The sequence below is a fragment of the Empidonax traillii genome, unplaced genomic scaffold, assembly GCF_003031625.1.
Source record: "Empidonax traillii isolate 1590-97213 ecotype Southwest subspecies unplaced genomic scaffold, ASM303162v1 scaffold65:size4453928, whole genome shotgun sequence".
Classification (NCBI taxonomy): Eukaryota; Metazoa; Chordata; class Aves; order Passeriformes; family Tyrannidae; genus Empidonax; species Empidonax traillii.
In genome coordinates this window covers 2,375,185-2,442,281 of record NW_020955258.1, presented here as the reverse complement: position 1 = coordinate 2,442,281, position 67,097 = coordinate 2,375,185, and the positions used below count along the sequence as shown (strand labels likewise).

The 67,097-nt window shown below is 41.6% G+C and overlaps 2 protein-coding genes and 1 long non-coding RNA gene across 6 annotated transcripts; 2 read left to right on the top strand and 1 right to left on the bottom strand.

Moving 5' to 3' along the window:
- The first annotated feature begins 6,507 nt into the window (after positions 1 to 6,507).
- CTLA4 (cytotoxic T-lymphocyte associated protein 4) lies at positions 6,508 to 10,772 on the top strand. Of its 2 annotated transcripts, XM_027880192.1 has the most exons (4): positions 6,508 to 6,686; positions 7,887 to 8,237; positions 8,716 to 8,825; positions 9,792 to 10,772. In XM_027880192.1, the coding sequence occupies exons 1-4, from the start codon at positions 6,629 to 6,631 to the stop codon at positions 9,960 to 9,962; spliced, it is 690 nt and encodes a 229-aa protein (XP_027735993.1). In that variant the 5' UTR covers positions 6,508 to 6,628; the 3' UTR covers positions 9,963 to 10,772. The 2 variants fall into 2 exon arrangements, with proteins under 2 accessions (XP_027735993.1, XP_027735994.1); XM_027880193.1 differs by lacking the exon at positions 8,716 to 8,825 and having other exon boundaries at positions 6,524 to 6,686; positions 9,792 to 9,882.
- Positions 10,773 to 10,949: 177 nt separating this feature from the next.
- On the bottom strand, positions 10,950 to 19,522 carry LOC114055759. The gene is made up of 4 exons (XR_003570819.1): positions 19,380 to 19,522; positions 13,105 to 13,197; positions 12,106 to 12,209; positions 10,950 to 11,081 (listed from the first exon to the last, which is right to left on the bottom strand). It is a non-coding gene; the product is annotated as an uncharacterized LOC114055759 (long non-coding RNA).
- Positions 19,523 to 26,013: 6,491 nt separating this feature from the next.
- On the top strand, positions 26,014 to 41,074 carry LOC114055686 (inducible T-cell costimulator-like). Of its 3 annotated transcripts, XM_027880081.1 has the most exons (7): positions 26,014 to 26,113; positions 28,426 to 28,518; positions 34,733 to 34,771; positions 36,681 to 37,019; positions 37,992 to 38,104; positions 38,706 to 38,796; positions 39,318 to 41,074. In XM_027880081.1, exons 2-6 carry the CDS (start codon positions 28,437 to 28,439, stop codon positions 38,793 to 38,795), a joined length of 663 nt encoding a protein of 220 aa, XP_027735882.1. In that variant the 5' UTR covers positions 26,014 to 26,113; positions 28,426 to 28,436; the 3' UTR covers position 38,796; positions 39,318 to 41,074. The 3 variants fall into 3 exon arrangements, with proteins under 3 accessions (XP_027735882.1, XP_027735883.1, XP_027735881.1); XM_027880082.1 differs by lacking the exon at positions 34,733 to 34,771; XM_027880080.1 differs by lacking the exon at positions 26,014 to 26,113 and having other exon boundaries at positions 28,412 to 28,518.
- The last annotated feature ends 26,023 nt before the right edge of the window (positions 41,075 to 67,097 follow it).

The following is a 67,097-nucleotide window of genomic DNA, read 5'->3' as shown; positions in this document are numbered from 1 at the left end:
GTTGCTATAGATGTGACTGTCTAAGAATGTGAGAAAGATAAAGCTTGTAGGGGTGTTAATATCTGTCAGCAAACAGGTATAGTAAGAAAGAGCTTCCAAGCAGAAGTAGAGCCTTGTCAGCTTTTTCAAGTTATCACTTTGGCTAATGAAAAACTTCATCCCCTCCTTGCACATCTGGCCTTTCTGACATTTCAGGGTTTTGTTTTCATACTTAGCTCTCGTAGGCACTGTGGGAAAGGGGAATTGCTGAGTCCTAGAAATGTGGTTTCAAATACTTTGTAAACTAGGGAAGACAAAGGAAGTTTGAGTTATCACTAATGCAAGCATAAAGGTTTGCACATGAGATCAAATTCTGTGGTGAAGAGTGGGCTGAACAACCAATCCTGCAGCTGAGACATTTTGGAAGGTATGGGCCCTGCTTTTATTTTGCTGACTCATACGATGCCAGCCACAAAGCCAGTGCTTGGCTATGGCATCACATTTGCAGAGAGGTCTGCTTTGTGGAGTAACTATTTTTTTTTTTTTGCAACTGCTACACTTCCAAACCACAAAGATTCTTGCAAAGTCTCGGATTAATTCTATAATCCTCTGCTAGAAATTCCTTATCATTTTTTTCCAGAGCCTCTGGCCTATGATTTGATACATATTCTAATGGAAATTCACAATCCTTGCATACACCACTGTAAACTTTTAGTAACACGTGATGGCATGGACCAAAGGCAAACAGATCAAGCACATAACTTCCTTTAATCAGGGCATCAACCCTACAGATCTTAGACATAATTCCCAGGAACTGTTTCTCTGACAAGCCCTGAATGAACAATCTGTGATACAGCCACTGTGCATTCCATGCTTTTTGTAAGTAAAACTGCAGGGAAAGAGGCAAGGAGAAGGTGTGGGAAGCAGAAAAGTGAGGTGAGGTTACATCAAGGAGGGATTCTGATGTGGTCCCCATCCCTCAGTGCTGTGTTTCCATACCACCTTGCTCTGTCATGCGAAGTTTAAAAAGCATTACTGACAGGGATGCAGGTGGTGCATTATCTGGTCTTCAATAAAATGTTTTTTTCATTCACAAGAGGCTTCTGGACATATACTTCATATTTCTTCCCAATCATTCAAACATCCTTTCCACTTTTGGTATTCTCATTTCCCTACCTCCATCTCATCACAAGTCCTCTGAGATTTTCACACAGAAACTGTTTCCCCAAGATGTGTCCGAGGCTTGTGGCTTGTGTTCCCAAACTCAGTGTGCCCCCGGGAAGAGATCCATGCCTGTGCTGTATGTCTAATCCCTGCAAAGTCAAATCAAATGTGGATGTGGTTGAATGTGATAAAATACCTTTAGAAGCCTTAGCCCATGGCCACTCGTCACCTCAGCTGCTGAAACATTCTCTTTGCTTGACAAAGGCCTTGACAAAGGTTGGCTCACTGCTCTGCATTCAAAATGTTTGTGTGAATCCATCAGTTTGAACATCTTGTCATTCTTTTTGTGCATGGCTGGTGACTTCCCCCTTCTGCTATATTATTGTTTCCTTCTTTAATTTAACATTTCATTTCCCAGCCCATCCCATTCTATCAGCTCAAATTCACTTTTCAGAAATGGCCTCCAGACTTCAGCAAACAAAGCTGATCTTCATTTCTCAAAGAGGTACTTTAGAATGTGCTCTGTGCCTTTCCATGGATGAAATTCCCACTGTGAGCTTAGGAAAATGCCTTTCCTTGTCAGGTCTCCTGTCTTTCAAATATTTGCATTCTCTGTATATCTACTGAGCTGGAGCACTTTCTCCTTTATGCAAACTTCATTGAGTCCTTTGCTTTATAAAGGATTAATTCTAGGTTCTCCAGGAGTCCTGCTTTGATCTTAAATTTGAAATGCCATAATTTTTTATTTTTTTTTAATCAGGAACTAAATTAGCCCTGCGTAAACTGCAAGTAGGCTCTAATTACGCTCTCCATCTATACCCTTTAAAAAGATTTCTTATACATCTCTTTTTTTATTAGAACATCACTCCTCACATGTTTTCAGCAAAGCTTTGTTTTATTCTTGTGTCCCTCAGGAAATGCAAACTGCTGTACTGTCACAGCCAGGGACTCTAAGAAATACAGCTACCTTTTGTTGTTTTTTCCTTTTGCAATGCTTTAAGAAATACAAGAAAGTGGAAGTAAAACATTACTCCGGTATTTCTCCAGTCACAGGTTCTACTTAACTGTTTAATTTTAGACTCGGGGGGTTCCTTTGATTCTTTGCTTATTCATGCAAACAGACCAGTTTTGAGTGTTCACTCTGGGATGAACATGTCTGCTTTATTCTGTGTCCACTCACAAGTGGTTGGTCCAGGAACAACAGGAGCTCTGCTTTGGAAAGCTCCTCCTAGTAAAGGAAGGTCCTTCAAGATCTGCCAGTATACTTCAGGATCTCTATTCAAATTCCTTCTAAAAATCTCTCCCTTGCCACAACCCCCTACTACATAAACCTGGAGAAGAGCAAGAAGTTTGTGTGTATAGACCCTTTGCCTGTGTTACCTCTCAGCCCTGTTTATTTCCTCTTACTTCTGCGTCTTTCACGACTGTGTCTTTCCATACAGCTCAGGCCTCACATTTTGACTGTAAGCTGCACGGGGCACATGTCACATAGCACATGCCACTGTCACATGGGCAGGGGGCCTGCTTGCTCCTGGGGCACATATGGACTGTGACAAAGAACATGTAGCAAACTCGTCTGGGTAAGGGCTACAATGCAGACCTTCCAGGCTAATTTAGAACTGGTAGCATGAACAGCTGAGAGGCAATTTGCCCTCTGTACTGGATACCTGCAGATGCCCTGAATGTCAGGAAAGTTTGTTGGATGTAATTAGCTTTATGGTAGGGGAAACAAAGCCTACATTCTAAAAAGAAATCCCAGCAATTGTAGTGCAAAGAAAAGCTCACACATCCACCCACACCTCAAATCCTTCTGGATAATCTGCTGGTCAGCAGAACTACACAAGAAGTGTTCTCTGATAATCAGTGAAAGGAGAATTCCTCAGCTACTGATGTCCTCACCTCTGTGAGGCTGAACTGAGGGCACAGGCTTAGGACTGGAGAGCAGCATCTACAAAACCAGGTTAGAAGCTGACAAAAAGGCAACATTTCTGAGAGACTTTAAAATCAGTGGTTTTGTGATATGAATTGAGGCACCTTTAGGAACTAAAACCAATCCACCAAACTTGGTCATATCTAGGACTTTACTTACACTAATCAGGTTTTAGTCCTTTAATGGTAATGAAATGATATTTTTCCAGTCACTGTTATTTCCTTTTCTCTTTACCTATTGTTTTGTAGAAAAGGTGTTTTCAGCCATGATACTTAGAGGACTGGATTTTTTTCAAATGATAGTGCATTTCAAAACCCCAATAGGTTTGTGGCAAACTAATGTGGTAAAAACGTGAACTGTTTAACATAATAAGACATGATCTCACATTTTAGGTTCAACAAAATATCCTGAAACCAGATACTATGCAAATTATAAGAATCTCTTCTCTCCATTACATCTCAAGAAATTCACCAAGTAAGTCACAGAAGAAAAAAACATGGGTAGTGTGAGAGAGGCTTTAAAGTCTGAAAATAATTTTGTGAATAATAACATTTTATGAGAATTCTGGTGTGTCAGGAGGAAGGTTTGCCCTAACAAGCATTCCATGAAGAAAACCAAATCACTAGAATGTAAGAGACTAACCCCAAATGAGCAAGAAACTTACATGAGAAAGCTGGTTATTTAACTTACTAGCAATCTGACTAATCCCAGGAGTGCAGTCCAGTGTTCATTGCATTGTCCCTCCCTCAGCTAAGTTCAAAGAGGCCGTGAGACCCAAACCACTCCTAAGCTGATCCCTCCCTTTAAGGCTCTGCAGTTTAGCTCTGTGAGGCCCTCAGTCCTCCCCCCTGCTCTAACCCTTTGCTATGGTAGCACATGTAGAGGATTAAGGTTTCCTGTGACCTGGGAATTAATATCACCCCTTAGGACAAATGGTACTATAGTGTAAGTGTGTGCACTGAGCTTTTGGACACAGCAGGCACAAAGCACAGGGCGTCTGAAACAGTCTGAGGAATAACCTGAATCTCAAAAGTGGGGCTCTTCTTTCACCCACTACCTTGCCCTGGTCCTACGCCATGAGTAAAGTTACATTTATGGGAAAGGGTGAAAGAAAAAAAAGAGTTCTCAAGGTAAGATAGTCAGGGCAGGAAGACACCAGACTATACAGACAAGGAGGTAAGTAGGTAAGATAGATCTTATGGCTGTAGCCCACAAAGCATGTCTGTGGCACACAGGGAAGGTGGATCAAGCAGAAGTCCAGAGATTCTTGATCAGCTGAAGAGTAATTGGGAGCACAGCCGAGAGAAAAGGTGTCCTCAGCAACTTTTGTGCATTTTATTTTAGGGGAGAACTCATTCAGTTACCAATAACCTTGTTCCATGCTACAACAGCTGGGAAGGATGGAACAATGGTGAGATCTTATTTGGAACAAGATTTCTTTTACTGCATCCTCCATCTGCTATCTGCATACATTAACTCAAGATCCAAAGCCTGATTATCAAGGATAAAGGACACCATAGCAAGGTGATCTCTAACCATTAGAAGGGATAACCCAGGGCAGCCTGGACTCACCTCAGTCTGTGAAGGCACACACATCTTCAAGAGACTCCACAGGAAAACATACTGTGCTTTACTTAAAACAGCAACTATCATAACATGGGATTTTTAAGAAGGAACAAAGGCAAAAAGTAAAAAGTTGTGGAGCTGAAAAGGCACCCTGAGAACAAAATATTCAGGAAACAAGATGAGTGCCACTGGAAACAATGCTTGTCAAAGCAGTCTCAAACACCAGAGAGGAGTGCCAGAGCATTCTGACTCTTGCTGTATAAGATGTTGGGAATATGTGGGGCATGAGCATGGAGTTTTGCCTGGCAATCCTTCGCCAGTGTTTAGTGGCTGATTCCACCATCAATTTGCAGTCTCAATCAATTATCAGCTGACATTATAGTTGACAAGGGTCAAATTTGTTTAACTGCATACAAAACCCAAGTCCCAAAGATAAAAAGGACAGATAATTTAGTTACTACTCTGGATATGAAAATGCTGGGCATAACCTGGTAATTTCATATCATTAATATCACAGATATTCTGGTACATGATGTTGCAATAGCATTTATTTAAGATTACATTTAATACGGAAACTGATTTAAGCTTGTCTAACCAGTAATGCAATATGTGCCTGACTCATTACTAGGGTGCATTTCATTTTCCCATAGCTGTATTTTTATTTATCATCAGTTCTGTTTTGAATGCTAGTTAAGATTAAACTGACTGTGAATCTGTAATTACAAACAATTGTTGCATCACCTAAGTATGGTAGCAGTAAACTTATTTATATCATTAGGTATTTATGTGATTTCAAGATCAAATACTTATCCTGGATCTTTGGATTGGGCAGGCTACTGTTCAAGAGCTAATGCTGTTAGTTTTTCTAGGTCACAGTCCAAAAGGAGGCCTTTGCAAACTACTGGACCTACATGTATAAATGATGAAGCACCTTCTAAAAGACCTTCTCAAAGTGTGGGTAAAAAAAAGAATGCTGACCTTCAGTATAACTGTAGTGAACCATTTTTATGGAATTCTTTAGGCAATGATTCATGGATATGACAGTCTAACACATAAAAAAGCAAAACGATTTTCAGACCTTACCTGACTTCTAAAAGGCCCACGGGTGAAAACTGTTTCACTGAGATTTGAAATGGCACAGGTGCTCTAAGCAGAGATTGCAATAATCAAAGTTCTTGCAGTGTTTTTCATCTGTTGATGTCAAGGTAGTTAGACAGTAAAGTCCGTAGGTAGGGAAAATTCTGTACAGATGTGGAAGTCATTAGCTATAAACCTAGATAATTTTTCCTTGGAAACAAGAAAGCTTACAGAGGCTTAACCCTTCTGATTCAAGTCACATGGCTGATATGAAAAAACGAAGTAATTGCAAGTGTAGTCAGTATTTTGGAGGGGGCAGCAATTTTTTAACATCAAAAGCACTAACATTAAAGCAAGCAAAGATATTAGGGGTGGAGGCAAGTCCTTCACCAAAAAAAACCCCAGCTTGTAGTGATTCCCTGTGCCACATTAGGCAGAAGTATAGTTCTGTGTGTGTTGTCCTAGAAGGAAATACCTGATTATGGCTAAAATATTAAGTGCTGTGATTCTGCAAGCTGGCAGCACCAAAGGGCTGCACTGTTCTAATGGATGATTACCTCTCCTCCCACAATTCTTCAAGCAGAATGGACGGCAGTTTCAGATTGAATATATATTTTCCATCTGCTGAACAGTTGTTTTTATTCGTGCTGTTTGAGGTTAACTGTGCACGTACTAATCAAACCCACTACTTCCTTTCTCGTAAAACCAAAACAAAGCTTCACATTACTTTCAGGTACAGCATCTTGGATCAAAGCTATATATACACACTGGCTCTTTGTGGGTTCAAACATTTCGAAGATTCAGTATCCTGAAAGGTGTCACCTCTTTTCCAGTCCTGAGAGTTCCAGTTTGTCTCAACTTCTGAAGGCACTGGATACCTTCAGCCCCTCCAGCATCTGTCCCAGCACAGGAATGCTCTCAATATTGGTCACCGTGGGCTTTCTCTGCACAGCCACTGCCAGTGCTGAAGGTGGGTAGATGAAGGAGGCAAGGTATCTGGGGGTGTCTGCCTTTTTTCAGTTTCACGTCTTTGCAGGAGATGGATTTGGTACAACAGGGAGAGGGAGGCGACACAGGACCAGATGGGAGTGAGGTCTCGGGGACTGCAAGGTATCTGGAAAATCACACATAGACTTGAGAGCAGTACCATCTGTGGGGACACCGGGCAGAGTAGCTCAAGAAGGAAGACAGATTTTGACAAAACAGGCCCCGCAAGTGAAGTTATGGCAGCTGATAACATGGCTATAGAGGTTAGAATGGAGGGAAAAATTCTACTCTTCTTCATCTCAAATTCTTGCACTGCAGAATTGAAGAAGATAAGCCCTGCCCCATTATGGACTAATGCAAAATGAGATTGAACAAATAACACTGAGTCTTCACAGCTTATCAAAGCAAAAGTCAGTGTCTTCTCATTGTACAGCAGGCCAGAGTACAGAAGTTGTAAAAAACTGTCAGTGGGGATGTCCATAGTACATTAATTTTCCCTTAAGATTTGTAATGATTTTTTTATTGTATGCTTATCAGGCTTTGCTGTGTGTTGCTATATTGTGGCTTGGGGTATACACTGCTGCTATACTGTGGCTTGGGAATACCTGGTTAAAAATAAGGAGAAAAAAGACCAGAAACAAAAATTTGCCAACAGGTTTTCCATTCAGTTTTACCGTAACCCTAATGGTTCTATTCCATGTTCCATCCAGGTTGTCAACCTTTTTGTTTCTAAATGTGAACGTGCTTATTTCTTCTAGGCAGAAATTATGGTTTAAATGCCTGATTTTAAAATTCAAATTTCAGTCTTACCATCTGAAATCATTTTCTTATGTATATTAACACATTTCTGTTGAGGGAAGCCAAAGCATGCGGGTCACTTCACTGCTCCAGTAACTGGGCCAAACAACCTACTATTTCAGTAGCAAGTAATTGCTGAGATTTATAATACGATTTTTAGTAATCAAAGCATTTCTTGAGCTTTTAAAAGAATACAGAATATTAAATGCATGCTAATGTGAATTGTGGTTTTGGAGTGCTTTCTTTTGAAAGCAGCATTTCTAGGAAGTACCCATGGATAATAGGAGGTGGTAGAACTCCCTTCCCACTGTGCAGGTTTCAAGTAAATGACTGCAGATCATGTCATGACAGTTCACTTACCATCATGCTCTTTACTTCCTTATAGTAATGGAAGTGACTCAGCCAGCAATGGTGCTGGCCAACAGGCAAGGAGTCGCCAGCTTGGTGTGTAAATACAAGCACATCGGGAACGCAAAGGAAATTCGAGTGACGCTGCTCAAACAGACAAGTGACGGGTTCACTGAAATTTGTGCTTCAACCTACACCACGGAGTTTAAAACGTTCAGTGTGGAAGAGGTCATTCAGTGCCGTGTCAGCCCTGGCCGGAACAACGTGACCCTCACCCTCGCTGGCCTGCAGGCCAATGACACTGGCCTGTACATTTGCAAGATGGAGCGGATGTACCCCCCTCCCTATTTCATGAACAAGGGAAACGGGACACAGCTCTATGTCATTGGTAAGCCACAGCTTTACAGTACCCCGGTATTTCCAAGTTAAGGGAGTTCCTATTATGCCTCAAAGGTCATTAGAGTTCTGCTTGCATGAAGTGAGGGCAAATACTGGTTTGATCTCTGAAAATCATGATTAGCTCCTGTTCCTTTCATGCCTCCCTCCACACACCTAAAGCAAGCATAGTCAGAGCCATGCAATGTATTTAGCAACTTAGAGGTGCTTGATAGCATAAGCAATACCATGTATGCCTAGACAGTTAGATACAGAAGTAAAGAAATAGCAGAGTAAAGTGTATGTTCTTCTACAGATAAAGCCTACTTTCATTGGAGGTTGAGTGGGCAGGGACTCAGAGGTCAGTCCTGGCAGTATCCTGGAACAGCACACGCTAGAGAAAAACAAGAGTGGAGGCTGCCTTACTGACTCTAGGGCCATCCTTAGGAGGCTCCTGTGTGACATGACTTGTGTGATATCCTATGTTTTAGATCCAGAACCTTGTCCAGACACTGCCATATATCTCTGGGTATTAGGAGCTACAGCCTCAGGATTTTTTCTTTACAGTATCATCATCTCAGCTGTTCTTGTGGGCAAAGCGGTAAGTCCCATCAATTCAGCCCCATTCTGCTAATAACACCCTTTGTGTGATGAGGACAAGGCGAAAGAAAGGAGAACACTGGGAACAAATGCACTGGGATGCTCCATTTTACTAGAGCAATGCTATTACAATACTGTAAGATAAGAGAACTTGCTGGAGCTGCCACTTGTACTTGTTTATGGCTCGTTTGTGTGCCCAGAGTACTAGAAAGCAGTCAGCTTTCATCAGCTAGACTGAGCCTGGCTTAGATTTATTTGGATGCTTAAAATGGGGGACACTTCTGGAATCAAAGGCAACAGTCTCTGATTTCACAGCTGATTCACACAAAATCCCAGGATTTGATTTTTTCCTTTTCCCACCATTCACCTCTGTGCAAAGCAAATTTAAAGAGGCTTCTCCTTGGATAGGGGGTAATCGTAACTTAAAGATTTTTTTAACTTCACAACTAGAAATCTCTGCACAAAGGCAGGCAAAATGTGAGCCTGTGTTGCCTCTTTCCACAGGAGTCTGCAGTGCTCACAGTCTGCTAGAAATGAATCTGATGGCAAAGCTTAAAACCAAACAGTGCCTCTGTCTCTTATTTTTCACTTAGCCCTTGTCCCTAGAGACTAAATGAAGCTGTCTGGTGTGAACACTCCTAGTTTTGAAGAAACACTGAAATCTAAAGCAGGACTACCTTCAGAGGGCTAAATGAATGGCAGGACTCTTTAATATATATATATATATATATATATATATATATATATATATATATATATATATATTTACCTAAATAGCCTCTGTACATCCTGATCCTCCCTCAAATGGTCTCAACAGATCTCCTGTAAAGAGGCATGTCAGGGAAAGGTGTATAGAATACCTTCTGCTCAGTAAAGGCAGAACATCCATCAGTTTTCTCTAAAAGTTGCTGGTCAATGATTATGCCATTATCACTTGTTTATTTTATTGTCTTCCCATATTTTACAGATAAAGAGAAGGCGATGTCTCACTACCGGAGTCTACGTGAAAATGCCTTCTGAAAAGCTAGAGAAAAAAGTGATTCCATTCCACATCACTGGTAACTGTAACACGGAAGGAGAGAAACCATTTCCTAGCTGGGATGGAAAGTCTGCTAACTCACTTCAGTTAAAGAAATAAAATTAATTGTCTTGTAACAAAGGTGTACAGGAAGGAGAGAGAACGTTCCTTGTAACTTCAGTGGTTTGGAGGAGAATAATTAGTATATGCATTCGTATTCGAAGATTAACCCTGTCACATAAAAATGGCTACCTTAGGCCATTGAATCTTTGAGATGTATTGTACCAATATGTAGTATATATACATATATATATCTATATATATACATAGCATTAAGAGCCATTGCTGTTGCAGTTGAGCATATTACTGTCACATTTCACCATGCCTAATGAACAACTGAAATCCAAACACTATTATGACAGAGGCTTGTGTGTCATTGCAAAGCTGATCCCACAGGTCTGGGGGGCAGAGGCAGAAGAGCACACTAATGTACAAAGGAATGTTGACTCGTTTCCCTGCATCGATATTTATTGGCTCCATTTCTGGCGTTAGTGCTCTGCACTCCACAGAGACATCACCATAGGCCGGCATTGATGACACTGCTGCTCTAAAAGCCTGATCTTAGCTCCCCTCACTGGCTCTGTGTCCCAGCAGTGCTGTGCTGGAGTTGACACTGATGATATCTGAGCCAGTGCTGACAGTTTGGTTGGAAAGGAGGCTCCAGCAGGAACCCTCTTAACGCTGTGCTGGGAGGATGTTCCAGCTCTGCTGGGGCCTTGTGTTTTACAAATGCTAAATTAGCATCTATCCAAAAGGCAGAAGTATGTTGCTGTGTTTAACTGACTCTATTTTCCATGAAAATATTGACAGTGTATAATCTTGTTTATTAGTTATGTACCAGTCAATAAAAACCTTGAAGCTTTGCCCAAATTCAAGTTCATTTCTTATTCACTGTTCTCAGAAGAAACAGGAAGTGGCTACATGTTAGAAAGCAGTGAAGACAACATGAACCCTTCCCCTCTGACCCTGTGTTTTGCCCTTTAGAAACAGTCTGTGTGTTCATGCCAACACTTACATTCTCAGCTCCCTCCTCAGCCAGCTACCATTACAATCTGCCAGTTCTTCTATTTGTGTAGTTAGAGCTGCTGTGATGCTGCTCAGACACTACCAATCACCTTTTCTCTTCCAGCAAAGTTACTTACTTGCAGAGGGTAGCTGTAATGACTTTGACAGAATCTCCTGTACATGTTTCAACAAAACACTTGTCCTAGTTTCAAATCCTGTTTTCTTTGCAGCACTTCGACACTCTCACCCGCTAAATGCTAGTCAGAACACAAAGCTGCTGGAGATTAAAGCTATTTCAGCCTACTACCTACTGCTTTGACTCTTTGCTATCAAAATTTCACCTTGCAACTCAAAAACCTGGCAGCATGTGTCTCTGGTTCACAGCTGTGAATCCATCTTCTGGGCTACACAGGTGTAAAGTCAAACCCCACAGCCCTTTATTCCCTGTTTCTGCAGTGGCAGCAGCTCCCAGAACACTGAATCTCATAGCTCTTTTAGTTAGCTTTCCCCCTCTTGCCCATTCTTCTGGTATTACCTCCAAATGTGCAAAAAACCATTCCCATTCTCAATTTGCTAATGTTTGCAGGTGCTAACTGCTCTCTGTTGATATGCAATTGTACTGCATTAAGTAAATGCAGCATCCATATGACATATCCTTTTTCTGAAGGAGTTTTTAGTATTCTGACATCTGTCCAGGACTTTTTCCCTAATTTTTCACTACTTGGTGTTTTGGAGATAAAAAATGGTCAAAGATCACATCTGGTGTAACTGCAAAATGACTAAATTTTTGCCAATCAAGTTCAGCCCAATCAGAGAAATACGTTCCATGATTCCATGATGCAAAATAGAGTGACCCACACATCCACTTGTACAAGCTGCACAAAGCATGAATAATCACACAGAACAATTTTTTCCACCACAGCAAGTAGTAGTTCAGATATCCTGTGAATCATGTGTCTGACTCCTAATCAGGAATCAATTGTTTTTTCTTTTTCCTTTCCTTGACAACTCCTGTATACTGGAACTAGGAACTTTTCTTAAGCAATCTAAAAGCAGCTCAAGTAAATTTTCCTCAAGTTCATCCCTCCTGGGTGAAGAGATGCTTTGGACCTGTATCCACAACCTCATGACCTCTGGCCACAGCTGGCTGTGAATCTGTGTTACCACAGAACATTCCACTGCGGACATTCCAACTCACCTCCATTTCTAACCCAAATTAGTTAGGTTGACCATAATTAGGCATTCTGCACCTACCTGAATTATTTCCTCTTAGTACACAAGCATTTCCTTGAGACATTCAGCCTGAAATGACCAGTGCAGAATTCTGCCATAAATTAGCAGCAGGTTGCTAAAATAACTGAGTAGTGAAGGTTATAGGAGAGCAGAGCAAAAACTATCATCTCACGTGTGAAAATAGCAATATTTTGTGTTTGCTCCCAAACACAAAATTTTATATCGGTATGATGTTTATTAATTATCCTATTAGAAATTACTTTGCCCAAATTATCTGGCTGTTACGAACTTCTCTTAATTTTCAGTAGTTACTTTTTCATACCCTCTTTTACTTCTGCAGTGCTTCATTTTCTCTGGGTTTCCTTACAAATTTAGCTGCCATTCCTGAGCTAAATGTTACATAAGTAGGCTTTTTCATTTTTTGTTCTAAGCCAGATTCCCCTTTTGAATTTTCTGGCAGGGTAATAGGTGCACTCAAATCAGCAGATACAGTGATACAGTGAAGATCAAAGTGAGATTTCAGTTCAGATTTTACTGACAATGATATTCTCGTAATTTGTATCTGACACTACAGAGGAGTGGAGACTCAATGCCTGCAGAGATGGTGTTTATACCTATCTCCATATGGTCCATATAGCAGCTAGTTCTCATAAGTGCAGAGCCCAGACCTCAGGGAATTTCCATTGTCCCATGCTGCCCTCCAGAACCTTAAGGTCTGTGCTTTTTCCTGATACTCAGAGAGCGTCTTTACATGATCAGCACTCCATACAAGTCAACTTGTATGTCAGATCACAGCAGTACCAAACTGAAAGATGCAAACTTCAAGTCCCTCCACAAGCCAGAAAATACAATAAAGACGAAATCGTGCCGCTTTCTGGGAAGAATGGAAAAAGCAAAGGCAAAAGGATTTGGTCTCAGAACTCTGCTCATTAGAATGGAGAGTTTAAAAACATAACTGTGTTACCTGGACAGCCAAATTACGAGGCCATACTGCTTGGTGAAGTTCAGGAAGAGTCTCTTCTGATGTTCTCTTCACCCAGTCAGGAGCTCTGGCAGCCTGTTTGTGAAACAGAGATAATGAGTTTCTGGCTGCACGAGTGGGCATTCACAGGTGCACTTTGTCTGCATCAAAGAGTGTGAATGTGTGTGAGGGGCTGAGGAGATTTGGAGGCAAAGTACATTGGAAGGTAAGATACAACTGGCTTCTTCCTTTCACCAGACAAAAGTTGGGGATGTGATGGGGAGTGAGTTTTGAAAAATGAACCAGAAAATGCACCAGTTTTCCCTGTGATGGGAACAGTCTGAACCACGTCTAAAGAGCTTGGCCTCTAGAAGAGGCATAAACAGGGATCAGAAGATATATTCACGAGCTGTAACACGAAATCCAGACCAAAGCAGGCTGCTGTATAGCAGATGGATTTATGCATTACTAAAACCAATCTATTGTTGTCATTTGCAAACTGTATGCTTGCTTGATCATGTGAAAGATCCTTTGAGATAGCTTCTATCACAGCTAGGCTGCGAGGCCTCTGCACTCCCTGGAAGGTTAATGTATATTTTGAATGCAGGTTTATAGCTGGGAGGGAGGTGTGGGGTAGAGGTGAAATTCAGGAAATTTTTGAGCTGCAGAGAATGAGAAAATAATTATAAATACACAGCACCACACTCTGATGATCCTGCAGATTCCTGAGCATCACTTAGGCACTTCCACACACAGTTCAGTCACCACTTACAGGACTTTGTTATCATTTTCTGTGAATATTTTTGTGACTGATAAAAGAAGAATCTTATTTGAGGGCACTTTTATATTCTACAGAAAAAAAGGAATGGTGAGGAACTGTAGTATGTTTGAGCAAATAACAGTTACTAATAAAAGATCTTAGAAACCAGAGGTGGGGTGGGGAGCAGTGTAAAAATTGTCATTGAAGCTATTTCAAAAGTTTTTGTTGATTATTAGAGGGACAGAGCAAGGAAGAGTTCAAGTAAGGGATAAAACTTCATTGTGAATCATTAGTAATTGCAGCTGAGGTGACGAAGCAGATGCCTCCGTGACGTAAGAGATTATTAACTAGTCAAAATTTCACTATTCTTTTCTTTTTCAGTTTTTCAAATGTAGTTTTCCTTCTATTTCCATAGTGAGCTGTCTTAACCACAGTCATGTTTCTATATATTTTAATGAACATTTTTTAGTGGTTATGAAGTTACAGTTGAACAGAAAGTTCTCTGTTTTTTCATTGGTGTTTTTTCTTCTTCATTCTTTTCTGACTTTTTTTGAACTGCTTGACTAAACGAAATGCAAGACCTTGTTTTTAAGGAAAATGGAATATCTCACACAATTGTATCATTCCATTAGGTGGTACTTTTAGCTGACCACCTCCTGTAAGGGGATATGTGACACAATCACGAAACATGAAACAGGCAACATCTGGCTGGACTATGATGAGTTCTGGGTGGGATTTATCCACATTGATGCTCTTCCCTGTGATGCAGCAACTTGTGTTGAAAGCTGGAACAGGCAGCAGGGTGCTTTGTTCTTCCTAGACAGGATCAGCGCATGGGATGTGGGTTGTCTATAGCAAATGAACATTAATGTTTGGACCAAGATTGCCATTGACAGGAAAAATCACTGGTTTTATAGGAATAAAAACACCTACACTGAGCAAATACTCCATGTTTCATTCAAACTAGAAACTGAGTAACCAGACCCCAAAGACTCCTAGAGTTCAGTACAGACAGGCAATAAATGAATCCTGCTCTACATTAAATGTGTTATTTTTAAGTTACTATACATTAGTCCTGTTTTTAAATTTTCTCCTTAGGGATTTGCAGCTTCCTTGAACTAGTGATGAAAGGGGCCAGCAGCAGCACTGCTTACTTTTGTGCAAACTAGAAAGTCTTCCCTCCACAAATTAGAAAGTGTGAAGGATTGGTATGTACTACCTTCCACAGCATTTAGTGCTGGGCACTTGCAGCATCATCAGCTGTGAGAAATATCTCAACCTCCTTCCTTTCTGTGAAAATTCTTTTTGGAAGTTGGACTCTGTTGGCCTTCAGCTGAACTCCAGAGATCTCTCTCCATTTGCTAGTATGTGAGGAAAGCTGAGGTGTTTGAAGTTCTGTAGAAACTCTGATAAGACTTCTTTTCATCTTGTGTGCTTTCAGAGTTGGCCTTTTTACCTGCTAGACAGAGCTGCTAGTTCTTGCTATTGTCATCTTTCCACTTTGTTTGAATCCAAACAGATACAAAAAATAGCTTATTAAAAACAGGCCTTCTCTTCTCCTGTGCTACACAAGGTGTTAGGCAGTATTAGGGTCTAACTGATTTGCATCGTGCAGGTTAAAAATGAAGATGCAATGAGCTGAATAAAAATTGTAAAAATACTTGGAGGGGGAAACAAGAACCAAAAATAATGCACATTTGAAACTGTCACAAAGTGTGGTATGTTAGCAGTACTTAATCTAGATAGAAAGCAAAACAGTTCATTTCTTTGTAAGTTATCAAATCCTTCTGGTAAGTGACACTCTGGAAACACTCAGCTTCATAACTGGCTGACTTAATGTTTTACATGCTGGAAAGGTGGCTAGAACAGCAATAATCAGCAGAATAAGTTGGTTTCATAGCTGAGCTTTCTTGAGGTGTTATATCGTGTGGGCAGCATTTATAAAAGCTTTCTCACTTTTAATTCTGTAGCAAATATGACTGTCTGCTTCACAAATTAATAATATTTTCCTTTCTCTTATAATGCTAAACTAATTCATTATATCATACTTTCTTATATGACTAGACTATTGGTCTAGTCTTCTTTTTACAATACTCTCTCACTAAGATGAAACATCTCATGTTCTTTTTTTTCTTCATCTTGCTGCAATAATATAATATCATTAAAATATTTTCTCCAAAGGTCCCAAACTTATATTATTCCTCCTCCCATATGCAAGCCACAGGCACACATCTCGTGTAAAAATTCCTCACATTAATGTCATCATTTACACTGTAATTTTCAGATTAACTTCCATTCTTGTTTCTCATGTTTTTACTTCATATTTTATGACTTTCATATACTTTCATTAAATACAGCAATTGCTCTACTATCTGATCCCAAGGAAGGTGTCGTTCTTTCATGGGAGTGGACAAAGTCACTTCACTCTCACGTTTCAGATGCCTCGGTTGGAAATACACCTCATGCGTTTGCTCTCTGGTTCCTGGAAGGAGGGCAGGCACGATGCTGACTGTGCACACGTGTTTGTCAGCGCTGGCTGCTCCAAAGGACCCGATTGCTCGTGTCTCATCCAACAAATATGGGAAACAGTTGGAAGGTGACACGGGCCACGTGCTGTTCAGTAGGTGGGTGACGCGCAGGGGAGGGGAACAACCTGCACAGCACCTGAATGGAAGTCAGGTGGCAAAAGGAGGAGTCTGGAGGAACTGAGAGGAAGTCAGCCTGGCTGCTCACAGTGTGAATGTTAACTTTAATTGAGGCACCTTGTGAAATGGTTTTCCCTAAAAAGCCGGTTTAGATTTGGCCACATGGATGTTTTTGGCTTACTTATCAACCTGCAGAACATGAAACACTCAGTGCCTAGGTCTGCTCTAGATAGATAAGTACTTGAATTATATCTTCTTCCACTCACAGTAAACATGTCTACTTTGGCAAATTGTTGTGTATAGAAACATTTGGAAAAATGAAATCTCTTGGTATTTTTAAATTAAATACTTGGACTGCTTTGGAATTGTGTTTAACTTAAAATGTTACCTTCATCAAATTTATTAAAAAACCCCTTTTTTGCCAAACATAAAATTATTTTTGTCTCAACTTCCTAGCTTGTTAAAATTTCAAATTTTCAGTTTAGGCAGTGAATTAAAAACTATTTATTCTCATAAATCTAGTCTTTGCAAAAGAACATGAGTAATGGATTTGAATGTCAAACCTGCAAAGAAAAAAGATAACGAATCTTTAATATCACAAAATCCAGATGAGCCCAAATGTAGCAAATACTATTGTTTTGATCTTCCTTTCCAACCTTACAATAAAACCAGAAGTGTTCTGTGTTATTTGTGAAATTTGAGAGGCTAATGAAGATCCAATTATTTTTCAATAACTACTCAGCCTTTTTGTTTTTCTGATTATGCTCTAGGTATTTACCGTTATGTGATTCCAAGTTAAGTTAATTATTATGACAAACAGAACTGCCAGTTGGACCTATCTGGGTCCTTTCAACTTCCTTTTAACTTAATCCTTTCCTTACTTTATTAACTTAATTGTCATGGAGGCCAGTATATGGAACAAAAGCACTGACATTTGTAGCTAATTTATCAGACTCACCCGAAGAGCTTGTTCATGTGGCTTTAAGCCATGCGATTTTAAGTCACAAAACCTTCTGATCATGTAACAGTAACAACAGTGTAAAGTTCAGTGAAATGTTTAGGTGTTGCAGAGAGCTGTCCCAGCAACAGAACTGGAAGAGAAGAAGCTGGAAACAGCTTGTTGCATATGAAGTAGGTAGTGTGGGAAAGCAGACTTGGGATCTAAATCTGTTACACATATACAAGGAAATATATTAATATAAAAAGATGCATATGAAATACGCATTGCTCTTTATTGAGCATGCCTGAAGGCTTCCCATGCTACCTAAACCCCTACTTTATTATAATAAAAAACTCTTGACAAAACCTGTCAGTAATATGCTGTCTTGACTTTGTTCTGAAATAAAACCTATAAATCATCAGAAAATTGAAGTGTTGCCAGTTTCTGTCTTGTTGCTAGAGAATAGTTCCATTTTTTGCTGAAGTGCTGTTTTCAGTTCTTTCAGCATGAAACTGATGCACTGATGATATGTGATCACCAGAGATACCATGTCACTTTTGTAATAAAGTGGTTAAAAAGAATACCCCAGCAAAATCTCAAATCAAGAGATTTTACAAGTTATGCAGAATTCATCTAGCTCCTGGACTGATTTGTTCACTTGGGTAAGTACAAGTACAATGCTCACACTTTCCAGTGGTGGGTGAATTGATCCAATTAGTCACCTTCACTTAACCAGAATTGTCCAGAAATTTCCTGCAGAGAACACTCATTTATTTAAAAAGCCTCTGTACAAGTGTGCATTTGCATGAATGCAGCAATTAAACCATGTTTGACAAATCATTCTTTGGGTCAAAGTAACATTCTATAGTTGGTGACAGAGCCGCTTGCCGAAGGCTGTGATGATATCCAGCTGGGAAGGGAGACAACAGATGGCTGCTGCCCAACCCCACAGCAGGCAGGAGCTTCCTACATCACTGACTACCCTAACCCTCTGCACTTTCAGTGGAAGCCTTTGAAGGCTTCCTGATTCCTACTGAAAATCTGTGAAAGATGGCAAATTTGCACCGATAAAGATCGGGAAATTCTTATCCTGAAACTTTACAAGTCTAGTACCAAAAATTGTACTGATTTATTTGTTTGTTGCATTAAAGGTCTTGGAGATTGCAGAAGAGGATATGCTACTACCAACAGTGTCCTGTTGCAGCATGGATCTGCAGCAGATTCAGTAATGAGTCTGTGAATCTATGTCTTGCAACAGAGCTAGGAATCACTGCTTTCAACAATTTTCAGATACTTAAACATCCTTTACCCAGGAGATTTTTGTGACAGAAGGAACAGGTTGTATGAGGTTCAAAACCAATAAGCATCATTCTTTCATATGCAAGAAAGATCTCTGATATGAAAAACTCATGTGTAGCTCTTATCAACAATTTAGGTGCTGCCACCTACCAAGGATTAGCCTTTTGAATCCATCTCCAATGAACTGAATCAATCTGGAGTTCGAACTGTGCTGGTAATACTGTGTTCAATTTTTCTTTTCCTTTTCCAAATCACACACATACTGCAGTCATGCATCTTGTTTGTACTGTGTGTAGGTATTTCAGCATCAGATATCATAGCTCATCTTTTCGAAACTACATAGCAGACTTTGCCCTTGGCTCTGAGTCCTGCTGCACTCCCTGTTACCTCACTGGCTGGGGGAACACCCAAAGACACCCAGTTCTGCAGCAGAACAACACAGCAGCAGTAACTCTATTTTATACGTGGTGATATTATTATTCTCAATGATCAGGAAGAATACAACAGAAACAAGTACTAATAAGCTAGTACTCGCTTTACAGTGTCTGCAGGAATCATCCAAGACCAGGCAGAGCAAGCAGAAAAAAAAAAGTAGGAATGATGCTAAAAGACACACCAGCAGCTACCCACTTACACGGAATGACCAAGAGCAGATGTCAGGGAAGAGTATAAAAATCAAAGAAAGTATGCTATGAAACCTCAGGAGCTTGAGAGGGTGGTGTCTTTCTATGTAACAACCTCAAGAGATTTCTCTTCCATGTCACTTTTTTGAAACCCTCTGGACTTTGAGTTCAGATAAACAAGGATGATCAGCTGTTCTGTATTACAAAAGAAATGGAAGAACTCAAAACAACACAAAAAGCCTTGAAACAGTGGAAGAACCTAGACAGACCAAAGAGGATATCTGGGGTAGTTTTCAAAGTTTGGAAACAATTAAATGTTTCTTTTCATAGTGGAAAACTAGTTATGTTTCCATGTCAACTAGAACAATGTACATAGCTAATAATAAAATCACCACTTGCTCCTCTGTAAACCACTAGTGTAAATCACCTAGTTACAAATATATAACTAGAAGGAAAGATGCAAATGGCCAAATTAATTTTTTCCCCTTCAACTATTTTTTTCTTCAAGCAAAAGAAGCACCAAACCAGTCCATCACGCAAACACTACAGAGCTTTCATCTGATGTCACTAAAAACACAGTGTAACCACAGCAACCCAATGAGAACTAGAGTGGCATAACTGGCTTACTTTTTTTTTTTTTTCCTGTTACACCTTTTTCTTACCTAGCACAGAAGGAAAAAAAAAAAACAATGGCCTGCAGAGGTACATGCTTAAATCCATATAACATGAATCAATGACCTGCTCACTACAGAACCCTATATTGTTGACTGCATGTGCAACAAGACACCCAGCATAAGGAGCATGTGTACCCTCACCACCCTACTGTGAACATCAACAAAACAAACAGCACTTACAAATGCCTGGGTCACAAGACCAAGACACACACCCCACCAAGCCCCCCCACACACACGCCCACCCACCCACATACCCACCCACCCACACCACCACAACATCAGGCACAGAGATAAGCCTTAAAAAACATCTGGAAAAATCACATCTAGCAGCACCACTGAAGAGTTTCACAGCAGCACCTGAGGGTGACTTTTGTCAAAGGGAGGGAGGCTAGTTCAATTAACAAAACCAAGCATCAGCTGTGATGCTGACCTCTACGGTACGTACTGAGCATAGCGTCATCGCTGATGGCTTCACAAGGGCCATGCCTTGCCTCTGCTGCTGAGTACAGCACGCAGACAAAGGATAAAGAATCCAAGGAAGCAACAAGAAGATTTAAAGAGAGACAGGACATATGTATGTGACTTTTCAATGGTCACCTGAAACAGTGGAATAAGCAGCTGATCTGTAAACAGATCTACTGAGAGAAAACTGAGATTTACCACACTATATTTTCCAGGGCTTATCTGATGAGACATAGCTCCATTCCTGGCCTGGCAGCAAACCAAGACAGCTTCCAGCCAGAAGGGGATTCCTGAGCAATTCTGAAGTTAGGCTCAGGAACTCTGCTATCATCAGCCCCAGATGCTAATGTAACATTAAGATTCAGCAGCAGTATCAACACGGGGAGAACAGAGGAACAGCAACTTTCACCTTTTCTGACAGTCACCTAAATTCACGAGAGTGTAAATGTAAGAGCTGTACCAGATGAGAACAAAAAAAATAATCATAGGTCAAGTATCTTGGCTCACAGATAACTATCCAACAGCGGGTGCTTAGTGAGGAATGCAACAAGAGGAAAAACATCGGGTAATGCAATCCTGAAAGACTCTCATAACCTACAAAAAGTTGCAGCTTGATGACTTGTCTTTGTAACTCAGCCGACTCTGATGACGAGACAGAAATTCAGGATTCTGTAGTATCTACACAAACAATATGGACACCTCTATTTCCCCAGCCTCACTGTGCTGCAGCAGGCCCCAGCAGGCTGTTTGACTCCTCTGGGTACGGGTGTGCTTTGCTGTGGTTCAGTCAGGATCACATGAGGCTACAGACCCAAACTGAAGCAGCAGTGTGGCTAGGACAACAAAAGCCCCCTGAGCAACACTCGCTTTTAATGACCAGAAACCACAGAGCTGAGATGAAAGAGACCAAGCATGTTCTTTTTCAGTCAGTCATGGGCAAGCAGGGAACTGCAGATTCCTATACAATGCATATACCTCTGCCTGGACCAGCTTACTAGTAGCTGGGAACAGTTTAGGCTGAGCAGAGCTTACTGAGGTTTTATTCTGAGCACAAGGGTGTGTGAGCTACTGTGGAGCTTGCCCGAAGGTAACTAGATGCTTCCTGCACTCAGGCTGACACTCTGATCTAGGTAAGAGCTGATTTGGATACGCTTACCCTGAACTGTACTGAGAGTGCCGTGTTTCCCAGGAGCACAAAGGTGCATGGATGGAGGCTGGGAACTCAGTGAGGAAATCTGGAGGCTTTACATGACAAAGGCCAATTCACCAGAATTCCTGTGGTGATCTGTAGTGTGATCAATGTGGTTAAAGTGATGTTTTAGAGTAGTCATTTCAATCACATGTTCTCTAGAGAATACAGATATCTGATTTCTATTTTTTGCTCATTGTCACTCTAATTATTACTGCAAATTCTTTTTCATGTGGTGACAGTGTCCAAACTGGCTGCAAGAAATGTGCCTAGACCCCTCCGTTATAGAGAGGTTGCTGTGATAGAATTAATTTTGCCCTGAATTTCTTTTGCATCCTGGACTTAGTATCAACACCAGTAAAAGGTGTAAGCATGATCCACTTTCTCATTCTCTTGAAGTTGTGATGTGTGCCCTCATGTGAGAAATTTGTCCTCTTTTCCAGTTTAACACGTGCAGGTGAGTGCCACATACTTTCTTTAACACGTTTTGCATGATAGATTTTTCCAGACCCTGTATGGCCACACAAGCTGTGATGATCATAAACATATACTTAACCTTATCTATGAACTGCTCCAATTTCAACCCAGTGCAACTAAACTCAAAATTTTTACTGATGGTATAAGTAAGGGAAACCTTCCAACCTGAAGCCTCTCTGCTCTAGATATGTGTAGTCACAGTTTTACTAACAAGCTCACCCAGGCTTTGCCTGGAACCAGCAATCCTCACCCACTCCCCTGAGGAAGGGGTGCTACAACCGGAACGAAACACGGTGACACAGAGAAGTGACTTCTATTCGAACTCCATTACCTCTTGGTGTTTCCTGGACTGCTGCAGGGACTGTTTTTACAGCTTGTTCTTTCTCATCAAATTAGCAAGAACAGATTAGCAATGTTAAATACCCACACAGAAGACCAAACTTCCCTCTTGGTTATGGTCTTTCAAAACCCCTTGAGCCCTAAGAAACCTGCTCTGTCCCTCCAAGCAAAGGCAGCGGAGACACTCTGCTCTCCGCTCTTCTTTCTGATGAAAAAGAACCATTTTAAACATAAAGCCACGTGCACCTGCGTAGACTCGTGTGGGATTCCAGGAAGCCGCAGGGAGCAGCCGCCCCTTCGCGAAGGCAGACGCCGGGCCGTGCGGGGTCACCCTGAAGGGCTCCACCACAGGCCGGGAACTACCGGGAACTGGGCCGGGGTCAGGGTGATGGTGAGACGCCGGTGTGGCACTAGAAACACCTCCTCGGGCAGAGCCAGCCGCTCGGCGGGGCCGGGGCGGCGCTCGGGGCTGCCCAGCGCTGGGATCCCCGCCCTCAGCGCCCCCGCCCTCAGGGCTGCCCGCGTGGCCCGGCCGCGCTCGTGCCGGGCCGGCAGCGCCCTCGCGCGGCCAAGGGAGAGGCGGCGCGGGGCGGGACCCGCAGCGCTTCCAGCCGCGGGCTCATGGCCCGGGAATGCCGCTCCCCCCGCTCCACAGCGCCCAGCCTGCAGGGCAGCTCTCGGCATCATCTCCTGCACAAGGGGAAGCAAACCCTTCAGTAGTGCCTTGCCGCAGCAGCCCGGGGGTGATTAGGCGCTGCAGCCCAGCCGTGGCTGTCTTTGCTATGGCACCCATCAAAGGAGTGCGGCAGGACCAAGCCCGCAGCGGGACGATCGAGTGATCTCACCTTTGCAGGTGAGAGCACTGCCTTCGGTACTGCATTTGTTCCCAAGGCAGTAACCTGCGACATTCTGAATGACAGACACAAAACAGAGGAGACCTAGCTACATATTTGTGATTTCATTGTTTTTACTCCTTCAAATCCACCAAGGCTCAGCTGTCTAAGCCTAGCTCCAGTTAACCACTAACAACAGTGAGACCTGGCTTGAAAACACCTGAGAAACAGGGGTTTCTAAAGCACTTTAAGTCACCTGGAAACAGAGAGTAGCATGTGTGTGTCCTCAGCCACTTCGGTGTTTCTGAAAGTCCAAACCAGGGTTGTGCTGCTTTACCTGTCCTTGCAAATTTCAGCATAACTTTTGATTTATCTACAAGAATGCGTCATAGCTTTGGGGAGTGTTTCTGTTGGAGAAAGCTCCTCTTTGTCAACACAGTGGTAGTATAAATTTACCTTTAAAAAGTAATCACAACAATGCTCAGATAAAAATCACACCACAAACCCCAAGTAGCACCACAGAATGTAGCTCTTTCTATCGTAACTCCTTCAAGGCAGCTGACCAGATAACCACATAACAGGAGTCCCCACCCTACTACAAGCTTTGAAAGAGTTGGGGTGTGAAAATTTTACAAAATGTGCATAATTCATCACTGTCACACTCAAAAGACAGTTGCATTTACATCCAGAAGCCGAATAACTTCCATGGTCACCCAGCTCATCAGCATGTATCTGTCATGCACTGCTCCCAGGTGCCAGACAATAACAGTATGGGTCCCCAGGTTTGCACTTCATTTGGGTTTTACATATTTCCAATCCATTCTGGAAGACCTCCCTTCTAAACCTAGATATAAGTGGCCCCATAACAAAGTCCCACACAGCAGCCTGTTGGCCATAGGGAACTGCAATGGCTTCAGAAAGCACACTCCTCCTTCTGGAGCACTGCCCATGAACCCAGGCCATCTACAACCCTTGTATTCCCCTAAATACCTCCTGCACACTCAGGGCCACCTGCACATTGGGCCCTTTTTTATCTACACTCCATATCCTGGAGAAGTGGTTCAGTACCTCAGCTAGGTAAGTATGCTGAAGGACGCACAGGGGCTGGCTATGCAGAGGCATAGCAGCTCCTGACATCAGATGGAGACAGTTTTTTCCTAAGTGGTTCTCAGCTGCCTTGAGTCAGCCAGTCCAAAACATTAGTCCCAGGATCTGAAGTGGCATTTAGAATCATAGAAGTGTTTGGGTTGGAGGGGACCCTTAAACACCATCTAGTCCAACCTCCCTGTAATGGTCAGGGACACCTTCAACTACCAGTGGTTCCCAGGGATGGGGCTTCCACAGCCTCTCTGGGAAACTTGTTTAGACTTGGCTGAATTGCCCCTTAGCGCCTGTTCACTGAATTTATAGGTCAATTCCCTTGCAAGCCTTAGAGCTGAGCTAAACTCCTTAACATACTTCTTTTTTTTTCTTCCTTTAGGGAAGTCAGTGACAATGAAATATTCTCAAGCATCCTCAAAAAAAAAAAAAATTCATGGGGTAGCTGAGCTTGTACCAAGAAGCAAAGCCACACACACTGCAATCCCAAAGGGGACCATCTCATTAGATCTGCTCTGCAGGGAGGTGCCCTACTGCTCAGCGCCAGTAGCCTCCACTGGCACATTGATGGAGAGAATATTACAGCATGCCCCAGGGGCCTGCAGGAGAGATTAGACCAATATATCAGCAAAAGAGGCATCAGAACAAATGAGGGAGCACATGAGCTGCATTTCAGGCTGAAATCTCTACATACTGAATGACTGCAGCTTGTTTACACACCTAATGGGGAGTGGTGCAGATGGGAAGTGGGATTTAAAACCATCACAGGACCTTAAAAATAGCATAGTGAAAGTCATTGTTCCCCTACTCAACTAGGAGGACAGGAAATGAAAACACATGAGTGTAGAGGCTTTCTGCTCCAGCCCCGAGGGAATGACCCAGAGTCATGAGAATATAGGCCAGATATTGAAGCAAAGAATGAGAAGCAGCAGGAGACAACGGAATATAATTTGTGTGGATAGACTATAGAAGCCTCTGCAGAAAGAATCACAAAACATTCTATTGAGAGAATATTTTATATTGCTGTGGGCAACTGCTCACCATCCGCAAGCAGAAGTGGAAAACTGTTGGTGAGATGGAATAAGACACTTCAATGCACTTTGGTTTCACAGCAGACTTTGCAGTATCATTCTGCTAACATGGACATTGCTTAGGGTGGTAACAGTAAGTATAAATAAAAATTACGTGATTAAACAGAACAAAGAAAAATATACATCATACACACAGGGAAAATCTTTTCTGTGTCCTTAGGGAAACTGCAGAAGTGTTGAGTTACTGCATGTGGTGAAGGGCAGCCACTGCTTGAGGAGAAGGGTACTCAGGGACTGGGGGACAGGCAGGTCAGAGGAGGAAAGGGAGGAAAGAAGCCAGCTCTGAGAGGCACGTGTGGATGGGAGAGCGAAAATCAAGACACAGAGAAGAGAAATGAATGAGGATGGAAAAAGGAAACACGTGTTTGTGAGCAAAAATAGTAGCAGTTGTAGGAAACATGTTGTGGAAACAGACTGCTTGTCCCAGGTGGTTAACTGTAACCAACCGTAGTATTTACAGGAAACATTTCCAAATTGCAGTAACGATGCCTTTGTGAAGTAGGTAAGTGCTGACAGAGGAGGGAGGCAAAGACAGAAGAACTGAAAGGCAGCTGAGGAGTCTCTGTTGGTGGGGACTAGAAGGTGAGCATCCCTCGTGCTGGGCCCTGAGCTAGACTTTGTGTCTCTTTGCTTGTGAATATACACTGTGAGAGCTGCAGGCTCTGCAGGCTCATCATCAAATACGCTTGAAATCACTGTTTAGATCAAACTTCAGAGTGCTGCCAAGTGTACCCCAAAGTGTACTCCAGGCTCGACCCTTTTGAAACAAAGGGATCAGTGTGTTCTAGCAATCTCAAGTGCCAGGAACCAGAAAAAGAGAAGGTGTAATTCCAGACTTCAGGCTATAATTATAGGAAAGAGAGAATACATAACACACACAAACTGTTTACTGGCTTCAGTTGTTCTAGTGAGATCTATGCCAATCAAGCTAAGGTAGTAGCTGTTCTTGCCCCAGAGGTGAAATAGGTGTGTATTAATCATCTCTGCACTGGTATAACTGAAACAGTTGCAGAGAGAGAGGAAAGGAGTAAATTGCTCCAAAATAACTATATTGGTTAAAAAAAAAATCTTCTCTATCAAAATTATTTCCTAACAAAATGTTTAAATTTTTGAGAAGGACATCAAAATTTTGAACCCTAACAGTACTGATTTGTTTTTAAGCTTGTTTTCATAAAAAAATAACTAAAGCTTTGCTCAAAGGAATACATTCCACTCCACCTTTGTTGGCCTTCCCAGCCTGTGGTAGGCTTTGTAGGGACTCAGTTCTTGGTGTGTTGTCAGCATGGTCTCCCAGAGATGTGGATAGGGGTACCTGACACATGATTCTCTTCCAACTTCAATTTAGCAGCAGCAGCAGCTCTTTTTCTACAAGTCTTTCTGGCAGCATCTCCTATGCTTACTTGAGGGACAATGAAGGTCTTGTCCCAGCAGAGGGCTGCTCTGATCTTTCAGCATTCCCCATGAGTTTTGTGAGAAATGGAAAAGATGATCCTACCTGGAACCTCAGTAGATCCCAAAGTAGATCACACCTTCACAGGCAAAGTTCCCAGAGTCAGATGTATCTTTTGCAGCTTTGTCTTTTGGACTTCCATATATTACTTTTCAGCTTCACAACTAAAAACATACTGCAGACACTTTCTCCAGGTAGCGTTTCTTATGTTTGGCTTCAGAGACTTGAGCCAAAAATTTCGATCAAATCCTGACTTGACTCAGGCTTAGCTCTGATTTTAATTTTAAAAAAGGCAAAGATTTGCAGGACTTTGAAAAGATTTGAAGAAAGTAAAACTTGCTGCCGGTGTCAATGTAAACACTAGTACAGCGGTAATAGTGAAAGAAATTAAATCACTTCTTGAGGAAGAGTAAACCAACATGTGAGGATTTATTCACACAGTATAAAATAGGAGTGAATCTGTAACACAGTCCTGTTTTTCACCAATGACTTGGTACCACTGCATGACCATTACAAGGACTCAACCCTGGGAATGTCTGTAAGGCACCATTATTAGTCCTTTGTGTTTTCATTTTGTGCAATCAGAAATGCTAACTGCATCAAATATATTAAATGTGTTTTATCAGCTGCTTTTCTTGCATGTTATCTGCACTAAAATTAGTTTATAGACATAAAATAAATAGCCAGGACTAAATGATTGTAGAACATATTGTCCCAAATGGTCCTAAAACATTCCTGGAATACAGATGGATAACAGGCTGGAATAGAGTGTGCTGCAAAAAGCAAGGAAGAGGGAAGGACAGAAACTTCTGACCTAAGGCCCCAGGGCACTGTGTCCAATTTCCTCCTCTCCCAGAGCTGCCTGAAGAGGCAGTTTCTCATGAAACTTCAGGCAAAGCAAGCCTGACCTCCAGGCTGGAAGTCACATTGGAGTGAACCTTTAGGAAGTCACAGGGTTGAAGGGATCTTTCCGCAATTTGGCTGTGTTCTTCCAACGAATTTCAGGACCAGCACACACAAGAGTTTCCTACCCTATTAATGAATGGATTCCACATAGAGCAAGACCATTAGTTATGCAAGGCCAGTTGTACTGTAGGCTAATTTAAGGAGGTTGCTGACCATGGCCATCTGTAGATGTGTACTGTAGATGCCTCTGATAGACTAGACTAGAAATAGGTCTTTGCAGAAGTGACCACCAAAACTAATGTCAGAAAGTCTTTCATCTTCCTGTCTGTGACAGCAAGCCATGAGGTAGGAAAAAAAAAAGCATTAAACTCCACAGGTGTGGGCAACAGCTAATGCTGACATATGCTAATATTGCCCATATAATGCTATAATGTAGTCAGGGGTTAAATTACAAAGTCCTTCTGATTATCTTACAATTTCCCCCACCACCCACAAACCACTTCCTTTTCTACCCAGGCGTTCTTCCCCATCTTCACAGCAGACAGAAGGATGGTGCCTCTGTGTCAGGCAGGCATGAAGTCAGTTGCTGTAACTTTCTGTGTCCTCTGCTTTCACTTTGAAGCCCTGTACAGTGAGTATCATTTTGGATTATTCTCCTTGCAGTAGATGTCTCTATAGAATAGAATGAAGCCAATGATGGGAGACAGTAAATGGGACATGATAGCAAGGGGTTGGAGGATAAAGGTAATCAAGGGAAACAGCTGCAAAAAGACTGTCTCAACTTTATTATCACTAGAGTTGGTGGGAAGAGAATTCCTGCCATCACAAGGCATTTGCTCTGAAACTAAGAAGTACACATTTTAACTGCTGATGTTCTTTAGCTCATCTGCTCAGCGTTACCCTTTACTGTTTGGACTGTACTGCTTCAACCAGCTTCCCTTGCTGGGCACAAGATCTTATAGCAGCGTGATGGTGAATGGCTCAATAAAGAGAAGCCAAGTTATTAATATTAAACCTGTTGTTGTTTGGACGGGGAATTTTTACACAATGAAAAATGTATATGGCATGGAAGAGTGGATGAGATTGGTTTGATGCAGGCTTGAAACACAGACAGACTGAAAAGGAAGCGTAGCATTCCTGTGCTGTGTTTGAGAAGCTGCACAGTGACAGCACTGGTCCCGGTCCAACCATAAACACGGATGTACCACTTAACAAGCTTCAGTGTTTTATCCCAGCTACGCAAAGTAAAATACCACAGCTCACATTTGTCTCTGAAACCCACATATTGGTGGGTCAGAATGGAAATACAGATGATATCTGATTAGGAAGAGTCCTTTTTTTATACGAATTCTGTCCAAGGATTTGGTATGATGCAATATAAGTAAGACCTGAGGTTTAGTGTGTGCAGTTATTAAGCATGATATAAATACGCTCCTTTGAAGGTCATGCCAAGGGCTATTAATATGCTTGCATTTGAAGTTCTAGTGATAAAGGCTAGGTTTCAAGCCCCTCTGTAGAATTAGAGTACTTCTGAGGTTTCATACAGGACTCAAGCTTTCATATAAATAAAAACCAATTTTCAGCTCTTCTGGCAATGCAGATACCTGTTTGAAAGCTAACTAATACGTGGATGGTATACTGAGTTTTCAGATAGAATGGAAAGATGGGTGAAATCACAAGAAAGGACAATTGTAATCACTATCGCTAAAGAGACGTGAGCTGCCCTTTTTCTCCTTGAGAAGTTATTCTTAAATCTAATAGCAAAAATCCTTTCAATTAGGTTACATTTCTCACCTAGTCCATTTAGCAGGTTTACTTGACCAGCATGCTTTTACACATGGCTGAAGCTACCTAAGAAGCCATTCTTTGTGGGCAGAAACAGGCTGTAATTTTCAGGGTGCAAATAATTGTTCTATCTCGTACCCACATTTTTCCCTTCCTTCTCCCTTCCTTCAAATATAGAGGATACGATTTGGGAAGGGGACCAGGAGAGAAGATGACAGGATAAAGAGACTGCCTGTAATTAGAAACGGTATCTCATGTTTTTTTATCTTGCACTGTTCTCAGCATAAAAGGTACTAGTTATTACCATTCCTGTTAAAAAGTTCAACTTGACATGAGACACAGCAGCATGATAGTCTTACTTAGAGAACAAGCTAGCTCTCCAGAGAGTGCTGCCCAGCATTGTGGCAAATTTTGGGAGCAGAGTAACTTCTGAGATTTTGGTGTTTGTTTGGTTTGTTTCTTTTCATTTGTTTGTTTTCAACTTAGTGATTTGCAAGCCCTACTTAGCAAGCCCCCAACTATCTGTGGATAGGGTTTTTTTTCAATGTAAATAGGCCACAGAAGGGTGTATATATATATGTGCACATATGAGTATTATGATTTTAGAACCCCACTGTGATAAAGAAATAGTTTGTAAGAGCATGGAGCCTCTTTGGTGACTGTAGAGAAACACAGGCTATGGGATTTGGGAGTGCAGAGCTGTAAGTAGGATTCCATAGCGCTTGAGGCCCTTGCTATGAAACACTGCTCGTGAGCTTTTGCACATCGACATTTGCAAAGAATTATCACTCTTCATCCACGGATCCCCTGTTGTCAATACAGGAGGAAGTCACGGTCATTTCTTAGAAGGGCTTCTGAAATATTATCAACAATGGCTGTGGTTTAGTGGTATATTTTATAAGAGTTTTGGTGTTTCTCAAAGTAAGTTATATCATAGAAGGGAGCCCCCAGTGGTCTAGGGGAAAAGACACTGCGCTGTCACTGCAGAGACCCGGGTTCGATTCCCAGTCGGGGCCCCTCCCCGGGCAGATGGAGCTCGTTAGCCCTGTAAGGCAATCCATCTACGTCCTGAGGACCTCGCTGCCACCATCCAAGCGTGCTTGGCCCCGGCAGACGAACCTCAGGATTAAAGGGTGGGCTCAGTTCCGCACACACTGTGTCTCACCTAAAAAATCCAATGCGCAGGCTGGAAGGTGGAAAGACCTTCCCCGGTTCTTCGTTCGCGAAGAGACTGGCCATTATATCATAGAAATAATTCAGATTATAGATGGCTTCCTAGGATAATTCTGTCCATTACTTGCTTTGCCCAGAAGCACTCTTTCCTCTCTTTATCCTCGATTCTTGAAAGGCATATGACTAATGACACTGAATTGACAGTGTCATCTTTCAGAGTGCCTTGAAAGGGCAAAGCTGTAGCAACTTCAAAAACTGTGTGGTTTCATTATGCATCTAGTATTAACAAAACAAATGTGTTTGTTTTAGAGGCAAGGTCTTTCCATCTCCTTTTTCATCTTCAGAGGCAAAAACACACAAGTGAAATTCTACTTCTTTTTAGCAGCTAGTTAGCTTTCTGAGAGCCAGGGCAAATAATACAAGCAGCAAGTAAACCAAGCATGGTATTCTATTCTCCTACTCTAAACTCCAACCTTGAAAAGTGATAGAAAGTGGGTTTAAAACCTCTACGAGGACCAAAAATTGAAACAGATTGGTGATGCTTTCAAATAGCACTGCGTCTGCCAAAGAGCAACTAGAAAACTCAAAACTGCAATCCCATTAAAATGAAAATAATGCACCTTCCATTGGCCTCAGTATCCAAGCACACTACCATAGAAATTCCCGAACATCTGCCAAAGGGATTTCCTGCTGCAGTAAAGATGAAATTAAGATGGAAATGGATGTAATTGTAAATAAACATATACACAAATGCACATCCTTTTCCATAGTTTAATATAGCAAGATGTTACTTTCATACACATGTTCGTCTCTTGGATTTCCATCTGAACCATAATATTTGTCTTGACACTCTGCTTCACATCAGGTGAGTCAGGAACAACTCCATGCCACTCCACAGTGCGACACTGCTAGGAAACGAATGAAAGATTTGTCTCCTCTTGTCTCAAAACCTTCATATGCAATTAAATTGTCTCTTTTACGAAAAACAACAAAGAAGAACCTTGTGGCCAAATCTCAGCATGTTTAGATTTTAAGCATATCGAACCAGTGAGACTCTTCTGTTCATTTCCAACAACACCATGGTATAGTCTTTTATTCACATATTTATGAGATGGTATTAGGGAGGTTTAGTCAGTGAATCTCCCAATAGTATTGGATGTTTAAATGTTAGTTTCTTATTTCAAAGCTTACTAAATGTACATTCATTCTGACTGGAGCTTGGCAAATGACAGCCCAAATGTGTCTGGCCATTAAGCACAGAGCGTTACAGTCCCAGAGGATTACCTAGGAATGAACCGGTACAAATGGGCACAGGACAACAGCAATCAGGCACAGCGAGGGGGAAGGAGCCACCCTTTAGTATTCAGTGAGTGCGTTCACATTAGGGGCTGATGCAGTGAGTTGAAAATTTATGTCAGATCTCACCCATTGTGGTCATCCATGTCGACAATTTTGTGTTTTAATCTTAGGCACTGTTAATCTAATTTCAAAATGTGCTGCCTTTATCCTATGCTAAGCACACTCTTCTCTATGGGCACTTGTTTCAAAGGAATATTAATTGCATCACATTTATCAAAATGCTCAATCAGAGAAATACATTACTGAGTCTGTCTTCAGAATAGGCAGTTTAGGCTTCTGGGTCTGAGAGGATACAAAACAACCTTTCAGCTTGACACAAGGTCACATGAACTAAATGTTTAATGACCTCTCTCTGCCCTTTTCCCTTAAAAACAAGGATTAAAACCATGATCTCTGACAAACATTTTAAACTACCCTATATGAAAGGGCAATTTCATTAGCTAAAGCCAAATTGAACTATTCTCAGAGACAAACAGAGAAAATAAATTCAAATTTATTGCTTTAGTGCTCAGAGTAGGGTAGTGCCGTGCTCCTCTGGGACTCAGGGGGAACATGGCACCGCTTGGCTCTGTAGCTGCCCTGACAGAGTCAGCATCTGCCTCTCCTCTCAGATGACCGGTGACAAACATAAAGATCTCAGCTACAGGCGGGTGCTTCTCAGAACTATCAGATTAACTTACACATTCATCCTGCTCTGTAATTCTGCTGTACCAGCACATTTGTTCTTTACTTCCCTTCCCTAAATAATTTCTCTGCTGTTTGGCCAAATTTTAAAGGTATATGTTACCAAACTACAGAGCATTTTAAAAGACCTCTATTTCAAATGCTGTTCTCATAGCAGTTGGGGTTTTTTTTCATCATGCAACATGCAAGTCATCAAGAACTGTTTCTTTATTTGACCTTTTCTTTCCACCTTTCACACTATGTAACATTTTAAGGGCTTGCACCTCCCTGTCTGTGCATTCAGTGGCTCTGGAGCTCTATTTCACTGTGGGTTGGCGAGTTGTGTGTTTTGTCTCTCTATCTTCACACCAGTGGTAAGAGATGCCAAATACCTTGTCTGGTATACACTTAAGCAATAGTCCTGAGCAGAGTACAGATATTAGAGCTGTCGCTGAATTAGATAAGGACGCTGACTGTGCACAGTAAACCACAAGAATGTGATAGCTAGGAAGATGGCACATCAATCAAAAAGGGATAAAGTTTCTATAGCTTTCCAACTGAGCACCACAAAGTGTCTTCCAGAAGTCCATTAGCTTCTGTGTCACACTGAAAATGTTTCAGACTGGTATCACTCATTGCAATACCCTTGCCAATGGTAGTAATTGGGGAGCAAGGATTCAAAGAAGGAAAAAGCATGGACACTAAAAGATTGTCTTTTTGCAGAAAGAGTTGAGATCATACAAAGTTTCCCAAAAGAGGATAATCCGCCGTTCCTGTGCGTATGCAGGCCAGATGTCCGGGATAACAGGTGCCTTGGGAAAAAGATTATTCATACTGTGTAATCAGTGCACTACCTGGCACAGATGGGGACCTGCTCTGTGTGGGTCTGGACTGCCCTGTAGCAGTAACAAGAAGACTATTATCAAAGTCTTTAAGTATTTGCCCTATAATTCCTTAGCATCATAAAATCCTGATGTAGAGCATATTTCAATCTAAGCAGCCTCTGAAGAACTTATACAGACTCCCAGAAAACAGGAAAAGCACATTTTTTTCTGTTTGTCTGTATCCCTGTCTTTACATTCAATTTTAGGACATTGCAAAAAGAAAAATTCCAAATGAAACACTATCAGACTGTGCTATTGTTGCCAGTCCTGACATACAAACCATCTCAAAGTATTGCCACAGTGGGTGGTGATGGAGGCTGCAGCTTGAAGAACCAAGCCAGAACACATTAAAAATGTGGCTGTGTCCTGTAATGAAGGACATCTATAAACAACGAAGGAAAAAGTTGCTATTGAAAAAGGAACAAAACTGTATGCATTGCTTGAAGGTTTTCTTGCTTTACATATCGAAACATCACCCACATACTCATTCTGGATGTGCCATACTCTTCGATGTAGAGTTGAGCAGTGGGGGAAACAGAATGAACATTGATGGAAATGAGCACTTTGGTCTGGAAACAAAGTATAATGCTGGCTCATTGCAGACTCAGATTCATGAGAAATCAAAAGTGTGCTATATTACCTGGGCCAGATTTCCTCAGTATTTTGGGAAAAATTTTACTTTTGTCTCAGCTTCTATTTATGAAGTACACCTATTACTTTGCAGATGTGTTTTAGGAATCTGTAAATGCTTTCTGTATGATCAACATAAATTCTTGCCTTAAGCATTTTCTTTCTGCTTTGCTTTTTATATTTCATTCTTTTATCACATCATATAACTTTATGGTGTAGCACAGGAAGGATCAGACAGGCTAATGATACAAATTAAAAAATTGCTGCAGCATCTTAACATTACGTGGATCAGCCCTTGTTCTTGCATCTCTCTTCTTGAATTTTAAACAGGAAAAATTTTGTATTTTTCAGGAGTTGAGAGCTGCTCATCAAACCCGTGCAAAAATATAGGTAAGACACATTTACCTAATTTGGTTTATGGTTTTAAATGCCTTTTTATATGAGAAAATACCGCCCAAAGAAAAAGACTGTCATTTTTCACAGAACACTTTAACATGTTTTTATCTGAAGGAGTTTCCCATGCTGTTGGTTGCTGACTTTACAGAGTCAAACTGTGAGGTAGCAGGAGGTCCTTGGTCAGTTTACTTTCTTTTGCTTCTCCAAGAAATTCGCCCAGTGAGAGTTGCACAAGGTCTGAGAGCTTTTCAGGCAGTTTTTAGGAAGGTCCAATGTGATTTCTGGATTGCATGTGGGTGCATGCACAGAGTGACCTTTATCTTCTACTTTTCCCATTATGTTAGTGAGAAAGGTGCTATAGCCATCTAAGCAATTCGGCTGAAACTTCATGATGTGCTTCAAATCACTGTCTACTCAACATAGAAAAGTTGGGTTTTGTGGTTAAGGCAATTATGGAGGAGTTTTGCACTCACATCCCATTTTAAATATTCAGCGACATCATCAAACTGTCTGGATGGCTGAGCCCAGAGAATGGTAGTGAATAGTTAAATCCAGCTGGCAATCAGTCATGGGTGGTGTTCCCCAGGGCCCTTTTCTGGGGACAGTTCTGTTTAATTTCTTTATCAGTGACCCAGACAAGGGGATCAAGTGCACTCTCAGTAAGTTTGCAGACAGCATCAAGTTAGCTGGAAGCGTTAGGTGAGAGGGTAGGAAGGCTCTGCAGTGGGATCTGGACAGACTGCTGAGGCCAGTTTTATGAGGTTCAATAAGGACAAGGGCCTGCACTTGGGTCACAGCAATCCCATGTGGAGCTACAGGCTGGGGCAGTGCCTGGAAAGCTGCCCAGTGGAAAAGGACCTGGGGGTGCTGGCCAACAGCAGCTGTCCCCCTGCCCTCGGCACTGAGGATGTCATGCCTTGAGTGCTGTGTCCAGTTTTGGGGCCCTCACTACAAGAAAGCTGTTGAGGTGCTGTAGAGTATCCAGAGAAGGTCAGTGGAGCTGGTGAAAGGAGTGGCTGGTGTTGTTTAACCTGAAGAAAAGGAGGCTCAGGGGAGAGCTTATCACTTTCTACACCTACTTAAAAGGAGGTTGTGGCAAGGTAGAGTTCAGTCTCTTCTCCCAAGTAACAAGTGTCAGGACAAAAGGAAGAGTCCTCAAGTTGCACCAGGAGAGTTTTAGCTTAGGTGTTAGAAAAAATTTCCTCACTGAAAGAGCAGACAAACATTGGAACAGGCTGCCCAGGAAAGTGGTGGAGTCACCATCCTTGGAGGTATTATAAGACACATACGTGTGGCACTCAGGGACATGGTTTAGTGGTGGACTTGGCAGTGCTGGGTTAATGGTTGGACTCAATGATCTTAAGGGTCTTTTCCAACCTCCAAAATTCTATAATTCCATGATCACTGTGGTACAGATTATGAACCATAAATAGAGATAATTATCATCATCTTTGTCCCACCTTGTTTTACCAGTGAATAGGACAATCTGAGAGCTGGAGGCAGGGACTATGTGTCTATATAGTGTTTGGTCCAGGGGAGTCTTTAAACAAAACCTAATAACTGATATTGTAAGTAAGATTAGTAACTTTATCATTTAGTAAGTTTAATAACAAGTAACATTATCAAGGTCACTGATCTAATGCCAACAGTGACTTCTACAGCCTTAGAGTAGACAACAAACCAGGTCTTATTTTTTTTATCAGTAATGTCTGACATGACCAGAGTGATGCAATGGGACCCCATTGTGAGGGCTGCTTTCCACAGCCAGGCCTTTCTGAGTACCTACATGCCTGAAGTTTCAATCACATGGTTCACTTGCTTTGTTTAAATGAGTTTCTTAACACTTTAGGGATTCTTTTCATTGCCCTGGAAGTGACTATACTTACTGTTTTCATGTCTTCAGATCAGCTCCATATCCTTGACCCCCAGGTGATGGTGGAATTTGAAAATGGAAACTTCAACTTCACATTCCCCAACCCCAAAAATGTGAGTGAGTTCAGCATGACCCTCTTCAAAGGGAAAGAAAAGAAGGAAATCTGTGCACTCCATTTGAATGAGGAGAAAGTTTTCCCCAAGAGTAATGTCACCTACTGTGAGACAAGGAATTCAAACAGCAGCACCACTTTCATTCTTAAAAATCTGGAAAGAAAGCATATTGACATTTACACCTACTGTCTGGAGGTGTTCTTCCCCCCTCCTTATATAGATTGCCGGCTGAAAGAAACCTATTTGTACATCCAAGGTAAGTTTACTTCTCCCCTCACTTCAGTTTACTGATAAGTAGACATTAGGCACAGCTATGCTGCAGTGACAAATGTGACTAGAGTTTGCACGGCTATTTACAGGACAGCTTAAAACCACTTAGCAGTGGAGCTGTGCTGCCAGACTGCTCAGCATGTCTTCTCTGTATTTATTCAGCTTCTTGGGCAGGTTTTTCAGGCCATGCTGAGCTTTGCATACAGTTAGTTGGTGGCACCCAAGTTAGCTAGACTAGAGCTTCTGGAGGACTGCAGTCCCACCTATGCCTGCAGCAGAAATTTCTCTTGTCCATTTTCAAGCCGCTGAGTGTAAATGTTAAGAATAAGCAAAGATAGAAGCTGAGATGCTGAGGCTAGAATTATGTGGTTGAGTCAAATTATCTCTCAGCCTTCTCTGAATTTAAAAAAGCTTCTCAGAATCAAGCTGGGGCATTTGATTTTGTCTGCAGTGTCCATTTCCATTTGTATGGATAGCCAGATGTTCATAGTTTTTTCCAAATGTTTCATACCCTGTCATATTTTCTCCCAGATCTGGGCAAGGCTGATCTTGTGTACCTCAGCTTGCCTTCCTATCCAAACATGCCTGCAAAGCTCTACCCTTCTTTTGGTCAGGCTGTCCTTTCGATCACCTGTGGTGCTCACTGAGCGCAAGCTTCAGCCTCGCTCACCATCTGAAATACCAGCGCGCTCTCAAGCCTGCCTTGGTTTCTTTTCAGTCTACACTTTGAGCACTGTCAACCAACAATTTTGCCTCTCCTTCTGGGAAACTGTGATATTTTGCTTCCTGCTGAATATACTTTTCCAAAGTGGTGATTCACCTCAGGAAAATCATTCTCCGTAGCTCACTTTTGCTAATTTTTTAATAAGAAGAGAAGAGTGAAAAGAATTTGAAGTTATCTATAGGAGGCAAAAATGCAAATTCTCAGTAATGGCTTTTTTTGCCTCCCCATCTTCAGATAAGGAAGACTGCTTTTCACTGGGACAGGAGTCATGGATAATTATTGGCCTGATCGTGTTTTCCTTGATTTTCTGTGTCTGCTGTGTTGTAATCTGTTGCTTAAGGAACAAGGTAAGCAAATATACAAGATTATGCAGAGCCCTTTTTCAAAGGTCATGGATGGGGAACTTGATTTAATGAGATTTAGAGGGTGGGACAGGCACATACTCACTGAGCACATGATGTGTTTTCTGACAAAAAGAGTGAGTTGTTAATTTACCACTGAAATTCTGTCATTGATGGCAGCAGCTCAGATTTAATTTCTTGAAGACAGAATTGTTTATTGATTTAAAGTCTGGGAACCAAGGAAAGAGGAGAAATGCTGCACAGGTCAGCAAAATTACTTCGGTAAGCAATTCACCTGACTGTTTTCTTCAAGAAGGGGAAACAAATCATCAGTGGAGCAATTTCAGCACTGTTCTGGTGCAAAACCACTTAAACAGAGAACCATTTGGAAGGAAGACCGTGGACATTAGCTATTCTTTTGGGCAATGTGTGGTTTTAATTTTCAGTTTGTCCTATTGCAAGTTTTCTATGTGAGTGCCTGTCGATTCTGACTTTATTATTCCCTCTGAAAACAGCCAGAGTTACTGCCCTACTTTAAGAACAGAGGCAGGAGTGGCAAAGTTTAGTGACCATAAATTAATTCATGGCATTTTCCCTCTGTTAGCAGATTCAAAAGTATGACTCCAACTCCCACGAGTACAACAGTGAATACATGCCCATGGCAGCAGTGAATGCAGCTAAAAAACCAAGAATCTGAGGTTGTGTTAAGCCTTGCTGTACTTGTACCTCTGTGTCTGTTACCAGGCTTTCTCTGGGAGGGAAGGGACTGCTTGCTGTCTCTGCCATTGCTTCTGGATGGCTGGGTGGGATTGTTACAGTAGCTTGTTAATGGAGTTCATGCTGCCAGGTTGCAGGAAGATGAAATTAAAACAAAATCTCTGAAAACCTTTTGAATCATAGTGGTGGGCTGGTTCCTAGAAATGCAACTGCTTCACATCTGTGCCATCTTAGGCATGAGGAAGAGATAAGAAACTGTTCTATTCAGAATCTTCAGATGATGTGTGGTACCCAAAATCTTTCTGGGGACATAATTGACGAGATTTATTGAATGTTACTGGGTAAAGACAAATATTCTGTAGAGAATGAGGAAATTCCTAACTACTCAAGCCCTTGCCCATTAGCCAGAAGCTATTGGCTACAGAACAGAACAGAAGCAGAATTTGGGCTGTTTCAGACATATGGGGTGCTTCGTGTAACTGAATCTCCATTTCTATTCTAGGTATAAGCTGCTTGTGGCATGGAAATTTTGGAAGCACAGTTTTCCAGCTACTTGAACCTGGACAACAGGAAATCAGCATTTCCTCACCTTTCCCAGCTTCCCTGAGCTCTCATGATGGTCCTGTGCTCAGTCATGAGACACCCACCCCAGTACCGTTCTGAGCTGTTTTGCTCTAGCCTTGTTTGTTAACTGGCACCCTGCCCTACCCACTGACTTGGACATGAAGTGCTAACAACGTGTTAAAGATGTCTGTTTGTAGTTGTAGAAAATGTAGAAAATTAGTTTGCTTGAGAGTAGATTGCTGTAGTGCTGCTACAGACAGAACTTATATTTTCTAGTTTCCTTTAGGACAAACTTTCCACTGGTGAAAAAGAAAAAAAAAGACTACCTCCAGTGCCAATCCCTGTGGCACAGCCATACTGTCAGTGTATTGCACATGCCCTTTTGTTTGGGCCAGTTTAGCAGGGGAACAAAGCCCAGGAGAGTACAGCAGAGACTTCTCTGTGACACAGTACCTCAGGTATACGATCTGTATGTTTTGTATTTGTGCTATCAATACATCTTTGCCATTCACACCTTATTTAATTAAATTCTGAATGCTTTTACTAACAGAAGAATATATTGCAAGATGAATATACTGCAAGACTGCAATTGCTCTTTAGTTCAGTTCAAATCTTCAGGAACAGACCCTGAACTAGGAGGTGTGATCTCTCCTATTCACGTGTCTTGCAGCACAAATACAACACAGTCCATAAGGCCCTTATGGCCTTATGTCCACATGGACTCAGCAGTGCAATTAACTTCCTCTTTTGGCTTGACATGAAACCTTTACCACTTCCCCCGTGGGTTTAGGGGTTACTTGACCTGCCTGAAATTGCTGAGAGCCTTCAATATGAATGAAACAATCAATCCTTCATACTCCTTGTGAAATCCATCAAAACTCAGACCATAAATGACCAACTGGGAATCCAAACTGCAAATCTTGCCAGACACCATTTGGCTGCTAGAGTGGTACATTGATTCTGAGCCTCTCTGTAATACATTAAAAAAACCAGGTGTTGGTCAGAGGACATTGGTGAGAAAGATTCACAGCCTGCTTGTCTGGCAAAGAGAAGGCTGTGCTCAAATTTCATAGGGCAAATGGGGATTAGAAGAAAATAAGATGGTATATCAAGAACAGGGTTTCCCTCAACAAACACCTGAATATGCAGAAATATTGCAGAGAGAAGGTGCAAATTGCTAACTGTGACATTAGGAAAAGGGAAATTAGTTAGGTACAGAATGAGGTGGGGACTGCCAATCACAGCCCCTACCCTGCTGAGATAACCAGCTCCTTGGCAGGGATGACGAGGGCACCCTGCTGTGTTGGGTAACATCACATTCTGTCCCATTGTCCTGCCACATAACCTTTGCCAAATTATTTGGCCTCTCCAGCAAATGAAGCTCCTCTCTGTACCTTCACAAATACACCAATTTCACTGTTCTAAAAAAGTATTGGTGAAATTACTGCCTTTGGAAATTATTGGTGAAAACAGCTAAGCTCTACTACCTATGAGAAATATTGCATGCAAGACCCTATGTAACAGAGGAGAATCCTACCCCCTGGAACCTTTCACCAGACTGAGAAGGAAATTCAAGAAATAAAGAGTTTCTGAAAGAAGGAAGAACTCGAGGTTTGACTTGAGATGTTGCCGGATAAAGGACAAATGATGAAAGTCTTAATAAGGCAGTTCAAAATGCATACATCCTGCACTGGAGAGAGAAACTATTTATATTCATTATAGCAAAGCATTTGGAAGTCTCGGGTTCCATTACTGCTTTCTTTCTGGAAAAAGATATTTTTATTCTTAATAAAACATTTTTTTATTATGCCATATGTGTCCACAAGAAAGTTCATGCATGAATACATGTCACATGAAAGAATTAAGCTCTATAAAATCCACAGCACAGTAGGGAGAGAAGAGAGTACAGGAAAATTTATCCCTGTGTAGCATCTTAGTGGGAAACAGGAAAAGGACTAAGGAAAAAAATATTAAGAAAGTGAAAACTAAAAATTTGGACCTGTTTCTATGCAGTGAGATAGTGACAGTTTGGATCTGTTTGTTTCCTTTTATTTTCATGAGAAAGTCTTTTCAAATTGTCCCATCTCTTCCTCCTTTCCTTTAATCCCTTTTCAGGATACTTATAATATTCAGGATTAATTTGGGACAGTTTTCAATTTCTTTCTGCCATTCTTCAATACCCCAAAATTAAAAGGAGCTGAGAGAAGAGAAAGGGTGGCAAAATGAGGGGGAATAAAAAAGGAAAACACTATGAAAAAATAACATGAACTGAGTCTATAGACTGTGTGACAATAAAGGATTAAAATAAACAAACAAACAAACAAAAGTCTGATATTCTAGCAGGTTCTCATTTCAAAAAGTAAAAGCTCCCTTTGGAAACTCCCAGTTTTGGAAAAAGTCAATTTTAGCAGGAAAAAAATTCAAATAAGAATATTACAGCCAACTCCTCTAAAAAATTATCTTTCAAGACAAGCAGAAGCTTGACAATCTTCCCAATAAGAGCCAGGAAATCAGAGGTCTGAGGTTCAAATAAACTACTGATATACAGTCTCAACATATGTTTTCTCTGTTTGCTACATAATGGTTTAGGATTGTCACAGAAATTTTACAGTTGTTTGAGAGGTCATGTGGAGGGTCCTACAACCTCTCCTTCTACATCTTTGACTTCTATTGTTTCATTGAGATTGTTACTGAACACTTATTTTGGCTAGGGCTTTTCCAGGAGCTGAATCCCTAACAACAGTGGTCATGTAAAACCAGTTTCTGTCATACAACACCTGATATAAGATTCGGTGTCAGTAAGATGCTTTCATCCTTTCTGATTTATCACAGTCACTCCACACGTATTTACACCCACTAATGCTCTCTAGATTTTCCCAGTTTGTATCAGGAAGTATGAAGTAAGTGAAGCCAGTAAGTCAGAAAACAAACAGGCATGTATGTCAGAGAACTACTGGTGATCTTGAAGGTTAAGACTTGAAATACAAAAATTTACGACTTGAGGAAAAATAATCTTGCTAAACAGATAGAGTGATCTGGTGTAAACTGGTGAAGGATGTACAGGATGACAACTTCAGCCACTCCAAAATGTAAGGAAGGATAAGCGGTAAGTATATCATAATGTGAACATCTGTATACCTTGAGTTGGTTTGAAATCCAAACCTTCATATGTATTTTGAAAACTTGTCTTCCCAGCCTGCATTATGAATCCAAATCTGAATGCTCTTGGAATTTAATGTCTAGTTTCAAGATGGCAATTTCATACCTAACATGTAGTGTAGGGAATGAAATGACTAAGAGGGCCAATTTCCCTTAGTACAGGTATTTCATTGACTTCAAAGTTCAAATAGTTCCAAGTTCTACCATATTTCTTACAGACTTTAAAATGTTCATTTAAGGCTGGGGAAAAGAGGCTCCCAAACTTGAGTAAAGCAAACAAATGAATCACGGAACCCGTACTGGTGATATTGTACACCATTATTCATAAAGTGTTTTATAATGAGGGGAGTCCCCTACGCATTTGAAACTATAAGTTGTCATGCAGAAGAACACATTAATGATAAAACAAAACAAGAAAAATACAGGGTAATTGAAACTATTTAGTTAGAAATAAATGCATTCAGTTAGTAGGGACTTCTGCCCATACAAGGTTTACTGCCTTTGGTTTGACTTTAACTGCAACAAGACACTCCATATACCCAAGTCCCCTAAGCTGTCCAGTCCATCATTGTTATAGCAGTCTACCCACTGTCATAAACATTTCCCATTTTCTTGAGAGATGAAAGTTTGAGATTTGTGTTTATGTTTTATGATTATGAGTTCACAATTCAGCGCTTGGAGAAGAGGGAGGAATGGGTTTGGGTTTTTCTGAAAAAATCTCTGAAACAGTGAGAAGAGTGGAAGTTTTGTTGGCACCAGCTAATGAGAACAGGAGGGAGAATATTGCTTTCCAAAGGTGGTAGTTTGAACATAATCTGTGGAACATGAGAACACTGCATAGTTTGCTCATTAAGGCTCTTTTGGGCCTGAGTGAAACAGCGAATGTTTTATTAAGCATGTGGCAGAGTGCCAGCAGAAATCCCTATTGATCCTCCCATCTGTAGATCCTCCTGTTGATCAGGCTGGCATGTGGGTCCCACACAACTGGGCAGGACCATGACCGTGACACAAAGGGATGACAGAATCTCTTAAAGAAATCAGAGCTCAGTGCTGGTGCTCTCATGAGACTGAGCTATACCTCGGTGGCTCTAGGTACCTACAGCCTTGAGAGCCAGACCAGTGCTTGTACTGCCATCCCTATTGCTGGCTGTGTCTCTGCTGTTCAGTCATAACCACAGGTCTGTGGAAATCCATCCCATGCCCAGGCTCCTCTTAATACCTGGGCTTCAGAGGCCAGGCCAGGACTTTCCCTTCTGCAGCAGGGAGGCTCTCTGGGACATTGGCTGTTGGTAGCAGGACTTCACAGTGACTCACCTGTGCAGAAAGGGGAAGCTCAGGGGGAGGGCACAGTAGAAGCCCCTCCTTGGATATACAGTGGTTGTGAAAGGGAAATTAAACACATTGCCACGACTGTGTCAGAGGGATGTTCCAGGAGTGTAAGGAAGATAAAGTAATGAAAAGATTTAGGATCTGGGGAGTTGCAAAACCTCATGACCATGACACAGTCCCCATTTGCAATAAAAGCTGGCAAATATTGCCTGTGAGGACAGGTAGTTTCCAGAAAAATACCTGGCATCCACCAAGTTGTTTGACAAAACCTTAGCCAGTCCGTAACTCCTATGGATTAGAATAGACTAAAATAAGCAGCTCTTAAGGCATGCTTCCAGAGCGAAAAGTATCTTTGCTTCCAAAAAAAAACCATGTTTTTTGCTCAAGGGACTAACTAAAAAATGCAATCAATGAATAAGGATCCCTTTCAAGCACAATATGTTTATTCAGAACACTCTCTGGCCTTGGACTTCATCCGCCTATAAAGGTGTGCTGGAGACACTGCCCTCCCAAACACCAGCCACTACCTGCAGCTTTTCCATCTGTGAAGGAGCTGCTCAACCCTGACAGGGCTGTGCTGTCAGCCAGAGGCACCCTCTATGGTTTGAAGCAGTCTGGCCTGGCCAAGGAGCCTCATGGAGGGAGTGCAAGAGCTGCTGCTGAGCACCTTTTCTGCATTTCCTTGTTTCTTTCTCATGCAGCCATTGCAAAGAGCTATGAAGCATTTCCTACCGCCCCATCACCAGCTTCAAAAGCTAAAGGAAACTTCATCTGCATTAGGAATCCAACCCAGATGAAACAGGCCCAGTCTTTCCTTCCTGCTAAGTGGGTTGGTAATATTTCTGTTTAAAGATTAAAGAGCATGCTCTTTACTGGAAAATATAGACATACTGGAGAAAACAGCCACCCATGTTGAATAGTGACTCATGATTCATAATTTCCACTGAAAATTTGAATAAAAGAAATGCCATCTTCACTCAAAATGATGAAAACATGTTTTACTTGGTGAGAAAAGATACCTCTATATGTTTTAAGAAAACTCCTGTCACTAGGCACAACTATTAATTCAATCAGAAGGCTCCAAGTGACCCCGAATCCCTTTAGCACACAGATCACAGCTCTCCTGTATTCAGAACCAGCCAAAGAGTCTCGCAGAGGCTTGAACTGTGTTCCGGTAATGGTGACCCATTTCCCTTTCCGTAACAAAGCAGTGTTAGTAGACACCAGTAAAAACAATAGCTGTGCAGAAAACTATGCAGAGAAACGCTGCTGCAGCTAAGCTAGCAGAACAAAACATTTGCAGTGTGTTTTATAAGTTTAGATGTTCACTCAAATCACTTTGATGGCTCACCAGAGCATCCCACGGCCATGGAATCCCTTCTAAGTAATTTTTAAGGTACACTTACTCTGCTTTCTGAGTGCCGGCAAACGCAGATAAAGAATCTGAGTGCAGAGCAAGGGCAACAGGGGTAATTTGCAGACATTTAAGTGGGATTTAGCAATCCACAAAGGATTGCTTGAGTCTCTGGCACCTTGAGGTGTCCAAAGATCCTGCCCTAAGAACCTAGGAGCAGAAAAGTGCAATTCCTTTGCACATATGGCAGGGTCCCTGAAGCCATACTCCAGCAGTTGAATTCACAGGTGTTGTCACAGGATAAATGGATTTAAGGCCAGAAGGGATTCTTTAAAGTGGCTAGGACATGTACCTAGAACATGGCTCATTCTCCAGTAAGCTGCTGGTGTCCTGCGTGATCTGAGACCTATCAAAGGGTTGAGAAACTGAAACACTCAGCCTTCTCCAGACCTGATGTACAGCTGTTTGGGTCGGGCAAAGGATGATAGAGAATCACTGAAGTACTGGGGTGTCTTGTCCCAAGGGCCTGAGTGCAGCACTTTGCCAGCAACTTCACAGACTCGGAGAGAGGATGGAACATGCTCCTGCAGCCTAATGGTTGCACACTCACAGTACTATTCCAAGGACTGATAATGAACTTTGTGTGATAAATTTAGGGATAAAGTACCAAAATAGACTTTTAATCAGAACTGTGTCTTTGCCTTCTTCACATGTCTGCCTACTAGTGGACTACAGAGATTCCTCTCTCCCACATTCTCCCTCTCCCAGTGAACCTTCAGTCTTCTTTCAGGAAGATTAACTCACCCCTCCTGGGAGGGGCTGTTTGATAACCTGAAGTATGCTCAGTAAAATACTCCACATTGAGTGAGCCACATGCTACTGACACAATTACAAATCACCTAATTAGGTGATTTGCTGCTGGATGCTGGCTGGACTCCGTGCCTGCAGACAGATGGTGACCCATATCTGCCAAGGGCAAAGGAACACCTATGAAAGTTTAGAACTTGGGGGAGTTTTTTTTCACCATTTTATTCATCATTGTCTGGTATCTCACATATCACCAGCATTTCCTGTGTCTCCTGTGTCACAGACTAATACTGCTGTAAGGCAACTATCAAGCGTGCTTAGAGCTACCCCCAGTTACTGCCCCTCAAACAGGCAAAATTCAGGCTGACAGTAAGGTTTCAGTGCAATGAGGGAAGCAAGAAAGAGACACTGGAATTAGTGGGGTCTGGCTAGCAGAAAGGCATGTGCAGGAGGAAGAAGGGTAGTCTTGTTCAGAGACTTCTCCCCCTTCTACTACCTCACTCCTTTGGGTTACAGAATTCCCAGTTGGGACCTTGTTATCCTTTTCCTAATTTCCTCTCTTGCAGGCACCTCTGCTTATGGTTCTGCAGTGCTGAAGAGAAGGAAGAGGAGAAAGGGCTTTGCATGTAGCTCTGCTCATACAGGAAGCAGGGGGGAGAGATGAGTCCTGCTCTGCAAGCCAGCTGAGGGCTGTCCTTTGTCTGCATTTCAGAGAAGATTTGCTCAGTGCCTGTCAACTGAACTGGGTCCCTTGGAGGGAGGAGGGGAAAAGCAAATGCTGAGAGGCTAAATGGATGAAGAGAGGTCAAACTTGTTCCTGTAGATAACTTGTATTCAAGTAATGCGTTGCAAAGTCACTTCATTTCACGGTGTAAACTGTATGGACGAACTTCAGTGAAACTCCAAACTATGCAAGAGTCAAATGATCTGGGCATTCTTAATAAGGTTGAGATTTAGGTCACATTTGCTTAGAAGACAGTTAATCTGTGAATACTTTTGCCACATCTGGCTACTTTTGATTTGACATCAAAATAATGCAAATTTCACGGTCCTTCCAGGATATGCTTGCATTGTAGTCAAACATTTGATGAAGGTCTGTGGTTTTCATTAGGTTTGCTTAAAGATTTGAGCCAAATTCAATCCCTTTATTTGCAGAAGCAACTTTTTTAAGATGAACTCAAATAAAATGAAGAGTCAAGCTGTTTTTCTCTGGTTTCTAGGTGGTCCCTGCTAACAAATTTTCAGGCTAGTTCCAGCACCGCTACAGTAAAGCTCTCACTGAATTCTCTCTCCTACTGTCTTCAGAGGTCCCTGGGAGCTTCCATTCCAGGCAGCTCTCTGGGGTCCTGTGTAAGGCCTGGACAAACAGGACTATCCTCACAAATTTTCTTTGACCCTGCAAGTTTTGTCAGGGCCACAGATTTCCCCAGCAGAGCACTGGCAAGGCACTTCAGCACTGAAAATAGCCTGAGACTGAACTGACTGTTGTGAATTTTGAGAATGTCCATAGGGTTAAAAGCGGCAGAAAACCATTTCTGATGGCAGCCCCTTTCCAAGCACAGACACAGTTTCCTCTGCTACACCAAAAAGGGTTGAAAACCAATGCAAAGAGCATGAAAAGCAGCTGGTCTCTGATTTTGTACCCATGGCTCTGGGACTTGAGCACAGTTCTGATGACACCTGCACCTATGGGTAACTCTAGAAGAGTCCACTGAACATATATGGAGCCATGCTTAGGATATTCATGCAGCATTGCAGAACATGTCACAGGTAATGATGCCTGTAGTTAACAGCAAATGAAAGTAACAGCAATGTGAGTTCACATGTGGAGAATTAAGACCTTGTTTGGAAGTCCAGCTGGTGAGAGCAGCCCAAAAAGCATTTCTCAGTGAGCCACTGCACTGAAGGGCTATCAGCAACGTGAAATAAGCAAAATATCCTTGTAGCGAAACTACGCATGTACACCCCAAAACACAGAGTAAGCAGATCTGCTAGGAGATGGTACTCCCTCCTGGTTGTATTCAGAGCAAACTCGTGCTGCTACCAGAGTCTGCCTTCTCCACAAACCAGACAGCTTCTCATGACGGCCTGGGATCAAAATCAGCAACTTCAGCAAGACTCATCTTCAGGGAAGCAGCAGTCAGAATCTTTTATCAAGACTAGTTGTATTTTGAGAATATTAATTTCAATATTACCACGATAAAATTAGCAATATTTAAGTGAATGGTTAAAAACATAGCTTCCAGGAACCAAAACCTCTACCAACAAAATCTTTTTTTGAAAGTTGTATTTTATCTAAACACATTACAACTTTGATGATCAAATATCTCAATCTGTCAGATAGGCAGAAGTATTTCAGAGGAACGTGGAATTGAAGCACACTTTTTAATAAGTCTTCATGTTGCCAAACAAATACTTGTATATCCTCACTTTTTTTCTAAAGAAAAATCAAAGGAACTGAATTATGTTTCTCACAAATCATTTTGGTCTCTCCACTATTCTGCTTCATTCTGCCCCTCCTGCTCCTTCAGGTTTGTCTTCTGCCTTTAAAGTGGATGTTCCTCAGTTAAATGTGTAAGTATTATGCTGTGCAAGTGTAGCAAGGCCCTGACTCCTCCTTTCAGGCCTTCTGGTACACACAGTGTAAATAGAATAAAATCATAGAAGTTTTCCCCATCTATACACATCTTCTGAACTCCACCTGCTCCCAGCTCAGCCAGCTACAATTAGTCAGTGCTGAGTTGGCTGGGAGCAGCGCCGTGGCAGTGCCACCTCAGCCGCTGCCCCTGTGTGTGTACTGGGAAGCCACAGCTCGTGTGAGCTGATAGGGACCAACAGCCAGCTTTGATTTTGACCATCACCTTTTGACTACAAACAACAATGTCAAAACCTGATTACCACAAAGCACAAACTGTGATGGGTGTATCTGGGCAACTGGAACCCACTGACTTCAGGTGCGGATAATATGAGTACTGTGCAGAACTAAATCACACCATCAAAGAGCCTGGGAGCTTTCCTTGGGAACTCAAAGGATCCCAAATAGGCCACGGCAAATTCCTCTCTCCAATTTCCCAGCTCAGGACTCCTCTCTCGGATACTGGCAGCTCAGAGTACCACTGCTGATGGGAAGAAATTCCTTAGCAAGAATTGAAGCTGCATAATTAAGGACTTCAGTGACCCCTGTAGACACCTGAAACTGGAGCAAACAGAACAAGGTGTGCCTAGAAATGCTGTGTTCCACAGGCTTGCCACCTTTTTCCTCTTTCAGCTCATGGACACTTCTAATCCTAGTACCAAACTGAGCTAAAAGCTAAACAAAGTAACTTTGTTCCCTGACTCCTAAGGTATGTCTGATCATTGTAACAGTGGAAGCAGAACTATTATGGCAAGGTCCCCATTATAAGAAATTATTCCTAAAACAAGCAACATGGTGGCATAGATCCTTCCCCTGCAATGATAGGTGGGTTGAGAGCACCCTAAAATATTCTGGGGCCCAAAATATATTTGGGTCTCCCATAATCGTACTCAGGTTTGTATGTGATGGGTTTTTCTATTCTAGCTATTCCCCTGCATCCTGCAGTACGGGTTTTCCACCTGTAGGTCCTCACTGTGGATGCAGACAGTGAAAGTAAGGAGTGTCTCAGGGCAGGGATGCCCTCCTGGAAGGAAGGCAGGGCAGGACAGCTGTCCCCATTCAGGACCCAGTATGTCTGTCAATATTGAGATGGTCTCTTCCAATGAAATAAAGATCCTGTTAGTTTGGCTGGTTTTTAATGTGTGTCACTCTCATGTACTATAAGAGCATTTTCATCCTGGTACATGTGCATCTTTAGTATGTTACTCAAATATCAAATATTTTCTCAGTGAGAAAAGCTAGTGAATAAGACCAGATCTTATACAGCATGATTGCTGCTGTCTCCTTGTCTCTGCCGGAATGAGAGGGATGCAGACGGCCCAGAGTGGCCTCTGTCCTAGTTGCAGACAGTCTTGTTGTTCTAAAAACTGCTAAGATGCATATGTGGTTTTGGCTTCTGAAAACTGGGTTGAATGATGGTTGAAAACTTCAGTATAAATGCCACTTGTGTATTATAGTTACAGATGACAAGGAAATAATTATAATAAGTATTTTATGTTACTTATAAATAAATAAATAAATAAATAAATAAATACTCTCTGTATATCATATAATACTTTACATATAAATATAATATTACATATATTATATATATATATATAATACATTCATTATTATAATCAGTCCATTCTGGATGACATATAAACAATTATTTCAGGTTTATGCTCCAAATAAAAGACCTAGACAAGTCGGAAAATCACATTATTTAAAATTCTGAGCCTATGAGAAGACAGGGAGATACCCACCCTGTAATTTTTTTGCAATATTTCCAGAATGAGAAGCATATTACTAATTTAATCAATGTCTCTCAGCTTTTGACGAAAGATTTATAGGCACAAAGTTGGTGAGACATACAGTGCCCTGTTCTAACAGTTGCTGGGGTTCCCAGGGTTCTTTCAGTTTCCCAAGGGGAAAGACAATGCAGACTTGAGCAGGCACACTGGGGAGGGTGATCTGGGGTGCATAAAACCTCTGGGCCTTTGGTTCATAGATCAGAGTCTTCACCTGGGAAAAATGGCAAGCCCCCTCCTAGGAAGTGGGATTTGAAGTCTCTAAAGCAGGTTGCCACAGGGGCTTTTGCCCTTATGAGAAGATTTCATTACCTTGGTCCTTTGCCAAGGGAGGAATAGTATGGCACTGCCAGCACAATGCCTGGGAAGAACCTGAATGATGTCAGAACAACAGGGTTAAAATTTGTGATGTGCAGAACAGGGTTCTTAATTGCTGCCAGGAGAGTGTTTGTATGTTGAGGAAAGCCTGATTGCTCAACAGGAAAGAGTGATAAGGAAAACTTTTCTTGTAGAGAAGAAAAAGTTCAGGACAGGGAAACAGTATTCAGAGCCTTACCAGCACATAGCTTGGTATGTTCCTGCTCGGCTAGGAGCAGATTTATATTTGAAAGACTTGAAACGTGGCACTACAGCTTCCCTCAGGCAGCTGTCACAGATGGACAACATATTCAACCCCATCAAAATAGTGGCTGTTGTATATCTCAGACAAAATAACACTGAAAATTGTCTTGCATTGAAGAACAGAGTTAAAGAGGGGCCTTTGCTTTTAAAAGGTGATGCAGTTGCTATTGGGAAACTTGTGGCCTTTGAATTTAAAAGACATTGCCCCCCACATTTTGTCACCTGCTACCGCAGAACAGACTGATAGTCCCTAATGAGACCACCATAAGGTTTTTCTTCTTAAGAACAAGGCACATATTACTTCTCTGTTTCTCTGCATCTCTCAAGCATGCTGGCTGGGCCATTTGTGAAAGCTAGAAATTGCCATTTAAAGAAAGCTCAACCACTGTGGCCTCAGGCCTCTAGGGATATTCTTTTGGGGGGAACCAATCAATGCAAATGTTTTTACTACAAACCCAAACCTGACAAAGAAGTCTGTTACTATGATTTTACCAACCTTCCTTCCTGGATATCTTAGAATCAATCATAATAATTTTGACAGTCTCTCAACTTAATCTAGACTTGAAAAACTTAAAACATGTATTCTGAGGAGGTTTTTCTCTGTCATGTAGAGTAGGTAACAAATTTCCACTCCCTCTCTAGCACAAACATCAAAGAAGGCATCAGAAAACTGAGGAAATGGCCCTCCTTGGGAATCAGAGCGAAAATTACAGGATAGCTGCAAATTTAAAGATTTTTAATTTTGAAGAAAGGAACCTCCTCTTTCTTATTGTGAAAAGACTCCACCTCAAATAGAAAGATCCCAGGATTTCCCACACAGTATACTACTCCTGGAAAAGAAAGGGAGTACGTTAATAAGTACAACCAGAGAGAAGGAGTACAGCTATGTAAGCTCAGGACACTGGTGAAGTCTGCTGAACAACAAACAGTCAAACTGCTTAAAATTTTTCTGCTAACTTCAAGGATTGCTGCCCTTGGTGTTCTGGAAGTGTTCCATGGATTCAGGAAAAATTTTCCACCACAGGCTGAAGTGCTGTTTAGCAAGATTTGTCAATGTGAACACATTCTTGGAATGGAAGGCTCTGGAATGAGCAAATCCAATGTGAGGGAAACACATTTAAGAATGTCTTCTTCATATTGAAGTATCTTCACAAAGTGCAAGTGATCTGAGCAGTGTCTATATTCCTGGGTAGCCAACTTCTACTATTGTTTATACCTATAACATTCTGAAGAACTCCTCACCCGGACCAACAGTGTTGGTCACTGCATCCTTGCAAAGTAAATTCCTGCCCTCAGATTGCCTTCTTTAATCACTGAATACTGGTTGGAACATCCCTTGTTGGAAGACACGTCCTATTTTCAAACCATGTAATCAGTGTCAATCACAGCATTAGAAAGTTGGTGATAAGCAGCACAGGAGGAACCTTTCCATAGAAGCTTTTTTCTCTGCTCATTTGGGTGAGTAAGAGTTGAAACAGTTCTAGTTCAGACGTCAACACACACGTCAGAACCACATTTAACATAAGTCTCTGTTACCTGTAGGGAAGTTACTCATTTTTTTCTCTCAGCTACTGCTTCCTCACAAGTGGCGGGCCCCATGTCTTGGCCTCACTTCTACAGGGTTTGGGAGGACATGTATACATAATGGAAACTAAATTGTTCTTTTTCTTTTAGCATTCCTTTTTTTTTACTATGCATCAAACACAAACCCTTCCCTAAGAGGACCAAATCCACCTTATTCATAGTGTCCTACCCTTACACAAGGCTTGGCCATCTCTAAGCTCTTTCTCAGAAAGGGTACAGTTTTGTGAGAGAGGCTGTCAGAAATGTGCCCTGCACACATCTCACACGTCACAGTGAATCAGGAACCCAGTGAAGGACATGTGCTATAGTTCTGGCATATGGAAGGATTTGCATAACTTTAACTACATGAATAACTATTTTTATTCAAAATCCAAAGGCCTTCTGATGACTCAGGGCTTAGTTTGACCATTACTTTACCACAAAGAAGGAATGTTATGATGGCCTTATTTGCCCTTATTGGTGCCAGCATAACTCACAGGAACTTAATGCAAATTGTCCTATGTTAGAAATAAACACCGTCTGTCCTTTCCTTGAGGGGATAAGCAGCACAACCCATGTAAAGTCCCCCCCATGCCACGTGTGCTACAATGTCCTTGTATACACAATCTCTGTGGTGAAGATGAATTCGTGAGCAGCCCCTCAGCAGAATTATTTTAAATAAGGGCTAGTTTACCATCCCCGGAAAAAATTTAAGCAGTGTTACAGATTTTCTTTCCAACCATCTGTTCGCTGCTCAGCAGTACCTCAGGCAACTTAGCTTACTTGTTGTACCTTTGCCCGTGTGGAGCAATAATTCCTGAAGGGATGAATAATAGCAGTGTGGCATAAATTATGCCCATTTTTACCTCCCTCAGGAGATCTAAAAAGTAGTTTCTTTAGAGATGTTGTTCCAGCTGTAGGGATAGTGTATTTCCACTAAATCCTCTTCCCAAGAATGTGAAAGATTCAAGGATTTAACTGATGGGATTGTAAAACTGGAGTTCATGATTTATGGGCAAACTCCAGCACAGGCTTTGCTGCTCAGAATAGAGTAGAAGCTCTCATTGCTTATATTGTCTCCTGAAAGCATCCCTGTCCAAACACCTTCACGCACTTCTGAGACTTCCATCCAGCTGCTGAGTTCAGGGTGCCACCCCAGCTATTTCTCTTGCTGATGACTTGCTTGCAAGCTTCGCTCCCTACCCACCACTGCAACCACACATCATCAGTAAGGTAAAACTAACCTGTCTCACAATGGTCTAGACCCAGATCGGGTTGCTCTTCTCTATTTCCTTTACTCCTTTTACAACTTTAGCAGTTTCAACTACGTAAACCCTGTCCTTGTTTGTAGTTGACTTTTTTAATTCTTCAAAGGAAAAAGCCAGTGCTCTCCCCAGTAATCTTCTATTTGGCACCTTGTTCTCAGCACTCTAATGACTCCACCTGCTTTGAAAATGTCACTGGCTTACATCTTTCTCAAGATTCTTTTGATTTCTAGCACATTGACATAGCCTCCTTTGGTAAAGGAAGGCCCTTCCCTTCTTATTTTCTTTCCCTTTTCCCCTTTCTTTTAGAAGAAAGTTTTAAGACCTGGCAGCACTAAGACAGAGGCAGAAAATGGAGCCCACAACAAAGGCACAAGATTTCAAGTCCTGCTGTCAGGTGTTACTGGCAGTGATTACAGGCTGGTTTCAGTGCTGCTGTCTGGAGGGGTTCATCTAAGAGCAGACTGGACCTAGAATGTACTCCTGCTCACAGCTGTCAGAGATTTAGTTCAGCTCTACCTGTGTCTCCCCATTCTGCTTTCAGTGGCAATTGAATGGCACGTGCACTTGGAGTTTAGGTCACTGAGGGAAATCTACCACATGCTGTTTGGGACACACAAACCTCAGCTCCAATATGGCCAAAGAAGGAGTCAGACTCCTAGGGCTCCCAGGCCACCCCAGCGCCGGCTGTCACAAGCACCACAGCCTGATCTCCCTGGAGTCTGGCCCAGAGCAGACCCCAGTCAGCTGCAGGGGTGCTCTGCCAAGGGAGCAGGATTGTACCTTGCACTTAATGTGACACCCCAGGGAGCAGGATGATGTAAGACACAGCTCACCCTCTTCCCCCAGGTACTAGTTTTGCTCATTGACAGCAGATGGGTTCTGCCTTCAAGTGAATGGGAAGTTTAGGGGTAGGATTTGGGTCTTGCCTTCAACCCAGAGAGCTGAAACAGAAAAAGGTGCTGTAGTGGATGTGCTGCCTCAGATTCATATTTATTCATATGAGTCTTTATATGAAGTGAAGCCTGGAGAAGTCTTGGTCTAAGCTGCTGTCTTCTCAGGAAGGCTCACAATTTGATTTTATCAGGTGACACTTTCAGTATGGTTTTAGAGTGGGGCAGGGTGGCATGGGCTCAGGCCACCAAAAACTGAACTTGAAACAGGCTTTACTGGCACACACATTACCAGTTTCAGCTCAGGTGACTCATGAATCACACGAACTGAGTCAGTATTTCGGTGACATCAATGCTACCTCCAGAGAATACCTGAAACTCATCAAAACAGTTGCATGATAGAACTGCTCCTGTTTTAACTCATTCTGCTAAAGGATCTTGCCTTTTAGCTGTGGTGACCTGTCACATTTTCTAACTGGGAGAAGTGAAGAATGGTGCAGTGACAGTGGCCAGGGACTAAGAGACCAGGCAAGTGCCTCTGACTGTGGCATTGCTGCCTCCGTCAGCTGTGTCCCAGGAGAGCCTCCAGTTCTTGAGCAAAAGGATTTTAACCAGTTATTTTGCCTTGTCCACAGCCATAGAGCACAAGTGTGCCAGCTGCCAGCCCTCTTCCCATGCAGGGAGAAGAGCAGAGTGAAAATGAACATGGAGGCAGGGAGTCTGGGTTCAACCTAAACCCCAGTCTACTGCAGTAGTCTGTGTGACACCCACCCACCATGGAGCTACTAGAAATTTGCTCAAGTGGAAGCACAAGAGGCATAAACTTGTCACCCTAATTAAAATCAAAGTAACTCATATCTGTGGGAAGATCCTAAAGGTGTCAGAGCTGTAAAAAGATATGGTCCAATTCCTTACATCATTCCCTTACCACACTTTGATCCCAACATTTAAATTTAGGATGCAGCAGTTAGAACAACTCTCAGTATGGAGTAGTAGAATGTTTAAAAAACCCTCACATCTTGTTTCCTTTCTGCTGGGTTCAAAGTTTTAGATGAAATCACCCTGAAAAAGATGTTTGTGCAACAGGAAAATGCGGTATCAAGATTATCAGAACAAGGTAGGCAACAATATATTTCACGTGACTTGATTACAAAAAATGACAAGGAAACCACAGGACATTGGTGTGAATGCAATGGAACAAGGCCACGAAGTGTGTGCTAGGTGCCACAGACATAAGGGTTTCTACAGATTTGAATGAGATTCAATTTAGATCAAAAGGACCTCGAGGGTTTTTTTTCTTTTTAAGATAGAGGCATGTCTTTTGGCATTACACAGCTTGTGGCTATTGAGGCAGATCTGAAGGTAACAGGATGTAGAGCATGCACTTTTGATTTACTAGCACAAATGGCTTACACAGGCATGGAAAGTAAACTGCTTTAAGCTCTTTAAGATCAAAGATAAGACGTATTAGCAGGACTCGCTGGGGAGTTTTTTCTCACTTCCTTGCCATGTTAATTTAGTACAAAGGTACTTCCCTGACTGGCCTATTTGCAAAATACAACATCCAGATTTTGTAACATATTCCCTTCACTAATGTCCAGGCCACAACCCCCCCATTCCCTTTCATTCTGCTCTTGGGTCACAGAATCATAGAATGACTTGAGTTGGAAGACACCATATAGATCATTTAGTTCCAAACACCCTGCCATGGGCAGGAACACCTCCCACTTGACCAGGTTGCTCAGAGCCCCGTCCAACATGGCCTTCAACATTGCCAAGGATGGGACATCAACAACTTCTCTGTGCAACCCATTCCAGTGTCTCATCACTCTCATAGTAAAGAATTTTTTTTTGCCTATATAACCTAATTTTCCCTTCTTTCAGTTTGAACCCATTATTCCTTGAACTCTTGAAAGCACAAAGAATGTTGAACAATCCCTTTCTGACCGTATCCTTCCTTCTGACTTTCTCAGTAAGAAACTACTGAATGTGCCAGATTCTGCTAACCTTAAAACTGAGAACATGTTGCCCAAATTAATAGTACCATTCTTACTTGTACCAACTACAGTGCAACTCAACACGCATGAGTTCTCTATTAAAATGCCTATAAGTTCTTAATTTCTGTGTTGGTGCAAGCCCAGATTCTGCGTGATGTTCCCTCACTGTGCAGGAACATCTTTTACACCTCATCTTCTCAACTCAAGCTTTTTCAAAATAAATGGCTACATCATGTTTGCCCAAGACACAATGTTCTCTCTTTATCACAAGGTAAACCAATCTGTGAAATTGGTTTCTGATGAGATGGTCAGTACTGGGAAGCAAGAGAAAAGGCAGATGAGCTTAGTCCTCCTTAAGGTGTTCTTTTTCAGAGAGTAAATGTTAATGGGGCTTGTCAATGCTAAGAGAAAACTGCAAATCCGACATTAAACGATTGGAAATACTTATTCAGAAAAAAAGGTGCACAGAAAAAAAGGTGTACATCACTGCCACGTGTAAGGGGTTTCAATGTGTTCAGTATGTTAATTTTTTACAAGAAGTCCCTCTGTCTTTCACAGAAACATTTCACAATCTCAAAACATGTAAGTGCAAAAGTGTCCCGGTTTTGATTTTGAAATGTGGCCACCTTTCCTCTTAGGTAACAGGGCTTTCAAGATTAAAATATCTGTTTCAGGTACAGGATTTCAGGACTTGCTCGTATATTTTCATCCTCCTAACAAATATAGCTAAACAGTAAAGATGATTTAGATAGTACTTTTGGAGTATTTTTTTTTTCTGGGAAATTTGAAAGATTCAATATAAAAAATGAATAGATTTATAATCTATTCAGATGTGCTGTTGAATACATGTTACTTGTTTTCAAACAGCCCTCATTCCAAAAACATACATATTAATCTTTAAATTGTTTATAGTCTGAAGACTTAATGAAAGGTGTCTTTGCAGATGTACTTTGTTACGTACTTAGGGAGGGCTAGCAGCACTGAGGCACTGAGAGGAGGACTGCATTACTTTGCGCAAATCTGGTCTCTTTTTGCTTTACTTGTTAAAATTGTGGCTGTTGAAAATAGAGACACTATGCTGCTATTAGTCTGCAGCAAATTACTACTTGATCTTTTGCAGGTCCGTGTCTGAATGTTCCTTGTATGTTCTTCATTCTGACTCTCCATTATGTTTTGTCTGCCCTGTCTAGACCTGAGAGACCTGAAAGATTTAACACACTAACGTACTTAATTCAATTTCTTTAAAGGGATAGAATATAGAATTTTTCTAGCCTGTCTCTGCTTGAAGACAAAAAGTTGTGTTTGATTAAAATATAACATCCAGAAATATATCTGCAGCCTGATTGCAAATCATCAAGGAACAGGGAAATCCCACTGCTTCTTTTGAAAGTTTTTTTTTGCTAGTTAATCACTTACAGAGTTAAAAACCCGAACCTTTATTTGTGTGGGTAAGTCCTTCTGGTCAGTCTCTTTTCTGAATAACTGCACATGTGCCTGTGCTACATGGCTCTGTCACAGTGTTTGGAATTTGGGACTGCACCTTGAACTTGCTCAAATCTTTCGTGAGTACTGATCTATTGCTTGTATTATATTAGCAGACAGAGATGCCAGCTAAGATTTCACTGATAGGCACACAATATGTTTCTCTTTCCGCTACAAACATGCAAAATGTAAGGTGTGAGAAGAACCTTCTCTCCTTTTACAGATGAAGAAATGAGGCAAACTGCATGTCCTTTTGAACTCATTTAGGACAGTTTGGAACACCTGTCACACGGTGGGCTCAAATGAATTATTCCAAATTTACAGTGGGATAAAACAAGATTAGAATTTGGCTCTGAAATCTGCCTGTGAGGAATGGGAAGTTTGTGGGAACTGAACCCAGAAAAAAAATTCATGTCTAAAAAGCCCTGGAAAAGAGCCAAACAATTTATAGTTATAATAGATTAGAGCTCCTGTCCTAATTCTGTTTGCTGATACCCAGCTGCTTACTCCCTCATATCCTGTAAACTCAGACTGTACCCTGCTGCACTCCCACATGCACAGCACCAGACTGACTTCATCATTTCAATCCAAGCCAACTACAAATTGGGAAGCTTTTAGTCAGCAGCTCATGTGGTAGTTTCACTGTCTTTAATGGATATGAACAATATATGTTGCACCTTGTTACATACACTTTCTTTCTTTGCCAGTAAAAGCATTCCTGTGGCCAGAGTTCTGCACAGCATGTTGATTCTGAGTGGGTGTTTGGTGACAAGCTGAATCAAGCTCACCACCTCTGGGGTCCTGCACAAAATTTTACCTTTTGGTTCAAATTCTCACTAGATCCTTTCCTGAGTTCCTCCAACTGTCTTTTTCATGTTTTGGCCTATAGCATCTCAAGTGACACAATACAGCTGCTACTGTCCACTACAGCTGTTGGTTTGTCCATCTAATAATCTAAATCCTGAAATTATAGAATATTCTCTTAGTTGGCTCAAGATGGAGCAGAGACAGGCCTAACCAACTCCTTGTAAAGCAGAATTAGCCTTCATTTTGGCATAGCACATTTGGCTCCTAATAGATATTGTTTGTTTCAATCTTGCCTTAGTTTCACTGTGCCATACAGAGGGTATTTCCACAAGTCAGATTATTTAAAACAGGCAGGTTTTTTTACTTGCTATGTGGTAGATTTGCATATATCACTCTTGTCAACTATAATGAAAGTTACACATGTAAAAACCCTGGTGGCAGATTGTGATAAGGCAGATTTGACACATATCACTCTGTAGATAAGGACGTTACAAGGCTTAGACATTTGTAGTGAAATGCTTTGAGGAAGGACTGTGTATAATTGATAATGAGATGCAGATGGCTTGAACAAACTGGATGTCAAAAAGGTGACCAGCCTTGGAAGAAAGTTTGTGTCAGAACTCATCCCATAGAAAACAGCAGAGATAGAAAGGGCAGGCCTGATTTGCTCCTCTCTCTTTACTGCAGACTCAGTGCTCCTGAAAGTAAAGAAGAGGAAGGATTAGGGAGAAAACAACCTCTCTAAGATCAAAAGAAGTGGTTGGAAGATTTGACAGTAGCATGAAAGTTTGCCTGTTTCCTTCTTCCCATCTTCTTCCATTTCACAATGGGAGTCCTTGAGTGCCTGGTGGAGGTTCCCTTCTTAAACATACCGTGTCTTTACTGCAGGGTTAAGAAAAATGTAGCAAGTTGTTATTGAAATGTCATACATGATTTCCCATGCCACCTGCATGAAGACTTCTTTCTCTCTGTCTTAGTGTAAAAGAAATGACATCGTCTATTTACTTGAATGACAGACATTACTTTCCCCTAGCTTCTACTTTGGATAGGTTCAGCTACAACTCATAGCTGGTTTAGAACTACAATACTGCTTTCCTTGCCACTACCCTGGTGATTGGTCAGAGAGTACAGATATTGCTTATGAATAATCACAAGGAACCTTAAGATGTAGCCAAATCTGTAGTAGGTTTGAGGACTCTGCTTGAAAATATAGCCCTCTCAGTTAACTGAACTTGAAGTGGGGCGCCTGGGAGCTGCCTAAAGAAGTATAGTTATGATCTGCAAATGAACTAAGTCAGGGTTTTGAAATCTTCAAGAAACCCTGAAGCCAGAAAAAAGCTTCCAGTGAAATCTTATAATCATCAAGCCTGGGAGAAGGCATCAGATTTAAGTTTATGATTTGTTTGCTACATCATGTTGATTTAATAAAGCTGCTCTCTATTCCATTAATGTCTTCTAATGCTGGATTCTACTGGCTCACAGACTTCTTTCCTGTGCTTAAAGGAAGTGCAATCTAGCCTGCTACCTCTGAAAGATGCAACTACTTTTCCCCATATATCATCACAGACAAACTCCTGTTTGTTCATCATCCCAGGGCATTTTGTTAAAAAAGCTAAAACCAGAACTATTAACTGCAGAAAGAAGCCAAAGATGTCTCAGATAACTTGCTGAGAGATGACTGACTGCAGGTCAGCCTATGAAAGCTTGGCATCTCAGGTGAAGAACCTAGATCTTTCCATGTACCACAGGAGTCTGTGCTCATGATTTCATAAAAATAGAGCAGACAAACCCTTTGACAATAAAAAACTCATGGGCTTTTAGCTTATGGAAAAAAGAATGGAAACACACTGAGCTGAAATGTGAGAGAACCATGCTTTCTGTTATGTTATATGGACTCTGTTTTTAATTGTCGAAAGGGATCTTGAAAAGCCAGAACACAGAGATGCAGGAATAAGATGCCATGAACAAGAATTACACAGATAAAACAAAGAGGTATCCAGTCCCTTTTCAGATGTGACCCATGTGAGCTGATGAAATGCAAGGCCTCTCAGTGCCACACAATGGAATCCAAAGAAATTAGTGCCAGAGGACACTGAATCTCCTTTGCAAACCTGGAGCCACATGTGAGCTGAGCTGGGCTCAGTATAAAGGCCAGGCCCAAGGCCCCAGGTGAGGCATTGCTGAGGCAGCTGCCCCCGCTGTGTGGGGTTTGGTGGGGTTTTATGCTCTGTGGGGACAACATACTGCCTGTGGATGCACCTGTGGGTGCATCGACCCCTCTGCTGTGCCCCACAGTGCCCCACGGCACACATCAGCTGTGGGGCCAGCAGACTTGGCGCAAGCAACCTGCAGAAATCTCATTTGGCCAACACCCCTCTGGTGCCCGTCAATAAATCCTTGTAATAAGTGTTTTTGCATAGCTGAGTGAGCTCCCCATTTCGACCTTTTCCTGAAATAATCTGTTCCAATCTGCTTTAAATGTTATCCCACTGCTACGTCGCAATTATTTTCCTCACCTCATATCCATTTTTCCCCCACGAGAGGGCACCAACACTACATCCTTTGAGGCATTTTATTGACAACGAAACATGCCTTAAAGAAACGGGGGGGGGAAGGAAGCCAGGGGGACCCAAGCATAAGATTTCAGATCCAGAGCAACTCCCTTCCCCCCGGGGCTCCACAATTTTAATTCCAAGGTTTTGATTCAGAAACATCTCTGGTAACAGCAGCGTGAAGCCGATAATAGAAGACAGTTCCATAAAGCCACTAAAAGGAGAGGGTAGTTCACAGGCATATATTTGATTTTATTTCTCTGTTTTGTCTCTTGGCCCCCACTTCAAGCAGTGAGACTACAAAAAATTATGGGCATCTCTGGAATTAAAAACCTTCATGGACCTGAAGAGAAACCAGTCGGAGAGCTGAGAAATACCAGACACCAAACGTCTCTTGAAATAAAACACACGTGAGACAGCCAACAGACAAATCCTATTCAGGGAAATCAGAGTGAAGTAAAAACACAACTAAAATTGCCATAGGATGGGGAGAATCTAGTGAATAGAGAACAAGCTAAAAAAAGCCCCTGCACTGCATAACCTGACACAGTGACAACTACAGGTGAGACAAGATAAATATGTGGAGAAAATGAAAATCAAGAAAGGAAAGCAATTGCTTAGTGTGGTCTATGGGTTTATGCTTGCAAATACAACAATAATTTTAAATAAAGGAAAATGTAGGCTAAGTAGCAGAGAAGCTTTTTGCACAAGGCAGAAAGCCCACATGTTCTTATGTGGGCAGTGAATGTCTACTTTTAAGCCACTAATTTGGTTCCCTTATTCTGACCTTTGTAAACACTGGGCTAGCCTTCAGGGACAGGACACAGATACCAAAAGGGTGTACTCTGGCTTCTGCTAGAGCTTTAGTTTACTCACTCTGCTAAGGGACATAATTTGACACAAGTCTATGATCAAGGAATTGTAAGAAACCCATGTCATGCTCCTTCCTCCTCTCTGCTCCTCCACCTCCCCTGGCTGCACACAGCACTTCCTCAGGTACAGGCAGAATTGTTTCCACCAAGTCCTGTGACTTGAGAAGGACAGGTGCCTGATGAAACCAGCATGAGATTGGGCTAAAACAGAAAAACAAAGTGCTTCTTTATGAAACATGTAAAGAATTTCTAGTGTTTGCTGCCACAGGAGGATTTTGATGCTCAGGGAGTACAAGGGGTATGGACTGCAGACTAAGGCCGAGCTTGCATGGTCTCTAAACAACTGCTTTTACTTGTCATCCCTGGAGAGAGGCATGGAATGACAGACCGCTGGTCTGGCTCAGGATTGCATTTCTATATCCTATGTTTCCCCCTTCCACTCTTTGATTGAGGCAGCACTGTAACAACCATGACTTCTAATGCTATGATTACTCATCACTCATCTAAAGGCTGCATAGAGGACATCTTGAAAAGTTGATTTGAAAAAGGACTAGAGAGTATTTGCAAACCTCTCAATGCCACCACCCTGCAGGAATCCTGAGGTGGATGCTGCACACAGAAAACCTTCCAGAAAACACGGCCTGAATTGTTGTTGGAACCACTTGCTGTCGGAAGATACAATGCCCTTCACCAAATAGCACCAGTTTGGCTCAAGTTTACTTTGGCAGCCAAACAAAAAGGGGAAAGGAGGGTACTCTTGGTGTTGTCCAAACATTCCATTCCAATGTTTCTTGAATGGAATGTTTTTGTTTTCTGTTTTTGATTGAGCTTCAAGAACACCTTTTTTTAAGTAATACCGATAAAGTAAAAGAAAGAAAATCAAACTCTAATGTGTAGTGGTCCTTGGATTCTGAGTCACTTTGACATTTATGAAACATGAAATTGTACTACATACTGAAGGAATTAAGATATCCGATTTTAACAAGCATAGCAGTAGTAAGAAAAATAGGTAATGGTAATGTTTTGTGGTACAGGAGTAACTATCATGCCTTCACTGTTTTCATCATATGATGGTTTCCATAGGAAAATGCCCAAAGTAAAGTTTAGTATTCAATGCTGTAAGGAACACAGAGGCAGTAAACATAAATCTTTCCAAGGGAAGGCCTCAAAAGAAACTCTCCTGGACTTTTCAAGGCTCTAACTTTCCTAAAGCCCATAAAGAAATGCCTTCCAGGACCATACCTTTATTGCACGGAGACCAAACCCCGTAATTGCTATTCATAGGACTAGATAAAGGAATTATCTCTGTTAGAAAGAATTAGATTGTTAAGAAAATCAGTTCGGAAAGAGGCCTTCAGCACCGGCTCAGGAAATTCAGTTTCTGGATCAAGTTTTTGTATGGCTTTCTGCAGGTCAGGTAGTCAGCTGGGCAGCTGCTGGCAGCGACAACCACACCAGTGTGGTTGCACCTGGGCACACACACACTCCATTCCAAAAACAACCCCATTTTCTCTGTCAGCCTCAACACCTACTTACCTGTGAGAAGGGTTATTTCCTTGTCTTATGAGGAGGAGGGGGAATAACATCGGAGAGAGAAAATCCACTAACAATTCTGTAGTATTCAAATACTGTAGTCGTGTAGGCGGTAGGAATGGAGCTAAATTGTTATCATAGTCTATTTACACCTACTCATGGACATACTGATTCATATTGTGAGCCTTTGGAGAATATACTGGATTGTACTCACCACTTTTCATTACAAGTATGAAAGCGGAGTTTGAATCTAGCTCACCCTTCTATGGTTTTTCATGCACCTCTTCTTTATTGAGGTGTATTTCTTGAAATGACTCCTTTGTAGCTTTTGTTCTGAAAACAACTTTGAATAGAAACTACTGGAAGTTTTATAGTAGTTGCTGTACTATTTTTCACACATTTTACAATTCAGCCCCAGGTTTCCCATTAAACAGTTCCACTCCCTGTTTGGAAGGCTAAGCAGACAACTTCATTTAAAGGACTACTGACAACCCAGGCTGCATAAAAAGATGTAAAAGGAAAAGGCTTTTGTCCCTGGCTCATGCTGTGGGATGCCACTGAACAGACAGACAGTTACACTCAATATTTCGGAATTAGCATAAATTATATTTGTGGTGAGTTTTTTTGTTTGGTTTGGTTTTTTTAAAAAAATACTATTTCATAGTATTTTTTCATCCTCGACAGTTATTTGGGGTTCATGATGGGACACTAAATTATGTAAAGTAGGGAAATAGAAATCTGTAACAGTAATATTAAAACACTTACCATGGTCTATGCATTAGTGCAGTAAATGCTGCAGAATTTAAATTGTCCGTGGACTCAGCATAGACAAGGTGCCAGAAATCTGCAAGTACTAATCTCATCTTAGCAGCTCTAGGAAAAAACATAGGAGAATTAACTCATCACATTTATTGCTTGAAAGCATCTATAAACTCAAATTGTATTTCAAATATTCTTCCATAATTGATTCACAGTTTTACTATAGTTATTTTCTTAATGGCCTTTCCAGGCAATAACTCTTAATGCATAAGCCTGTCCAAAACATGGGAACTTCTTTCCTGATTCATTGCTGGAAGTATCAGGACAAGGAACCTGTTCTGAGTGAACAAAACTCCTTGTCATTTTAGCACAAATTCTTGTGTGCCCCAGGCTTTGCTAGCTGTGCCCACACAAGTGTTTCTTAAGCTCCTCTTGGTGTCAGAATTCATTACAAAATGCCTAGGAGACGTTTCCTTCCTTTCTTCTTTTCCATTTTCCTTTTTAAAAGAAGTGAGATAATGCTTGAGAAAGATGCCAGATCAAAAGGCCCTCAAGTCCTCCTTCCTACACTCTAAATTCCATGTCAAGAAACACTCATCTCTCCTCCCAAGCATGACTCTTTACCCTCTGCCTAATAAAATAATTGAAACCTGCTCCCAGGCTCTCCTGTGCTCAACCATCTCCCTTGAAATTCTCAAATAGGATGCCCGGTTGTTGCCCTTTGAACCCACAATGAGTATTTAGAAGTCAAAGCAATTAGTTTAATATATCTAGAGAGCAGAAAAGTTCCTCTCATGTCTGGGTCTGATCCTGCAAGGGGCTGCACATCCTTGGCTGCCTCTGACTGAGAGTGTCTGAGCACGCTTAAGAAGACCAAGGCGAGCTAGAATGAAAGCTCTGAATGGAAGAAGACTGTTAATATTCAAGGAATGACAAAGCAATTTTGCATTAGTAAAAATAAAAAAGGAAATGCAAAAAATGTAGAAAAAATGTAGAAGATTATATAACATCATACAAAAAGATAAAATTAATAGTGAGGCATGCTATAGATGGGGCTAAAATAATGGGGCTGATAATAAAGACAGAGATGGAGTGATGCTAATTCCCAAGATGTCAAGCTTGGCAGTAAACCCATTAGTGAAATCCAGTCTCATCAAAGCAGAAGTGAAATTGTAAGGGTTAACTTTAGGTAGAATTATATATTGCCATCTCATGGGAGGGACAAGACAGGTACATGTCACCACTGGCAGCACTTTGCTGAGAGAGAGAGGAGTTTAAACCAAAACCTCCAAGGTCCTTTTCTCTCCCTCTAAGGCACTCTTACACGGGAAGAGAATTTGCAAATGTAGGTCCCAGTTTCAGGGAAGGGGAATTCCTGCCAGGATCCTTTGTGTCCTGAAAATCTGAAAGGGTCTCTCTCCTCTTCCAGGGAACGTGCTAATGATGCCAGACCTCTGCCTTTCTCAAACTGAGCTGATACCTCCTTCTGTTCTTGTGCCTCTTGGATTGGGAGGGAGCTGCTGAGATCTCTGAGAATTCCTCCACCTGTAACTTCTGGCATCAAAGGAAGAATGCCTTACTTGAAGAGAGTAGCCATCTTCACAAATTAAGAAATAAACCTCACAAGTTTAGGGGTTTGCCAAAAAAACAAAATATAAGAGAAAAGGACACAAACAAGAACCGGATTCCACAGGACAGAGTCTGAAGGCAATTTCTGAATAATCTGAACACATTACTGTGCTTTCTCACAAACTTCTTGTATTTTTTTTAAACTTTTATTGCACTTTCTCTTGTTTTTTTTTTCTTGAAGAAGCAAAATAAGATGGTAATAAAATTTTAAATAGAAATACTAAATTTTTTACATGCTCTGCCACCTTCCCAAGAAAAGAGGCTGCAATAGTAGCCTGTTTTATCAAATAGATGACTCTTTTACTTTCAGAGCCAATTTTTCAAACCTCTTCATTTCCTGTCCACATCACTGTTCAGAAAAATAGATTTTCCTCCACAGATAGATGTGCTTTTCATATCTACTGCTGGCTTTTTAATTGCAGTGGCTGTAGCACTGGGTCAGGCTCCAGATATTTAAATTATAGGAGTTAACTGTAGCCTCTTAACTAACCTGTTGCATAAATTCTGATTCAGCAATATATTATATGCTGGATTCATTCTTCACATTAATGGAAATAGAGCTTTTAATGCAGTTGGAATGCAGTGATAGAAATTTCGATTCAGCAGCAGATTACGTGCTGGATTCATTCATAATATTAATGGAAGTTTTAAGTATTATTGGAAGATGTCAC

Bases quoted from the DNA above. Each gene is read 5' to 3' on its own strand.
- CTLA4 (XM_027880192.1), top strand. From the start codon at position 6,629: ATGCTCTCAATATTGGTCACCGTGGGCTTTCTCTGCACAGCCACTGCC. The intron at 8,238-8,715 runs GTAAGCCACAGC...CCTATGTTTTAG, and splicing joins GACACAGCTCTATGTCATTG to ATCCAGAACCTTGTCCAGAC. The intron at 8,826-9,791 runs GTAAGTCCCATC...CATATTTTACAG, and splicing joins CTGTTCTTGTGGGCAAAGCG to ATAAAGAGAAGGCGATGTCT.
- LOC114055686 (XM_027880081.1), top strand. From the start codon at position 28,437: ATGGTGCCTCTGTGTCAGGCAGGCATGAAGTCAGTTGCTGTAACTTTC. The intron at 28,519-34,732 runs GTGAGTATCATT...TGTATTTTTCAG, and splicing joins TCACTTTGAAGCCCTGTACA to GAGTTGAGAGCTGCTCATCA. The intron at 38,105-38,705 runs GTAAGCAAATAT...CTCTGTTAGCAG, and splicing joins TCTGTTGCTTAAGGAACAAG to ATTCAAAAGTATGACTCCAA.